The sequence below is a fragment of the Micrasema longulum genome, unplaced genomic scaffold (assembly GCF_059751315.1).
Source record: "Micrasema longulum isolate JH-2025_06_02 unplaced genomic scaffold, ASM5975131v1 h1tg000586l, whole genome shotgun sequence".
NCBI classification, from domain to species: Eukaryota; Metazoa; Arthropoda; class Insecta; order Trichoptera; family Brachycentridae; genus Micrasema; species Micrasema longulum.
Genome location: NW_028277782.1, coordinates 147,976 through 203,396, shown reverse-complemented (window position 1 = coordinate 203,396; position 55,421 = coordinate 147,976). Strand labels below are relative to the sequence as shown.

The following is a 55,421-nucleotide window of genomic DNA, read 5'->3' as shown; positions in this document are numbered from 1 at the left end:
TAAGGAAAAACTACTAAACTGAGAGCTGTCGTATTGCCTTATAAAGTATTGCCACTAAATAAAATGTTTTATTCTAATTTCATGTTAAAAGGTTACTTGTCAATGGACTAGTCTCCTTTTAACATAGAACTAAAATCGCTGTAACAATTTTCTACAAGTTATTTGTTAGATTAAAGCCTTTTTGTTAGATATTGAATGAGGACTAAAAGATATGCATTTTTAAAATAATCTTACATAAAAATGTTGAAATCACCAAAAGTGTGACTTGTGCCCTTTTAACATGGATCGATTCAAATATATTATGATAATATAACAAAAAAAATCTTCTTTGTGACGATAATATAAACCTTAAGCTTAGACAACGAATGGTCAAATGTTATATATGGTCTGTCTTACTGTACGGTGTAGAGGCGTGGACTCTTAAAGTTACTATTATAAACCGCCTTGAAGCGTTTGAAATGTGGATCCACCGTAGAATGTTAAGAATATCTGACCGATATGATAACCAACAATGAAGTATTACGTAGAGCCAAGATTAGTCTTAGAGAACTATTCACCACCGTTAAGCTCCATAAGATTTCATATTTTGACCATGTGTTGAGAGGTGATAAATATGCTATACTTCAGCTTGTCATGAAGGGGAAGATCGAAGTACGTAAAGGGGTCGGAAGAAAACAGCTTTCCTGGCTTCGAAACATCCGAACATGGACCAGGATTAGAACAGTGAATGAGCTGTTTCACACTGCTCAGGAGAGAGAAGCTTTCTCCCAAGTGGTCGTCAACATCAGGGGGATCCGACATGACACGTGAAGAAGAAGAAGTACAACAAAACTTCTTGGACACAAAACGATCACAGTAATAAAAATACCTTCGTTGTGAATATTCACAAGTTTGCCAATCATTTGACCATACTAAAGGTCCACAGATTCTCAGAACAACCAGAAAGAAAAAGTGACATGACAAATAGAAATTAGAGCAGGATTAAATAAATAGAAAAAAAATACAAAATGTTTTGTTTAGTCAAATAATGGGTACAGTAATATTTATTTTTTCAAAACACTTATCTTTTTCATTAGACCAGTGCTGTGGTACCTTAAACTATGTATTGTAAAGAACTAGTTGATCACATTTGTCCTTTTGTTTCAAAACATCGATTAAATTTGTACAAAACTAAACAGTGTTAAGAAAATGTGGTTTGTTTTACCCGAGTCCCTAAATAAAAAGTTATTTTCGCATATTTTTTACTAAATTTGCATTTTATCAATAAACAACTTATATTTAAACATGATTACAAATGTTTCCATGTCTGCCAGATTTATATTAATTCGTAAACTTTTGGATTATGCAACAAAATTTTGTATTGTTGCGATAAATAACCATTAACGGCCAATGACGTGTAATAATTGTATAATATAACTCTGAAAAAAGTATTATTGAATATTTATTAAAATTAATTCATAACAAATTCTAACAGAGAAGAAAAAGGTACAGGTAAACACAAGAGGATATATAAAAATGTATATTTTGTGTATTTATAACAATGTAATGTTTTTCCACTTACTGCTGATCTATTTTAATGTAATACACTATGTGTTCATAAGCATAAAACTTGTAGACTTAAATATGAATACAGTTAATATTATGTAATATGGCCATGGTTGGTTGGAAGAATTTGCTTTTATTTGGCAATATGCCCGCCAATGTACAAATAAAATACATATTTAGAAAGTTGTATAAATAATTTGGTCGCCTTAAGTCTAACACCAACTTTTAAGTTAAATGCACGAAAAAGCAATAATTCATTTGGTTTATTCACTATTAACACAGACATTTTATGTAATATTGAAATGGGATGCGGGTTATGTATTTTAAATTATCTGGATAGATGGAACCTTACATAATCAACAAGTTTAAATAAGAAAAAAATATGTCTCAATAGAGATTCGCATCATTCCCTTCACATAATGTGGGATCATTTAGAGATACACATATTAAAAAATCATTAAATATCTAAAATATTCACCTTTGTTTAGATGCACAATGAGTTATTCTGGGTTATTTTGCCATGTGTCATTCTCACCCTTCCGAGGTTTCAGATCGCATTACAGCGTCCATCAGCTGGCAGAAAAATATTCAGAAGTTAATTTTTGAAAATTATGTGGCTATTCATTCATGTGTAAGTCAGAAAAATTCATGAAAATTTTCAGTCTTTTAAGTCATATCCGTTTTGAAAATCATGTTTTTCAACACAAGATATTTTTTGCATACATGATAACCTTAAATTAAAAACCTGATTCAGGAAAAAAAATGCAAAACATGCATAAAAAAACTGTTGCATTTGTTTACATAGGATTTTTTTTTAAAATTAGCTTAATAAAATGTATCCTTTTTAGAAACTCATTAAAACATTTATTAATTTTGACTTTCATTTTAGACAGCCAGTGCAGAAGTGACGTTACCTACACTCATTGAACTGGAATAATTGCTTTCAAAGTTTGGCCATGTAGCTATAGGGTGTTCGCACTAACGGTTCGAGCAGTGCCATCTGTTAATGAATAGGAAGAGTGGGTTCAACCACTTCTAGTTCGTAAAACGCCATTAGTTAAGTCCATTTATACCTTTTTGTGTGTTACGTCATTTCTGCGCTGACCGCCTAAATTAGGAAGTTCAGTGGTTTTTTTATTTGTTAATAGACTATAAAACTAAGCCAAAAAAATGTTTTTGATTGTCAGAGGTTCTTTTTTGCTTATTCTCGGTCAGTTCTGCCGATTGGTCAGTTGACGGAAAGTAAATCGGATATCTTTCACAGCTCTCTTATCATTGGTTAATTCATATGAACTAGTGATGTCAATCAAAGTAGTTTGTTTTTATCAAAATGTTTTTAAATATCTTTTTTGTACATTTTCAAGAAACTTTGCCGAATAATTTAATAATTTTTCGTATCCAATTTCCCATAGGGCTGAAATTCCTCATTATTGTTATTATTATTGGCTATAGGCAGGCAGCCTTTGCTGATCTATATCTCGTGTACTGCTTTTTATCTGCGTTCTTCCTTCAAAAAAGCATCCAAACGGTTTTTGAACTGGTTGACTGAAACGAAATGGACAACTAGGCTCGGCAATTTTTTCAAAGGATGTTTTTCTTGGGATTGAGGACGATAGACCTTCCAGTTATGACCCCGCAAATTGATATATCTTGTATTATGATTGAATAAAATATTTTTATAAAGCACTGTAAGCACTGTAATTATCTACGATAAATATAGATCTTCACACCCTTTAGTGCAGTTCACACCCTTTAGCAGAACTAATAGAAAAGTATTGTGATCTTTATGATACGTAATATACGCCCTTTAGTAAAAAAAATATATGAGTTTTAGAAGTTAACTCTCACACACTTTACTCAAATGAATGTAAACGGATTCATAACTAATGTTCTTTGCACCCTTGAAAATTAATGCAGATGTAATTAACTAATGAATGATCTGATGGATAAATATAAAAATTCTAGATGTATAAATAATTAAAACAAAAATTGCAATATTTTTTATATTATAATATCGAATTTCAAATACATAATAGATTTATATTGGCAATTTCTATGCTTAACCTTACCTCTTTGTATTTACCAAGGACAAATTGTATTCTTGATTTGATAATTTCATAATCATTGTCTTTTTATGTAATTAGTGGATTGTTTCAAGTATTTACAAAAACTATTTTTTTCTAATGAAATTATATATTTGTGCAGTATTTTACTATTTTTTATTTTGTCAATAAAAATATACCTATTATAATTTTGTTTTCATTTAAACAATATCTCAACATTAGTATTTTAGTATTCATTCTTGTATAATATCATGTGCCTTAAACAGCAAATTAAATATATCGTTTACATCAATGGTAAAAAGGCTCAATGACTTATGCGCAGGTTGAATTTTGCAAGCGAGTCAATATTTTTTTTTTGTAAATCAAAAATGAGCATAACTGTTTTATTTTTAATCAATTCCAAAATATTGTAGGTAAAACAAGTGTTATGGAAAACTATTAGGGGTATGTAGGATAAATATAAAAACTTGTTTGAATTATAATTTTGTTACACCTATATGTCCTTAGATTTTATATACATCGTTCATGAGTTTTTAATGTAAATGTTTGATTTTCATGAATGTCGGCTCATACAACACACAGTGATATTCATATAACTTAATTTCTTAATAATTAGTGGTGCGCTCAGTCACATGTTTAAGGCTATCTCAAACAATATTTTTGTCTGGAAGTTTTTTTGGTGAAAATGGGATTTTTCTTTTGACAATATTATAATTTTTAATACATTAAAAAATATATTATAAAAAATTAAGTCGTTTACTAGCACAAAATTTCTTATATTTTGCATATTTTAAATATTACATTAGCCTTTCATATATTAAGATTACAAATTAGGTTTTTCAAAATGTGTAGTACATAAATTCATCAGCATTTCATTTCCGCACCTAATGTTGCATAGATCATTTTTTATTATTTGAAGGTAAATGATCAGTCTAACGTTTCAGGTGCCAGTCCAGGGACTATGAAATATTATAGTGTAAAAACACTTTTTTAAATAAATATTTCATGTCAACCATGTTGGGAATCGAACCTGAGACACCTCGCATGCTAGGCAAACGCACTGACCACTGCACCACGAGGCTGACAGTACATAAATTAGGTATAAGAATAGGAATCTGAAATAAAAATACGTATTATTTGATTCAATGTTTATTATTTATTAAAATGTATAAAGCAGAATTCTGTTTTTCATTTACATTGGGATACTCGTAATTTCTTGATCCTAAGATATACAGAAATAATTTCTGCATGGCCTATGTATTTTTCAGAAATATTTTTTTTAATCAATCAATCAACAGTTTGGCCGGTAATTGATTATGTCCTTTATAATATATGTTATGTTAAGTAAATTTCATGATTTAGCCACCAATTTCATTGTCGAATTTCAGTTTCAAAATCTTCGTTCTTAAATCAGTCAACTGAAAAAACATATCTCTTTAAGAGTAACAAAATCATAAATCAAACGCATTAGACTTTATATCTTCAGCAATTTAGCCCTTTTTTATCTAAGCATTATTGTAAGTTTTTTAATTCTTTTGTCGCGCCAACACGTATGAAAAATATTCAGATAAATATTACGACAGATTTTTTTTGAGAATGGAAAACGTTATCTGATCTAAATAGATTGTAAAATTCGCAATTCTAGCTTTATTTGAATATCCGTATTTTTAAACATTAAAAAAAATAGTTTTTGATTTAGATATTATTTTCATAGTTTTGTGAAGTTATAAAGCAGAATCCTTTATTGATATCCCTATACTACCCTAAAACTGTCTTACATTAAACACATAAAATCATCTCACATCAAACTAACACTTTTCCACGTCAACTTAAAACAGCCCTGAGTCGTCTTGAAACTGTCCCACATATACCTTAAACCATCCCACTTCAACCTTAAACTGTCCCACTTCAACCTTAAACTTTCCCACTTCAACCTTAAACTGTCCCACTTCAACCTTAAACTGTCCCACTTCAACCTTAAACATTCCCAGTTCAACCTTAAACTGTCCCATTTCAACCTTAAACTGTCCCGCATCAACCTCACTCAATACATAGTACATATTTTATCATGAGCTGCCATTTCAACCTACCTTTTTTATTTCATTTATAGCCGTATTCTGTCGAGCTCTCGGAGTCTCGCCTGCATCGTCTTTTTGAATATCATCAATACAATTTGCCACTTCTAGAATTCTCATCTGTATAGGAGTCTTTTCCCTGGGCTTCTTTACAATCATCTTTCCCTTGTATCTAATATTCTTTTTATACTTGTCGGGCAAATCCTGCTCAATATCTGCTCTGGTAAGAATCTTCACCTAAAAATAACCACTCATTTTTTTTCCCACATATTTTTGTGACAGCTTTTTCGCCTTCCTAGGACATTGTCAAACTCTATTTCATAGTGAGTTTGAGTTTGATTAAGTTAGTTATTTTATTGTAGAATATGATGAAGAGGTAATAATATTAATTGATTTTATTATTATGAACTTATTATAATATTATGATTATTTAAAAAAAAATATTTGCATTCTTATAATATACCCAAATATTTCAATTTTGAGAGCCATTTTCAACAAGTTTTAAATAACTCAGTATTAGAAAATAGGAATTAAGTTGGGGTAGATTGAGGTTCGAACCTCGGACCTCTGATCCGCGAGTCTGCAACACTAACTACTGGATGCTTTCCAGAACAATCTAGTTTACACTATTGTTTATTAGATAATATATCTCCTATCTCCTATCCTTTACATAATACACCACTTAAAAAATATATAGATTACCCTTTCTAAGTCTGTACCATAAGGTAATTTGGACAGATTAAGTGTATAATAAATGTGTGTGTTGGTATCTTTTCCTTCCTTATAACTGTCTCTCCAGTTCTTCAAAGCAGCTAATGACCTTCAAAACAAATATTGACATTTTATTTACAAAATAACAAGTACAGTTAACAAAATTATTGAAATGTACAAATTTCACAGAAAAACCAAGTGGGCATGACATCACAAGTAAAAAGTTGAGCAGGTATTTTGATCATTTTTATCTGTGAAAAATATCAGTGACAGACAAATATGAATATCATAAATGATATATATTTTATCAATGATGGAAACCCTCGTTGAAAAGGATATGGAAGTATGGGCATTTACATTCGGGACCATGATAAGGAATACCTCATTCGGAGATTATAAGAAATCAAGTTTATTTAAGGTGCATTCATATTTTTTTAGATTGTAGATCGTAATCATAAACTCACCCTGACAAATACTTTAACCGACCTAGAGGTTGTCCGTAAATTTAATTACCTCAGCTCTTGGATAACGGACAATGGCAACTGCGAGCCTGATATCTAAAGAAGAGCTGGGATGGAAAAAAGTGTGATGGCAAACTTGGAAAAAATAGGGCAAAAGAATGTAACGTTACAGATGCCTTTAAAATGTGGTGCTGGAGGCGTATGCTAAGAATATCCTTGACAGCCAGACGTGCAGGAACTGAAGCTGATGGAGAGACTCAACCGTATGTCTCAGACAAGTTCTCCAATATTTTGGTTACCTCGCAAGGCGAGAGGAAGATTGCCTGGAGAAGCTTGTTGTGGTCGGCAGTTTAGATTGAAAAAGAGAAAGAGAGAGGTCTCTCATGCGCCGGTCAGACTAGATCAAGACTGCAAAAGCGAGGTGCTGAGACAATTGCAGGACTGCATTCTCGAGAGAACGATATGGTGGTCACGATCCTCACTCATGAGGGTTAGACTAGGAAGAGATATTTTTTTAATGCAAAAGAATTATTGATTGTTTAAATTTTCAGACCATTTTTTAAAGGCTTAAAAAATGTGTGATGGAAAAATGGTAATCAAGTCATAGTAGAGTGGGATTCATACCTTGGACCTTGGATACGTGAGTCTACAAAACTACCACTGGACTACGACCTGGTTCAAAGATGGAGGCTGTGAAATCTGAAGATGAGTCAGAAAGGGAAAATCTCAGAAAAAAAGTTGGACAGTAGACTGCATGACGCAAAAACCCACCTATTCTCTGGGAACTCAAGGGCAGGCAGAAAAAATATTTTATCCTATTTGGACAAATTGGAAGAAAAAACGAGGAATCACAAAAAGTTGGTAGTAGCGGGGACAGTTAAGGGCTGGCGAGCAAGAGAACAAAAGAGAAGGGTCCTCATTAAACACTGCCCTCAATTTAATACAGGACCAGGAAGTCATATTAAATGCCTAATGCCTGATATCCCGGAGGCAAGATGATGAAGAGGAAGAACGCTTTTACGCTGCATATGATTGATTTAAATTTAAATGAACACTACATTTTGCCTATCTTTAAACATCCATGTTTCTTTGATTCTGTCATCTGTTGATTTAAAAAAATACACCAGAACCGTTTGTACATGGTTTCAATATAACACGGTACAAAAATTAAATATTTAATATTAGGGACGAGGTTGTCAATTTTTTTAAGGTTCGAGATTAACAATTAGCAAAAATCGACAAATCTGCTTTCCTTCCATACTTTTACTTTTATTTGCTTTTTATATATCTTGATGTTTTTGTTTTTTCATTATTAAATTTATTACTCACTCTTATTTGGCATATTATTTATTACTCCTATTTCTTACTATAGTATAGAGTGAGTTTCTAGAAACCATATCTCAATTTCGTTTATGTATATATGTATTATTTTGCTATTGATTTCAATATACTTTTATTTTGTTTTTTCAAAACTACTATTTTACTATTATTTTGTTGATTTCAATGATACTATTATTTTGTATATTTGATTATGTATGAATCCAAATTTGTATAATTTATATTTTAATATTTAATAATTATAATAATAATTCCCTTTCCCCACATAATGGTGCATAGGGCACTGAATTGGTACACCAATCGCAGCGTATCTTGATAATTTTTGTTACATGAAGGTAAGATGATCAGTTTTACGCTTCAGGTACCAGTCAAGGAACTATGAAATATTCTAGTGTGAAAACACCCTTTCAAATAAATATTTCATATCAACCATGTTGGAATTTGAACCCGGGATCTCTTGCATGGCAGGCAAATGCGCTGACCATTACACCACGAGGCCGACAACATAATTTTAATATTTATGTCTGATTATTTTTTTTACATTGTATTCTTTGGATTTTTTTTTATTATTTATTACTTATACATTGTTTTTCTGGATTTTTATTCTATGGCATCACATGTCATTATACTTTAATCTAATTAATTAATTTACTATGTATTTTTTCATTGTTAATTACTGTGCCTTGACACGTGCACAGACTAAAAAGCTAATATTTCAACGAGTGTAATTTTAAATGAATAAATAAATAAATTAATTGATAAATGCGTGATAGTAGTATAATAATTTTTACTATTTGTTTTTCATTTGCTTACTAGGTGTAGAATATAATACCGTGGGATAATTACTATGTGTTTTTAGTAGATAACTCAAAAATGCTGATTTATTTATTTAAATGCTGATTACCCCACTATATGATAATGATAGTGAATAATCTCAATTTTTAAAAGTATTTTATTGTCATGACATATTTTTTTAGTAAAATGAAGGTTCATTCAATAGCACTCCTAAACTTATTTTTATGCTTGAAAACCTATGCACCATTGTCTTTTTTTATTTTAGTATATATTTTTTATACATTACTGCCTGAAACGTATCCACCGTGTAAAAAGAGGTTCTGATGTTTATTTGTATATTTCAACTTAAAATCTTACTTTCTATCTTGAAGGACCTTCTCCCTTTTATTCAACATCTCTTTCTTATTTTCAAGCAATTTTTCTTCAATGGCTGTTTGGACTATCTGCAACGTTTGTTCCTCTTTGTCCAAAACTTTACTCTTCTTTACATACTTGTTGCTATTAAAATACTTGAACAGCGTTGAATTAGTTTTATGCGGTTCATCATTTTTCATTCGTTTAACATACTCTATGTTACAAATAGAATGATCCGATTGGAAGGGCTTTTTTTCGTATGTGTTTTTTATGCTCTGATGTTTTTTTTCTCTATCATGCTTTTTTATGCTGTACATTGGCAGTTTGAGTTGGCGTTCATTTGTTTTTTCCAAATTTGATTCATAACTTTTCATTCCTTTGAAATCAATTTTTATTGTTTCTTTTTGGGTGTCATTTTGATACACGGGTGGTTCTATTATATATTCTTTATTGGTGGGGTAGATTTGTTTAAAACTCAAGTCGCTCGTGTTATTTTGATCATTTTTAAAGTTATCATTGCTTATGATGGATCCTACTTCAGCGTCTTGACATATATCCCATTCTTCTTTTTTTGTGTCTATGATTTGTCTCTCTTCTTTCTCTCTCTCGTGGTAAAAATTCAAATATTTTAGAACAGTCTCAATACTGGATTTCATAATATTATGTTTTGGGTATACAATAGGGTTGCCAGATAATTTCAAGTGTTTGAGATTCGGTAGGGTACCTAAATAGTTTGGCAAATGAGAAATTAAATTATTTTGTAGCAACATTGTCTCTAATTTTGGATGATTGGTTATGGATTCCGGTAGAGAATTGAGTTGATTATTTCTTAAATCCAACCATTGCAGGTTTAAAGCTTCAGTAAATATATTTTCCGGTAATTTTGTTAAACTATTATTTTCCAAGTACAATTGCTGTAAAATGTTAAAATAGATTAGTGCTTTGATACAAATAAGTAGGTGTTTTAATTTACCCTATCAAATTATTTATTTATTGAAAACTTACTTATAACTACCTACTTCCAGACATCCAAAAAACATACTAGTCAAAAGGAAAATTGGTCAAAATTTACACTTTAAAAAAAATGTTAATAAATAAACCCACGTATTTATTTTTAAATTACAGCTGTTTTTTAGGGGGGGGATAGCTTTGGATCTCTGAACCAAAGTCGACAACACTTACTACTGGACCACAACTTAATTCAGTTAGGTATACAAGACAAATGAATTTCACATCTGGTTTTAAATATTAATATTTAATTTGGTATTACAGGATATAATAAAAATAAATATTATTTTAAAAAACTGGCTAATCGTTTACCACAAACAGAAGAAGATTTATGTAATTTAAATTAGTATTTCCTATTTTTAAAAAAATGTTTGTAAAAATGTTACCTTTGTTAATTACATGTTACTGATAAACTTTGACATAATTTCTTAAATGGAAAATTCTAGTAAATATTGATAAATCGATGTTTCTTAATAATTAAAACAATCATCAGCGCTTTGGAACAATATGAATAAATGCACAAAAAAAAGAATGAATATAAAAATTTATTGATGATTATTTATGTTTTTATCTATCAATCATTACGTTATTATTAAATATTCTATTGTGATAAAAAGTGCAAGTAATCTCATTTTGCTAAAAACTTACCTTTATATTTTTCATTTCAAAACTAGGAAGAGCACTTAATTTTGTATGACTTAAATCAATCGAGGTTCTTTCTTCAGTTTTGTTTTCAATATCATCTTCAATTTGGGTGTTAAAGGAAACATTACTTTTTATTCTCGCGGCACTCATTTAATAAAAACTTTTATTATCGGTAGAAATGCACGACGGGTTTAGTCACATTTATTATTCCATTATTAGATCAATATTTTTCGAATTTTGGCAAAAATTATAATGTTGCCGCATTACTAAATATTTTCTTCTCTTTATAATGCTGCATTTACAATTTCAATCAGTTTCATACTATTTTCAGTCCAAAAAATAATAAGTGTTTCACCTCTGGCAATACTGATCTCGTCAGTGCATTTTTTTTACTTCAAGATGGCGAACGTACGAGATAGTGACACATCTTTGTGGCTTCATAATAAGCTCGGAACATCAAACGATTCGTGGACTGGTGGTTCGATATGTACCCAGTTAAATACTGAAGTGTTAAGAAATATTAAAGACTGTTTTCCAGAATTACAAACCCAAGTAAAACTAAAATTACTCCTAAGTTTCTTTCATATCCCGCGCAGAAATGTTGAAGAGGTAACTTTTCAGTTTGTTGTCATTTTGCCATATACACACGCACTTTCCCTGTCTTTCCCATACATGAGTGACGGAAGAGAGAGAGATGGACGAAATGTCATAAGACCTGTTGTATATTCCAAGTTATTATATTAGTTACGATCGTAATATACAACATTTATTTTGTGTTGTATTCTAATGTTTCTTAATAAAATAGAAACATACTTCAAAATTCAAGGTTTATAATAGTATATTTATTAGGACATAACCTAATTTTGTGGATTTTTACATTACTCCATATGACAGCTAAACGTGATCAAATTTGAAATTTTGTTTATGAAAACAAATGTTTAGTATTGCTGTTTTTATTTTTTTATATTTTTATTACTTGCAAGAGAGTCGTGAATTACAAAATAAATGGGTGCGATTAGATAGACACTTGTTTTAAATTGAGTGTGTACTTATGCAGGCACTAATGTTGTTCATTTGATAAAATAACTTGCACAACATTGTTTATGATCATTATTTTTATTTAAAAACTAGCCATTGTGATTTTTTATAACTACCGAATGTAATAGAACGCAAGACTCTTCATTTGTAGTACTAGCGCATATTGTCTGGGGAATTTTAATATTAAATGATCCAATATTGTGCAGTGCTTAAGATCTTCCGAAGAAGTTCAGCGTGCTAATTGTAATTTGTGAAATTATTTTTTATGCTGTTATCAACAAAGCATAAATAAATAGGCGCGTTAATTTATGGGTAATTGGCATCCTCGCCTTCCTTACATAATTCTACAGGACTCATATTGACCATATCGAGTCTGTCTAACACCGTTTTCTAAGAAAAGTGGCATGGTTGCTCGTATTAAAAAAAGGTAATTATTCCTATTTTGAAATAGAGCAATCTCTTAATCTGTCTTCATTGGAGAGACGTAGAACTGTGATGGACCTTATATGCATTTTCAAAATACTCAATGCTTTAAGTGATGTCCCATCTCTGTTGCAATCAATTTCTTTTCATGTTCCCAACCATGTCACCAGAAGTCAAAATCTGCTATTTATAAAATCTTCTAAGAGCAACTTTGGTTTTTATGCCAGAATGTGTAGATTAGTCAATTCATCACACGAATTGGAATTTTTTGGGATAGATCTTCCGGCTTTTCGTAGATCTCTTCGCGACTAAACAGTGTGGGATGAAGTTGTATTGGCATGGTTTAGCTCAAAGTTTTTGGTCTTTCGTTTTTTTTAATATATTGTATACAATTATTGTTTTGCCCTTGTTTGTCTTTGCTAAATAGTTTTATGTTCTTTTTGTTTAGTTTCTTGCATTTATGTTTCTTCATGTAACTGTTGTAATTGGCTTAGGCCGTAAATATAATAAATAAATAAATAATCTAATATGTTCACAGTTAAAACTCTCTTTTGCTCACTTGTTCGTCCTCTTTTAGAATATGCCTCCGTGATCTGGTCTACCTTCTATGTAGGACGGATAAATCGTATTGAATCTGTGCAACATCGTCTGCCAAGAAAAGTAGCCTCGAGAGGGGAGACTACACGGAGAATATTACGGAGAAATAAAGTCAATGTTCAAAATCTCAAGTCTACAAAAATGTAGAAATAACATTGACTCCATATTTATGTTTAATTTACTAAATTACTTAATTGATGTACCATTGTTACTGGAACAAGTGGCATTCAATGTTGCGATCCACCGGTTGTGAAATAATGATGTCCTGTTGCTTTTTTCAAAAAAAATATTTTGTTACGCGCGCAAATACCTCATCATTATCATTCCCTTTGCCACACCCAGTGGTGCATATGCCACTGTATTGGACAACCAAATGTAGCGTATTTCGATCATCTGTTACAAGAACTAGATACCTAAAAAAACTTGAAAGTCTTCGTCTTTTTTTAACCGTAATAGATTGTTTCTTCGCCGTGAAGTGATCGGTAATCTTATTTTTAGTCCTAATTGCTGCAATCGACCGATTGGCCGCCCCTGCTCTAACAGACTTCCGTTTACTCAGAAAATTATATATGCTAACACTCTCGGCGCGAGCAAACGAACCATCCATAGTGGAGCTCGGAGAGCAACTGGCGTTTTGAATTTTTGTACAATTTTTTTTTTAAAACTTTGCCCGGCTTACAAAAATACATACCCTGTTTTAAGACAGGCAATAACATTTTAATATGAATTTTTTACATATGAATTTATTTCATGAATAAGAAACACAAGAAGAAGAAAAAAATAAGTACATTTATTTATTTAAGATGTGCTTTTAGAAATATCCTTATAATTTTTTTTGAAAATCGTATTTGTAATCTAAAAAAAAAGAGATTAAAAACGTATTTGACCAATGAAGCGATATGCACCGGACGCGGACTAGAGAAACAGCTGGGAAGGGGAGAGTTTGGGGTTTGTGGAAGGGATGCTAGTCGGGGACATTAAGGATTTTCTCCTTTTTCAAATTATAATTCATATTTAACTTTTCTCATTCAAAATATGAGTTTTAAAAAAAAAAATATTCTGAAATCCCAATCCACGACATGCATGAACCTCTCGGACTCCCTGTGACCAATGTCATGAATGAGCCAGGTCAACACTTCCTTCGGCTTAACAACACTACCACTTTTCCACAATTCTGGCAAAAGTTCATATAATATTAATGTTCTGTCTTTGTGCCAATGCAGTGTACACCCCTTCTCTTAATATCGTATCCCTATTGGAGTATAATAGATTGATATGAAATATTTGTTTAATATATTTTTTTTTAAATACAGTTTCATGTAGCTCTAAACTTCCAATTCAAAGACCAAAACGTCTCTTCAACCTTATCAACATGAATATAATATTTCAGTGGCGCCACGAGCTGGAGGAGATCATGGAGATGGCCAGCCTCGACTCGGAGCTGTGGGTCAGTATGCTGGCCGAGGTCATGCGAACCTTACCCGGGTCGGGCTCCCTCAACACGGCACGGCCCGCCGCCTGCGACATGCTGAGTGACCTGCGCAGACTGCTGGCGCGCCACGAAGACCAGCTGCACATGCTGCCGCTCGAGTGCCATTACCTCAACAAGGCTGCCCTCATCTCTGTGGTAACAACTCTAGTGACATGTATTTTATTTATTATTCATTCAAAATTACACTAGTTTAAATATTAATGAACTTATTAAGGCTTTTTAGGCTATGCCCGTGTCAAGCCATAATAATTAGCAATAAAAATACAGAGTAAAATTAATTAGATTAAATTATAATGACATGTGATGCAATAGAATAACAATCTAGAAAAAAAGGTATGAGTAATAAATAATAAAATTCCAAATAATACAATGCAAAAAAGATAATCAGAAATAATTTTTAAAATATAAATTATTCTAATTAATTTCATGGACTATTTTATTTATTTCGAATACAAACAAATGTACAGGTTAAATTAATATTTAAAAAAAACTACAAAATGTGTACATAGTAGGGCCTCCCATCCAATTATATGTATTCACTAAATAATACTGTAATAAAGCGACGACAGCTTGAAGTTTAAACTATATAAATAATAAAATACTATATATTAAAATAAGATAAATATGGACAAAACAAGGAGATAGTGGGAAGGAAAAGAAGGAAATTGATAAGGAGTGGTAAAGGATGATTGAAGAAAAGTAAGAGTGGAAAATTACATTTGATTTAATGATTAAACGAATTATGTATTATTGTTATCAAAAACATTTTTCACTTTGTTGTATGACATTTTACACTTATTTGTTTATAAATTTGTATAAACCACTTTAATTTTTTTAATTACACTTCGACCGGTTTTGAGGTAACTACCTCATCGTCAGGAAAAAAAATATATATATAAATAGCAATGCGTGTAATTATAAGTTAGTTAAATTTCTGACGATGAGGTAGTAACCTCGAAACCGGTCGAAGTGTAATTAAAAAAATTAAAATGGTTTATACAAATTTATAAACAAATAAGTGTAAAATGAATTATGAATGAAGAGCAAGAAAAGAGACAAAACTTCTATTCTCTGTTATTCTTAATCAAGCCTATTAGTTCTCTTCTGTACATATTGTATGAAGTGTTAAATATATCAAGACTATTAAATTTTTTGTTAAATGCTTCACATATAGAAATTTAAAAAAGGTTCAACCTGGATTCTAGAGATATAAGGATAATTGGTAACTTCTACTGGCATCAAAAAGCTGCAGTGAAAGTGGAGGCTGAATCAACATCTGATATAGACATATGTGGAGGAGTCTGGCAAAGATGCATTCTGTCTCCTCTCCTTTTTAATTTGTACTCAGAAGCCATTTTTAGAGATGCGCTAAATGAACTAACAGACGGCGTTAGCATAAATGGACAAATTATAAACAATATCCGATACGGGGATGATTCTGATCTTCTAGCAGATAGTGTGAAAAGCCTGCAGCTATTCTTGGACAAAGTTCACACAGCTAGTTAGAATAAAGGGCTAGAAATGAATATTTCCAAGACTAAATGTATAGTTATTTGAAAAAAGCCACAAACTTTCTCAATGACTAAAACTTGAAGCGCAGGTTAGCGAGCAAGTCCATCAATATAAATATTTAGGATGCTGGCTGAATAATAAATGGGATCACTCACAAGAGATCAAATTCAGAATAGAGATGGCGCGAGATTGCTTTTTCGGGATAGGTGACCTTCTTTGCAGTAGAGACTTTAATTTAGGCCTCCAAATGCGCATTGTACGATGTTACAATTTCTCAGTACTTTTTTAGTGTCGAAACGTGGACACTCACCCAAAGCACTTCAAAAAAGATCGAAGCCTTTGAAATGTGGTGCTACAGGAAGATAAAATCTCCTGGGTGGACAGAGTCCAAAACGATGTCGTTCTCCGATGGATGGAAAAAGATAAAGAGGTACTGAAGACCATAAAGAAAAGAAAACTTGAGTACTTTGGGCATGTGATAAGAGGCGAAAAATATAACATTTTATAAGTCATTCTATAGGGAAGGATTGAAGGAAGACGCGGCGCAGGTAGAAGGTGCATCTCTCGGCTGAAGAACTTACGTGACTGGTTCCATTGCAGCACTCGGTCCTTGTTCAGGGCAGCTGCCAACAATGTGAGAATTGCTACGGTGATATCCGACCTCCATCGGGGAGAGGAACGATAAGCAGAAGAAAATTATTCTTTGACGGGCTGCCAATATTATTAATATTATGAAATGGGAGTTGTATACATTTAAGTTTTTTTTTATTCCGTCCAAGGTCGGGCAGCAGCCAAATCCCGTGAAGCACTTCACCCTGAAGAGGAAGCCCAAGAGTGCGGCCCTCAGAGCCGAGTTACTGCAAAAATCTCAGGATGCCATGTCCAACATGAAGAAGTCGGTGGCCCCTACAGTCCCCGTCCGTAGCAGAGGAATGCCCAGGAAGATGACAGACACAAGTAAGTAGCAGAAGAAGAGATCTACCTAGTACAATGACTATATGGTATAAAACTCTTTGTCTTAAAGCCTTTTTTGTAAGTAACTTTTTTGTGTTTGTGAGGGAAGGTGAGGAATGAGGTGAAATTTGATCATTTGTATTTCTGTTCCTAAAGCTAGACAGTGGGACTATAGGAAATATTGTTTATTTGATTATTCAACAATGTTTTGAGTTCGTCCAAATTTTTGTAGACAAGAACTGGATTGAACCCCCCTAGGGAGCTGTTAATATTTACATATTACAACAGAGATGGAGAAGATTTTAGAGAAGGCAATATAAAAGTCTAGGTGCTGAGGGCTTATGACCTGTCATTGGCTGGATTAAGTGGCCCATTACACACTGTAGAATATTCACCATTCTGCCTATATCTGAACATCTAAAATCCTTCATAAAAATCCTCTTTAACTTTACAAACAAGAATTGAAGGAATTTAGATGTTCAAATATAGACAGAACGGTGAATGTTACACAGTGTGTAATGTGGCCACTTGAACCAGCCAATGACAAGTTATAAGCCCTGTAGATGTTGTAATATGTTTAAATTTTATTATTTATGAATTTTTTGCTATTACATACCACTTTTTTGGTTTCTTAGAGTCACCCGTCTTTTGCTTAATGTAACATGACGTTTCAGCACTATTTCCATAGAGATTTTTTAGCACAGTCGTTTAAGTGTCGTTTGAACCTCCCACTTAATAATTCCATGCTGGAGTAGTAAGATTTGAACGTGTAAGACTTTCTTTTATCTTTACAAAAATGGTAAACCCACACCCGTAACATCCCCGCTACTGTGCTTCCAGCGCCCCTGAAGGGCCTCCCCTCCCGCTGGTCCCTCAGCCGGGGTGGGGGGCGCAGCGCGGCGCGCCCGGTGCCGCCGCCCACGGTGCGCGCGAGCGACCGCGGCATCAAGCTGCTCGACATAGCGGACCAGCCGGCCACCATACACCAGAAGAAGAGGAGGAAATTACTCGGCAAGTTTCTGTTCATTAATGCTAAATGCGGATAGACATCACAATTTATTGCAACAGAGAGGAAAAATATTTTTGGAAAGGGAATATGGAAGTCTGGCTATTTACAGGGCTTATGACCACCTGTCATTGGCTGGTTGAAGTGGCCACACTGTGTAATATTCACCATTCTACCCATTTTTCGACAACCGCAATCCAGCCAGATGAATCTCACCCGCATCAATAAAGGATTTAGCTCTTTTACTTCACAAAAGTCAACAGATGGAATAGTTGAGAAGTGATGACCCTTTTTTCAAAAATCGACATTTACTTTTAACATAATTTTCCAGAGGGTTTTTTGTCATTTGTGTCAAATCCCGTGAACAATCTTGTTTTTTTTTAAATCGCACCTTACAATTAAGCCTGAAGGTAATCTAATTTATAGTTTATAATTTTTTGTAATGATTTTATTAAAATTATTATTATAGTAAAATATTGTGTTATATATAAATATTTTGAAAAGACGATAAGACTTTGATATTTTTTTAAGCCGTTTTTTAGCTCGTTTTGGTGAGCTTTTTTTTCAGGTTTTTTTATCTTTCTCGATACTGGTTTTAATTTTTTTTTTAAAATAAATTGTGTCTTGAAAAAACGATCCTCAAATACCTAATACTGACTGAATTATAAACTTTTATATAAGTTATGTGTTAAATTAATGGATAATATAGCTACACAATATGATATATCACTTAGTTATGTCGTTTAAGTTGATTTCGTAAATGAGAGTTGTTGTATCACACAAAAAAAATAGCAATTTATAGTGTATAATATAACTTATATTATATTATGTACCTACTATGTAGGTACAAATAATTTATTTTTTATAGCTTACCTGTAAATAAAATCAGCGTTCGCCACTGCTGCACTTAGTATGTACTAAGAAACCGCCTCTGCTATGAACTGTACTCTAATCGGGTGAGGTCGTGTCTCTCTTTAGAAGCGGAAGAGCAGCAGCAGCAACAGTTGCAGAAGAAGGCGGCCGAGGCAGCGGAGGCGGCCAGCAGCGCCGCCACTCCCAGTACCCCCACCAGCTCCCCCGCCGCCCCGCCCGCCACCCCCGCCTTACCCGACTACGCCAGTGGACTCAACAACTACGTCATGCCTTCTACGCCGCAGGATCAAGGTAACCTCTCACCCGTTGCACTACATTACACAAAAATATATAGCGTATAGCGATGTTACCTCCTTTTCACGCTCATATACTGCCCATGCAGTTCGACTGGAATCATCGCCCATCCACTACAAAAAGTATTTCTGCAGTAGCTTTGTTTACATCACTCTGAAAGAACATCTCTTGTCCCCTTAATCTTTCCTTTTTTTGAGTTTTTTCCCACTAACACGCATCCGTTTAAAGGGTATTATGACCTCCTTTCAAATCCACACATTGCAAAAACAAGAAACCGCCCACCCCTAACCTTCATTATTTTTATTTAACTTTTTGTACATAATGTTATGTGTACATTGGCAAGCTTATTTCCAAATGGCAATTTCTTCCAACCAACCAATAAAATAAAAGTTTTATTTTTATAATTCAAGTTACAGAACATATTCAATAGAAAAAAAATATTAAAAAGCTAAAGATGCACAAAAATAGAAATAAACGTATTTGTTTATAAATCACCTTAAATCAAAACTATTACTCAATGGCAAAAAGAGGAAAAAGGAAAGGAGGAGAGATTAAGGAAGAGAAAGGAGATGTTTCTTGTGATTGGAATACCGATGCATGAGAGAATGAAATAAAATTATGCCCTATGTTTCCCTACCCAGCGCTGCCTCCCCTGGTGGTGCCCCCCGCGCTCCCCGCGCCTACAGCCGCGCCCGCCGCCGCCCCAGCGCCGCCCGCGCCTGCGGAGGCGCCGCCCGCGCCGATCATCGCCGCGCCCGCTGCGCCCAAGCTCCCCGTGCTGATACAGCAGGCGCCAGGACAGAAACCTATCATCATCGGCCAGCAGCAGAAACTACTCATCACGGGTAATCTATAATATTATTTCTCTAAATTGCAAGAAATGCCGGTCCATCTGAGATTGCCGCTGTACACATATAATGGTAAAACGTATTCTTTTAAGGTTGCACCACGTTCTACCGGAAAGGTCAAGGCCCGGGATTTTCTCATTGATTTAGGGCGTGAAGTATAGGTGAGGCTCCGCACCCGTTCTCCACTCTCTCGGCCATGAGTTGTTTAGCTCACACTCCTCCTTGCGCAGCTGCCTAGCTGTAATTGTCGTAACGAACCCTTATGGATTTTTTTTTAATTTGTATACTCAGTGCACGCTGATGTGATGTTCCAGGCCAACCGGGCCAGAAGCCGCTGCTGGTGACGGCCGGGCCCGGGGGCACGCTGCTGTCGGGACAGAACGTGCTCAAGACGGCCAGCGGCGTGCCCGTGCTCCTGAGCGGGCCCGTGCTGCAGCAGACCGCGCTGCCCGGCGGCAAGCTGCTGCTGGCCAGCGTGCGCGGCGCCACCCCCGCCGCTCCGCCCGCCACCCTGCTGCCCAGGAGGAGTCTCACCCTGACCGTGAGTCTCGTATTTCTACACAACCTATCCGTGCACTCTGCAAAATTGACACAAGCATTATTGACAAAATCAAGACATGTTGGTTTGGACACGAGGGAAATAACGGCCAAAAGTATCTATAATGTGAATGTTGATGGATGCAGACATGTCAAGAGTAGGAATAATCGGCGTGCGTGCATGAGAAGGTGATGACAAAGACAGAGTAATGGCGTTCTATTCTCTCTGCCTACCCCACATGAAGAAACGGCGTGATGTTTTTTTTAAAATTGTAAATTCCCAAAACTTGCCATACAAAAATTTTGCACTCTTATCTATGTGTTCTGTCTCACTGCATGTTCACCCATTAAAATTATTATTCAAATACATATCTGAGTAACGGAAGATGGACACCTCAAAAGTCAGAATAATCGCCGTGCATGCACAAGAATATGTGTGAATATATATTATACAGATAAAGCTACGTCTGTATGCAAAGACAGAGTGGTGTGGCGTTCTATCCTCTCTGTATTATATTTTGTTTGTAATATAATTATGTTTACGAATTTTGATTCGGGCAAGGTACTCCGGACTTTACAATGCTTCATAAATTGCCGATTACTTTTCTCTCTTGGAGAGTATTTTTGAGCATTGTAGACTGAAAAATTACTTAATGTATTTTTTAAATTTGAATTGTTACAGAAAGATCAAATGGTTGAAGCTCAGGACATGTTCAAGAACGCCAATCGGGTCACGCGACCCGAAAAGGCTCTCATCCTGGGCTTTATGGCTGGATCCAGAGGTATGTTCTTAATCACTAAATCTCATCATCGTCACCATTTCCCTATCCGCACCACCTTTAAAACATATATTTCACCACCATCCTGACGGGAATCGATCCCGGGATCTCGAGCGTGGCAGGCGAAAGCGCCAACCATTACACTGCGAGGTGGACTTATTCACTCGATTTCCTTTTCAGAATTTTCACATCGAGTCAGAAACGCTTGTCTAGTATTTTTGGTCGTATTTCACACAAATACATCTAAGACTAAATATATTTGCAAGAAAGTCACAAATAAACTACATATGTACAACAGGCAATTGACGTTGGGTCACACCACATAGACAATGTCAATTCCTTTAAATATTTAGGTACTGAAATGACTAATGATAACAATTATAGTACCGAGATTAGAGCATGGCTATCTGCAGCAAACATATGTTATTATGGCTTGTTTAAACATCTGGGATCCAAATTGCTCACTAGAAAAACTAAGACCATTATTTATAAAACTCTCCTCAGACCGGTCATTGCATATGGTGCCGAATGCTGGGTTATGACCAAAAGAGATAAAGATACGGTATTAGTATTCGAAAGAAAAATATTAAGGAAGATATTTGGTGCTGTCAACCAAAACATAGTGTGGAGGAGACGGTTGAATCATGAATTAGAGGCACTGTATGGCGAACCCAACATTGCACAATTCATCAAAATAAGAAAATTACAATGGTTGGGCCATGTGCACCGAATGAATGATAACCGCACCCCAAAAAAGATTATTTATACCACTCCGGAAGGCAGACGAAGAAGAGGCAGACCAAAATTAAGATGGCTAGATAATGTGGAAAGTGACATTAGAGCGATTGACCTGACGAACTGGAGAAGAGCCGCAGGGTGCAGGGACGAATGGAGACAAATTCTGGAGGAGGCCAGGGTCCATAACGGGCTGTAGCGCCACTGATGATGATTTCACACACAGAACTATATTCTTTATCTGCCCAGATACAGAAATTACTAAATCTACTAAAGTTTTATTTAGCCTATCTTAAATTGCTGATATTTATAGGTTTATAAATGTTGAGCACTAAAATGACGATAATCTCGCGCATTTTGACTAAAAAAATAAAAGTTAAAATCTACTAAACTTAAATCCAAATTTGTTGCAACAGAAAGGGAAAACATTTCTGAGAAGGGAATATGGAAGTCTAGGCATAATTGTGAATGTTACACAGAATGTAAAGTGGCCACTTAAACCAGCCAATGACAGGTCATAAGCCCTGTAAATGCCTTGACATGCCTTGAATCAGGTTGTGGTCCGAATCAGAGGTCCGAGGTTCAAGCCCCACTCTACCCCAACTTGATTCCCATTTTCTAATAGTGAGTAATATACAACTCGTTGAAAATGGCCTCAAAAATCGAAATATTTGTGTAAATAATAAGAACGCAAATATTTCCGTTTTTTTTATTTTTTTAAGTTAAGTGTTGTGTAAACATATGCAATTTGAAATAAATAGTAATCTGGATAATGCGATTTTTTTAGAAAACCCATGCCCCAACCTCGGCAACATCGTGACCATCAAGCTGTCGGAGAACCAGGAGAACGTCCGGCAGACTGACAACACGTACCTCACCATGCTGTGCGAGACCCACTTCCAGATGAACTACAACAACGGCCACTGGATGAGGATCAAGAAGTACCGCCACATAGAGGGCGCCACTCCGCAGCCCGTCAGCTAAACCGTACTCTGAGAAATGGTTATCAACCTCGCACTCCACTTCACAATTTTGTACATACACATTATATGCACCGGACTCTCGTTTTACAGGGAAAATGTAAAGTAGGTTTCCTTGTATAAAAATAAATTAAGGATATAAAAAAATACAATTTAATTCAATGTTAACATATTGCAACGGAGATAGAGAACATTTTAAAAATGGAATATGAATGTCGTAGGCTTTTTCAAGTCTTATTTATTACTATACAGTCCATTTAATTACACAAAAATTAAATTACATTTTTTATACACAAACATGATTACGAAAACGCAACTAAAAAAATATTGAAGGTAGTACAAATAATAACGTTCTCGAGACAAGATCTGGTCTATTGTAATTATTGTTTAAATTGCGGCATCCGTGGTGTAGTGGTTAAGACACTTGATTCTTCCACAGAAGGCTCCGGGTTCGATTCCCGGTGAGAACACATAAATCATTTGTGATTTTTCTCAATCCTGGGTGTTCTGTGGTGTAATTGAGGCCTCCTGGCTTGACTTGAACCAAAAAAGTCCAGATCTTGTCTTGAATTTACAATAGGTACTACATATTTGGGAGCCTGATTCTTATTAGACCTGTCATTGGCTAGTTTGCCTATGTACGAACATTCGTATTGTTTTGACAGTGCCTGAAAATATTTTTCATTTTTATACTTCTCATACCAGCCAATGACAAGTCATAAGGCTTTTTAATCCGTAGACTTTGTTGCATGTAATGCGTTCTCCATCTCTGTTGTAATTTTTTAATCTTGACAACACCCTAGGGGTTGAAATCCAATCCTTGTCTGCAAACATCTTGAGAAACGATCAATTAAGTGTATCACCCGAATAACGTTGCTGATGGATGGATTTGTATGCACTTTTTCCAGCGATGCTCCAACATTTCTATAGCTTCCTGGTAGAAGATTTGTCCGTCCCCTGCCAACCACTCGTCTATTTATTTTATATTGAACACTTTATATACATATAAAGGCGGGCATATTGCCTTAAGGCAATTTCTTCCTACCTACCCAAACCATTCAGTTTGAGAAAATTACAAGTAAATGGAAATATTATAGGTATTTATAGATCTTTATAATTTTAACAGCATCATCATCATTCCCTTTCCGCACCTAATGGTGCATAGGGCACTGCATCGGTACACCAATCGCAGTATATCTTAATCATTTTTTGTTTCATGAAGGTAAGATCAGTCTTTCTGTTCAGTATCGAACCCGAAACCTCTTGCATGGTACGTGCTGACCAATACACGTTGAGGCCGACTATAATTTTAACAGAACATATACAGCAAAACCCTTGTTTTACGTTTTTCAAGGGAGCAGCGAGAAAAGTGTTAAATTGAGGATAATGCCGAAGTGAGAAAATGAAAAACTGGAGAAAAATAGTGAAAACGGTCATAATTGGGGATATTTATATTTACCTATGATTTCAATAAAATAATTTTGTCTTTTTTTCAATTAATACCACAATGTATTTTCTTTTTATTGAATTTAAGGAAAACGTGTTTAAATAATTTTATCTGGGTACTTAACCTTAAAAACACAAAAATAAACATTTTAATTTGTATAAAATGCATACAATGATTTTTTCCCGTATTTTATATTTTCCCATATTTATATGGGGAAATTTTGTTTATATGGTATCACTTTTTTTAGTATGGCACCACAAAATTTCAACTGTCATTTACATCGCGGCAAAACTGTTCCACACTTTTATGATAACTGTTTAAACCATCTTCTTTTCACTTCAAATAATATTTCTATTGCCAAATTTTAAAACTTTCTGCATCGTAATTTATTGATGTAAAGACTTATCTTCCTGAACATGCGTCAACTGCATGCCACTATTTAGTAAAATGTCAAAATTAGACACTTAAACAAAATGGTCAATTACACTGCACCTACTTTGAATTTAGTTTGAGACAATAATTTACACATTTTTTTATTTACCTCGATTTTATTCTCCATTCACGCCGACGCGCGCGGCTTGGCGTCTTTTGACAGGTCGAATTGATAATTGAAGGAATATTTGAATGAGAATGTATGGAAAATATGGGACCTAAACATCGGCGTCAAAAGCCGAAAAATGTAAAGCTGAGGAACGTAATAACGAGGTTTTACTGCATATATTTTTTTGTAGAAACAAAAATAAACTAACTCCTTGTAAGCGGGAACTAAGTGATGGTGTGCGGATGTTCTATGTTCTAATGTTCTACTAGGAAGCCATAGAAATGTTAGAGCATCGCTGGGAAGAAGTGCATACAAGTCCAGGGGGACTACGTCCAAAAATAAGGTACAAAATCTTTCTCTCGTTCACTTTGAAATAGGTTAGGGGTGGAGCATATCAATCTACCCTCGTATTAGAGTAAGATAGATAGATGTAAGCAAAAGCAGCAATATTCCATCCAAAAATCTCTTTGTAAATTGCAATGTAATTCAGGCCATACATTCAATTATTGTTTATAGGAATTTACGCATATACAATATTACTATAACGCATTATTTAAACGACGTTTGTGTAAAAACTATTTTTCGCACGGTGTTACTTTAAAACCATGTAAAACGGGAGACTCGTATATCGACGTTCCGATGAAACAATGACGCAAAATAAGAGACGCAGAACAATTCATAAGTCAAAATGACAACCAATTTTTTTTTATTTAAAGGCAGTTTTTTTTTCCAAATAACTTTTTATATTTCTACGTGATTAAATACCAATTAGAGTTTTTTTATCTCTTATAATATTATTTGACTTGAAATGTGTTTTGGAGCACTTGTGAATTAAATTTAAAAAATTAACTACCCCTGTGCAATTTATAATTAAATTTAATTAATCAGTGAATAAATTTTGATTACAAATCGTTGTCGTGGTGGTGCAAAGAGCCAACCCATATTTTTTGAAAAACGTAATCTTTATAGTAGTGAAGAGAGCTAAGTGATAACATTATTACAATACTTAATTATAAAGCTAAAGTGTAAAGGATACCGAGGAATTCTCCCGCGCAAAAAACTAATTTTTTTTCAAAATGTGGGCTGGCGGCTCTCTTCACCGCTACGACGGTGATACGAGTTCTAGATGGGTAAAACTGACAAAAGTCTGAATTTAGACATTTTCCAATTAACATTATTTGAACAATGGCGTAACTGACGCCCGAAGGCAAGGAGCGGTTGTACAATTACATTGTGGTTTTTCTATATAGAGGCATTAATTTAGAATCTAGTTGCGTTGTGAATTTAAAATATCGTAAATTTGCATTTGCGTCATTGTTTCGTTGAAGCAATGACAATATTTAGCATAAACGCTGATATTGACAGTTTCCAAATTTACAAGAATTGCATTTCTGACAATAACGAAGTTAGCGCTTTTGTAAATCTAAATCTAAATAAATCTTCTACATATGTATTTAACTGAGGCAAAAGTATTTTTTTGTGTGTTATTTTGATGAGCTGCAATTTAAATTTTCGCATTTTTAAATTTACGGTAGAATTTGTTATTGTGTTTTTAATATTTAAAACAAAGTACCTACATATTTTAACTGCAACTGTAAATACGGTGATCATCTCGAACTGTTTGTTTTTTCATTTAAAAAAAACTCATGTTTGACGGCAGTAATTTTATTTCTAGATTTTAGATTACACGTGAAAAATATTGTAGTTCTAAAAAGTTCTTAATTAAAAATTGTACCCAGGACCTTGATTACAATTTCAGAATTTGAATTTGATTTGAATTTAAAGTATCTTAATCAAATACAATTTTATATAAATCATTTTTAAAAATCATGCAAAAAATTTGTATATTTGTATGATTTTTATTTCTAAACATGTTCAATTACAGGTTACCAATGAAGATACTTCAAATTTTTATATAGATTCACATATGCATTTTTGTATGGAAAATTAGATTATATTTTATAGACTCTTGAAGACAACTCTGTTAACTTCCCATTGTAATCGGGGCCCCAAAAAGTGAAAGTGTTTGAAACATTGTCGACAAATATTAACACTGTATTTGCACCCAAAAAACATAGTCAAGACTTTGAAACTCAAAACATGCCGACATGTAGCTACAGAAAAAAATATGAACAAATACACTTCTGTAATGATTTGATGATTAATATTTCACCCTTTGTAAAACAAACAACTTTTTATGAAATCTCCGCTTTAACTGATAGGTAAAGTACACCTGTCGATTATATTTTGTACATGTACAATTTTTCTACACTTGGGGATTTTTGTGTTTAAAATAACATACTGCCGTAAAATTTACAGAATATGTAACGCATGTCACAGTTCAATCAAATTATACTTTCTACGCATCCATCGTCATTTGAAGACTACTCAATTTTACTCTTCCTTTAGCTATTTTTAACATTTTCTACCCCGAGGAGTACACTGCCGTATGTCTAAATTTAGCAGTTTTACCACTTTATTTTTTCTCTCAGGAAAACACCTATCTCTGCGATTCTTTTTGGGGGAGATATACCACAAACTACAGTATTTTTTCATACTGAAGTTAAGATAATACCACAAAAAATACTTTATACTTGGCATTATAATGTTCGTTATTGATATCCTGCAAAATGGCCAATTTAACCATACCACAGTGTACTACTTCTGGGAGTGTGATTTCTTTGTTTACAATACTTTTTATAGTTGTAAGCAAACTTCCACATAGGCATGAAGAAATGCCTGATTTATAAGTGGTCAAATGTTCGATTGAATTTTTAATTTCCTGATAAGTATTTTTGTTTTTCAGACCTTTGGTGGGCATCCATCTTTAAAACGCTTTTAATGAATTATATTGTAAATGATTGATAACCATTCTCAGTTTTGTTTCCGAATCGGACTCTGTCACCTAATATTGATTGGGAGACAATCTCATGCGACAAAATCGGAATGTACTAAATAAACTATGTGAACGCAAGTTCTAGAAGACTATATTATATTGTTAATTATCCTTACTATTACAAAATTCATAGATTATATTATCTTGTTTTGTAAGTGGTAGTTATATCCATGCAAATCGACCAAACATTGGAAAATAACTTTTTTATGCATGTATGTTTTTCCTCTTTTTTATGAATTGAATCTTTGATTGAAAATTATAAAAAACTGCTTTGGGCATCAATTATTGTCTATGGGATTCTGATTTTTTACAAGCGTACCCATGAAATATCATCATTCCCCTTTTCACACTTAGTGTTGCATAGGGCACTGCATTTGTTATCCAAATGCAGCATATTTCGATCATCTGTTACGTGAAGGTAAGGTGATCAGTCCTACGCTTCAGGTGCCAGTCCAGGAACAATAAAATATTGCAGTTTGAACAACCTTTAAAATCAAGTTTATCCTGCTAGGAATCAAACCCGGGACCTCAAGAATGGTAGGCGAACACGCCAACCACTACACATTAAAGTGGACTTATCTCCGCTCTATTTCCTTATTCAGGATTTTTACCTGAGCAGTGATTGAGTCGAAAACACTCGTTCAGGGTTCTGGCTCTATTTCACACACAAAACTGTATTCTTCATCCGCCTGGAAACAGAACGATGTATACCCATGAAATAAATTAGCTAAAATGTGTGAAAATATATTTTTAACAATTTTATTATGAAAAGGAAAATGGTAATGAAATACTTCTTTATTATCTATGTTTTCTAACTTTGGTCGATTGTAGTTTTATTGTTTTTTAATTACATAGAAATACTGTACACTTTGGCCATGCTCGTGTTAATTGTAAGAACGCATTGTCTATGCGCTGTTTATTAGTTTTTAATTCCGCAGAAGTAGCGAATATTAGTTTGAATGTTTTGAGAACTCAGCGATCTGATTGTGTTGAGATTTGAATGCTCCTTTATTTTATACAATATTATTATACATTACAAAGATTACACAGCAAAAGTTGTGACAGTAAATTGATTTTACAGAAAGAAAAAAAAATGTTCTAAACTTCAGTAATAATTCTCTAGAGAAGCCTTTTTAAGTTCTATTGCATAAAACAAAAGCGTACCAAATTTTTGGTTTGGTTTTTAGTTTAACAACAAACAAGCAATGGACGGTTTTGGTAAGCGCTCGCAATTCTCAACCCAAGTACCTACGGCTCGTTGTATTGCTGTAATCTGTAGCGGCTCGTTGTATTGCTGTAATCTGTAGCTAACTTCGTGATAATAATCACAGAATTGTTTTTCTCCATATGGGCGACTCTATTAGGTTATTACTCCAAGTTCTAAACAGATTTTTTAATAAAGTTATAAAAGTTGCACACAATGAAGAAGTTTATTATTTTTTTTTTTACTATGTAATTTTTGCATCATCTTTAGGTCACTATGATGTTTTGAAGATTTAGATTGTCACTCGTGACATCATTCTTTCCTGCTATTTTTTTTTCTATGGTCAAATGGGTGTTTATGATTGGCGAATCAATGTGTAAATGATAAAGATGTAAGGTGTTTTTTTATAGAAACCAAAAAGGGTGATGCTTAAATCCCCAAGTACAGAATAGCCAGTGACCGGTTTCATCGCTTTCGAGACTGGTATCTTTATTATAAAATTTACTGTGTAATTTATACAAAAACAGGATAGAAAATTTAAAATGTTATTATTTTTGTATTTAAACTCATTGGAAAAACATTATATAAACCCTTGTGTTTACCCCGGTAACACTTTGTTAAAAGGTCCCTCAGACAAAGGTAATAAGTTTACTATAATATCATTTTGAATTCTCTATCCTTACTGATTTTGTATAAATATATTTAATTTTATAATAACAATATCAGTATCAAAGATGTTGCGAAAGCGATGAAACCGGTCTTTTCACTAGCAAACTTGAATGTTTTTTTCATACATTTTAGGGAACTTTTGCTGTACAATAAAATTTCACATCGCACTAAACTTCTTCATTGAGCTTATATTTTAAGTGGTCTCTTCTTTTGTGAAGAACGCTTAATCCACAAACTTGATGGACATGTAAAGAAAAAATCTGTTGGAAAACATGCCTTGATAATGAATTTTATAAAATATTTTTTAATGTGTTTATCACAAACCGTAGAAATACGAAACAAAAATTAATATTTAGATAAAATAAACAAATTAATGCATAATATTGAAGTTTGTTTTTTTATTTCTTTATTACAGCGTTTATGGTAGATACAAAGTTTAAAAAAACTTCATGGTTTAGTTTATGTTTTAATTTATAAGACCATCTAATTTACTTGCCTAAGCAACTATCATTCAAAACACAAAAACATAGTGAAAGATGTTTTCTTAGGTGAATGTGCTAATGTAAAACTAAACTTAAAAGTCTGATTAAGGCTTTGTATTTACCTACGAATGCTTGGGGAATATTTAAGATTAAATGTATTGGAATAAACTGTCTTTACAGATATAGCTATTTGCCAATTCAAAATAATAAGTTTTCTAGTTAGAAATACTAATCAACATGAGATTAACTAAAAAGTAAACATGGAAGTAGTCCACCTTATTTTTTCTGCATTGCATAATTAAATAATTGCAATTTACTGTTTGCGAAATTCGAAATTTTAAGACCAATTTTTCTCATTAATTATACAAAAGCTTGATAGATTTTCGAACAGTCTTAGAAGTCTAGAACTGACTACATTTTAAATGGATCAGATTATCTAAAGTAATATTTACAGGAACTAAAATAAAAACTATTCTTGTAGTAAAAAAAATTACTGTGTTTTTTTTTATACTGGTTTTTAGTGAAAATAATGTTACTAAATACTTTCAAAAGCTTTTTTTCCTAAACATCATACCTCAAAACTTATTAGATTTAACTAAATCTGCCTTAATTAATTAAATATTTAATTCCATTTTTATGCTAAACTGGAAGGAATTCCAATAAGGAATTATTGCATTTTATTACTTTAGTGTGTATCCGCTGAGTAGTTTTGTTACATTATTCAAATGATCTTTAATCTTAAAAGGTCAAAATTTGCACCGATATCTACCGTTTAATTATTAAATTTGCTATGAATAAAAAAAATCCAACATCGGGACTTGATTTGAAGATCTGAACTGCTCAAGCCGCTGGAGTAAGTTGTTTTGTAATTTGGTAAGAATAAACACCTTTTGTATTGTTTGCGTCGCTTCATTTGTGACAGCCCCCGTAGTTTAATAACTAAGACGTTCGGCTCACACACGGAGGGTTCCGAGTTTGATTCCCAGTGTGATCACAATAAAATCAATATGACAGGTGTTCTATTCTGTAATTCTTCACTGTAATTGGGCCTCCTGGCTTGTTGTGCAAAAAAAACACAAAAATAAAAACTTATTTAATAATTTGGATTTTTTTAATACATTATAATTTTCAGCAAACGCTGTATTCTTTCGCTTTTACAATTGGACTGCGAAACGATCTACTCACTTGACTTTTTCAATAATGGATCTTAATATTATCGATATATAGATTTGCGAAACATGTCGATTTATTCACACCGTAAAAGGTTTAAGTTGTTTTTGAGAATATATTAATGGATCCGATGTGCCTATTTCTGACCTTCGGTTACTAGTTAAGAATTTTATATTAACCACCCTTTATCTACAAACACTATTTATACAATATAAAAATAAAGTGCATAATTATATCAAAATGCTGGGCTAAGTTTAACTGTACAAAAAAGTGTGTATCAGCAAATTTTTAATGAAAACAAACTTTTTTACACAAATAAATGTACAACTGTTTTTTCATAGCATTCATTCTGTTCATTTTTAATATCGTCAACAAATAAAACAGTTATCACTTAAATTAATGTACCTACTTTCAAAAAAATAATTTAAATGAAAGAATGCCAGTCCGAATGAAGTGTGAAACTACACATTACTTGCTAAGGTTATATTTTCAAACGACTGCCTAAAAGTACCCATATATAAAAACCTGGTATTAATTCAACCTTACGATCTCTACGTGTATATTATTTTATTTTATACATAAAAAATTATAATAATTTTGATTGCATATTTTCCAATGATTAAATAATCACTGACATAAATAAAATATTTTCACTTAAAAATGAACTATTCAAAGAATTAGTATTGTGGTTATATGAACATACAAAAATGTTAAAATTGATATACCACTTTCCTCGGAATTTTAAGCTATGTTGTATGAGCTGACACCCATGAATGATGTATATGGGATGTAAATTTTATCCTCTTTTGCGATGTTTATACAATCAACGAATTTATATCACACAAAATTTGACTTATTTTTACATAAAGGGTCTGCATTAAAATCTGTTTTTTTGTTATTTATTTGTTTTACATAACACTTGTCATACCTGCATCGATTTGATTCAAAATAAAAAGCTCATGCTCGTGTTTCATTTAAAAAAAACTTAGACTCATGCAAAATTCACTTTTTACCGTCGATGTATATTATAACCTCTTACCAAATTTAATAACACTTCTTTTCATCAGAAAATAATGCAATAGGTAAAGATAATATACCAAAAGAAGATATTGAAAACGTTTTAATAATAATTTAATCACATTAACAAAAATAAAATCTTTGATATATTAGTGTTATTTGTTGACGATATTTGTATGTATTTTTTAACGACACATGGGATACAAATTATTATATTGACGAGCGATATAGAATTCTTATTTATCCTCGAAATATGTATTTGAATTGATTTAATAAAGCACCGCATGAATTTTAATATTGTTAATTTTATCTAAATTATTTTTAATTTGAAATCTTCAGTATGTAAAATAAAACAATATGCAAATGTATTATTGCAAAAAATGTTCCTCTCTCAATTTTAAACTTGTACCGCTCTTTTGCATAAAGAAAAATGTATAGTAAATATTACACAAATGTGATTGTTAATAAATTAAACAGATCTCCAAATTTATAAGTGCATTATTTATTATGAATTTCAATATGGATACTAATTTTTATTTTTATACATGAAATCAATCTAGCAAAATTCATTTTCTAAGCTACGTCTCTTAAAATTTAGACCAAACTAGGGTACATTGCGATAGGCCAATAACACAAAAATGTATCTAAGAAAAAATGCTTTTTTGAGTTCCGTATGCAAAAATGTTTCCCATTATCGGTTCTATCCGTAACACAAAGATGTATCTGCAAAATCTATAGGTAATGAAATAATCTTAAATGTACATATCTCATGATTTATAAGGAAAAATTATCACAACGCATCGCCTGATACATTTTTGTGCTTAGAGTACGCCTTACTACGGGCTAAAAACTCACAAGCGTATCGCTCATGCGTCTTTGTATTACAGACTGGATGACTGTCGTCATCACCGTATCGCATTATTTGTAACTGTCAAATTGATGGGTTGGTTTTTTGTTTCAAGGTGTTTTATTTATCATGTTTTCTTTTGAAATTTGTGAAAAAGTATTGTATTATTTTAATCAAATCAGCATACACTTCGTAACACTGCATTATAAATTATTATGAAAATAAAACTTTGTTATTAGTTACACAATCTTATTATTTTACAAAAACACTACTAGTTTCAGGAGAGCACTCCTCCAATAGATGGGTGATAGAAAACATATAAACGCATAGTTTTATACCACCCTTCGATGGGAGGAGTGCTCTCCAAAACTGTAGTAATGTTCTTGTAAAATAATAAAATTGTGCAACATTAATAACAAAGTTTTTAGAAAATCTATTGATTTACCAAACTATGTTATTGGTTACATGGTTATTTTTTATTGAATTAAAAAAAAAACATGTTTAAATAATTTTATGTAGGTACTAAACTTTAAAAACACAAAAATAAAAATTTGAATTGGCATAAAATGATTTTTTTCCTAAATATTGGGAAATTTTATATATATGGTATCACTTTTTTCAGTATGGCACCACAAAATTTGAACTGTCATTTACATCACAGCCAAACTGTTTCACACTTTTATGATAACTGTTTAAACTATCTTCTTTTCACTTCAAATAATATTTCTATTGCCAAATTTTAAAACTTTCTGCATCGTAATTTATTAATGCAAAGACTTTTTTCTTCCTAAACATGCGTCATCTGCATGTCACTATTTAGTAAAATGTCAAAATTAGACACATGGACAAAATGGTCAATTACACTGCACCTACTTTGAATTTAGTCTGAGACAATAATTTACACATTTTTTTATTTACCTCTATTTTATTCTCCATTCATGCGGCGGCGCGCGGCTTTTGTCTTCTGACAGATCGAATGAGTTTTGAAAAATTTTCAACGTAAAACCGGGGTTATGAAAAACGTAAAAAATGTTTATTGGGGAGAATATTTTAATGAGAATGTATGGGAAAAAATGGGACCTAAATATTTTGGTGTAAAAAGCGGTAAAACGTAAAATTGAGGAACATAAAAACGAGGTTTTATTGTATTATGTTTTTGTAGTATGTTGATAAAATGCCACAGTTCATAATTTTAACAATAATTCCTGAAGATCGGCGCTTAGGCAAATTAGCTCAAAAACATCTGCATAGATTGGCAGGTACAAATAATAAGACAGAAACCTTTCAGATCATATAATATACCTTATATACGAGTTACAAAATAATGTTTACAAACTGACAAATGCTAATGTGTTTACGTTCCAGAAAGTTGTAGCAGGTATCGGAAAATCTATTTCTACATAACATAAACTTTTTCCACGAGCTTCATACAAAAAACTTCTTTGGTCTTCGGACAAATTATGGCACCCCTCTCCTTCATCATTTCTTTCAAGGCCTGAAATGAGACAAACAAAAATTAATATCTCTTTGCAAATTACAAATTCATCAAGCTTCTATAACGTATATTAATGTCAAATGATTAAATTGTATTCAATAAATATAAATTTATTGGGTTGTCCTTTTTTTAGTGTTACAAAATCATTACAATTCGTATGCTATTATGTTGTGATGGAACGGATAGTGGTTTGGTCGAATACCGGATATCCGGCCCAATGTCTAAAAAAAACAATATTAAATATTTTTAATTAATTTTAATTAAAAATATATTTTTGATAAACATATTTTATTTGCGGGTTAAATTCTTTTTCTAGGGTGTATGCTGAACACTGGTAAAACATTTTTATGAATTTTTTTTTTTTTTTAAATAATGAGGGTTTTCCCAAACACGGTCAATATCAATAAATGAATTTAGTGGTGTTGATTTAATGAAACTTTCAAAATTAAATGAATATTGGGTCATATCAAAAGCAGACACAACCCAAGGGCATGTAAGGCATGATGCATAAATGTGGAAGAAGCTAGGAATGCATGTCAGGACAGATGTGTGTGGCGGTTCATCTTCTATGTGATGGTAGTAGTAGTAGCCACTAAGGAAATAACATGTCCGCTTTAGTGATATCTAGTATATTATTTATACCTTCTCGCCGTAGACCTGCCCGTTGGGCAGCATCATGGGGTGGTTGTTCTCGTTGAGCGCGTCGCCCGAGATGCGGCACACGAGGCGCGACTGCGAGCAGTGCGCGTGCGGCAGGCAGGCGGCCAGCGAGTTGAGCGGCTCGCTGCACACGGGGCAGGCAGCGATGCGCGCGCCCCCGTAGCACTGCGGAGTCTTGAGCGCGCTCAGCCCGGCCTGCAGCGCCACGCTCAGCACAGCCTGCGCGGGCAGCTGCAGCAGACGGTAGTTCTCCCGGCGGAACTGCAGCGCCAGCTCCTGCCAGCGTCGCAGGAGGAATAGGTCCGCGTACGGCTGCACCTCTGTACAGACATTAAACAAGAATTACATTGATGCATTGTTTGCAGCGGCTCTTAAACAGTTTTTTCATTACAAAATCGATGGACTATTCAAGAGCTTACTGAACATCTCATACGGGTCCATGCAAAGCATTTTAACTGATAATTTGCAAATGAAACGAGAGAGTCAAATTAACCACAAAACCTCGCTTCTGACCCGCGAGTTTTTGGCTGAAAAATAGTTTTCTGTCTCGTGCACATCCGCACCATGCGGCTTCTGGCTCTTCTGAAAATTGTGCTAATGTTGGCACGATCGCCAACATTGAGAGGGCCACGAGGAAGCAGCTCAAGGCCTTTCCAAAAGAAGCTGCTTGAAGAAAATGCTTCCAATCATGGAATAACGTCGGGATAAGTGCATCCCTAGCTAAGAGGAGAACTTTGAAAGTGATAAATTAAAATTTGATGCAAATAATAAAATTATTAACTGAATTTTTTTCATCACACCTCGTATATACTAAAAATTGCCACAAAATCAAAATGTTGGGGAATTTCTTAAGACCAGAATTCAACTGGATAAAAACACTTGACAATTTTGTATGCAACACAAAATACTACAGTTGTAGTTTACTTGAAAGGGAGGTATCGCGCCAATTAGCACTAGTTGCATTAAACTACCGATGAGTAAATGCAATATTACCTGTGTCAGGTGAGAAGGCCAACATCCCCATACACTGCTGGATCTCCGGAAGTTGTCCATCTTCGTAGTTAGAGAAGTATTTCTTGGCGTGCTTCACGGCCTCCAGGCGTCGGTCCTGACGAACTAACTCGATGTACTCCTAAACCATAAAGAACAAAAATACTTTTAAAATATTAAAGGAGGGATGTGTATGTCAAAGAGTCACTACTACCGTCATGTCATTTTGCCGTAAACATCTTGACATACATGCCCTTCCGCTGTGTCAGCTTTTGACATGACCGGACTGGAGATTTTGGTTTATCTGATCATCCCACGTCTTCTTTCTGTTTTACCTTTCTTTCGTTCTACACGACCAGATCATGTCAGTAATCCTTTCTCAATCTTATCAATTATACTTGTCTCAGATTTGCACTCTCGCCTGAATTCATAATTCGTAACCCTGTCATACAATGATTCCTCAATGAGATAAAAAGTGAGAACTATAATTAGTGACATTTGAGCTACATTTCAATTCTAACCATAAACTTAGAATACATAACATTATATACGATTATTTCAGTGTCTGGGCTGGCGAAGAATACAGTTCTGTGTGAAAAATATAACCATAAACCCGGACGCGTGTTTTTTAATCAACGGCTACTTTCGGGTGAAAATCCTAAAAAGGAATATCAAATGGAGGTAAGTCCATCTCATAGTAATAGTTGTTGGCGCACTCGCTTACCATGGTAGCATGTTTGAGATCCCAGGTTCAATTCCCGATAACAGAACTGTATTTATCATACACCCGGACACAGACAATACCCAAGTTTTATTTACTTCACACATGTGTGGGGGGTCAAAGTCCACAGATCGACGACACACACAAGCGCCAAATGATTTTGCCTGAAATCTAGAGCGGATGACCCAAGAAGCTACTCAGCATTTTCTATTGAATACAATACATTATATTCTGCAAGACCGACAGTATTACACACAGGAAATTAACTCAATAACAAAATCGGATGACATATCCGTACATACATAAACTTTATTCCCGCCATGAAGAACAAAGGAACACGGCATATAAAAGGACCACGGGGCGTGGTAACATCAGTCAGTCAGTTTCAGCATGTAGTCTGAGTGCAGCCAGTTCAATTCATCATCGACATTACCCTCGCGCTCCATAACAAAGTTCTGTATCTCATTCACCATGTATATGAATACGCATGAGAACACTCCAACTGGAGTTAGAGCTCCACCCCAAAAAACAAGCAAAACCCTACGCATGTAACGTTTGGTGGTTATTTGGTGAAATTGTACCTGTATTCGAATCTTGAACTCCATATTAGATTTGAGTTTCCTGAGCTTGGATTTGTTGTCTGCACACCACTGTAGGCACCTTCCGGTATCGTGGTTCGCCAAATCTCGCTCCACCTCTCGCGCCACCAGAAATATGTCTATGAAATTTTTCAATAGTGAAAATTAGTATTATAAAGCTTGTGTTTTACATTAAAGAATTCTAACCACTTTTTTATTTATCATCGATAAATCTGCCTCATTGTAATATGTGGTGAGAAACAAACAGATGTTAATATGACATACATACGAGGGTTGATTAATTTGAGCCAACCCTGACCTATTTCGAAGTGGATGAGAAAAAGTTTTTGTGCCTTATTTTTGGACGTAATCGATGCGGCGATGCTCCAACATTTCTATAGCTTCCTGAGAGAACTTTGACCTCATTGTCGTCAAAAAATTTCCTTCCAAGCAAATGTTCCTCGAGTTTTAGCATTAGCCGGCAGTCACTGGGAGCTAGATCAGGTGAATAGGGGAGGTGTTCAACTCATTCAAACCCAGCTTTGTGAATAGCAGCCATTGACACTAGCCTTATGAACTGGAACGTGAGTGGTGGTGTGTAGACAAGTGGACAAATATTCCACCAGGAAGCAATAGAAATTTTGGAGCATCGCTGGAAGAAGTGCATACAAGTCTACAAATCCAAGTTCTCATCGACTTTGAAATAGATCAGGGGTAGAGAATATCAATCAACCCTTGTATATAAGTATTTTTGTAACTCTAAATATTTAATCGACACTTTGAAACTGTTGAAATATAATAAGACATGGTTGAATAAAATTAGGGTCAGAATCAAATGGATAAGTGCGTCATATTATTGCTCTTACCTGGATTTTAATGTAATCAAAATTGTCGAGGGGAAATTTACATAGATGTAGACAGAAAAAAAACTACATGTTTAGTTTGAAGCAAAATAATTTATATTATTTATTTAATAAACGCCTAGAGGGCTCTTACAAAATACAGTTAAAAGTAAATAAAGCATTTTAGAAAACAACATGAAATAAAATCATAACTATTACACTAAACACGTAATTAATTTTTAAAAAGGAAATAAAATGAAGAAGAGGAGAATTGATGGGATGGCCATTCGATTTATAGGATAGCTGATTTTATTGCAGAAGGAGTGGTGTGGAGCAAGTCCAACTCATTTAAAGTTGAAGAAAATCACAGCGTCGTTGTTCTACGATCAATAAGAAATCTGTCTAGCATAATAATTTAAGCATATATTAGGCATATCTCATATTTCATTTTCTATTGGTGGAGTTCTTATTGATACGTTAAGAATACTTTAATCCTCATCCTTTTAGTCCATAATCTAAATGCGATTTCCAAAGTCCATAGCATACTTTACTCACCGACATTAGTTAAATCTCTGAGATTGCATTTGTCAGCTAGATCGTTGGCGGCTTGGTAATATCCCTGACGAAGGAAGTACTCTATCAGCATTCGGTCTAGCCGGGTCTTTCTCCATTGGTTCAGGGAGGCCTGAAATACAACATAGTATTCAATATGATTACAGCCCGCCGGAATTCCTACAAAAAATATTGCAACTTGCTGATTTCCTACTGCCTTTCTCCAACACATCTGAATGAGACGCCACTGTATAGTCATACAATATACAACGCTACGACTATCACCAAAATAAAATATTCATGAAGAATTAAAATAAAATCGTACCCTTTGTTTGAGTTTAAATAACTACTATAGGGTATGTATAGGATACATTGCCAAGAAAGGGATTAAACAAGGTCATAATAAATATCCCTTCTCATAAATGTTTTCCCTCTCTGTTGCAATAAATTTCAATTTTAATGCCAGCTTATTTTACATAAAACGTGTGAAAAATCCTGAACAATTTCTTAAAAACTCGGTATATCAGTTTATATTTTACTAGAATCTCGGTTAATTGAGTTAGAAAGGCTAGTTCACAATACATCACTGAACATTATCCATAATTCTCAAAATTATTAAAATATATTATTTGACATAAACACATGTATGAATCTCGGCCACATGGAATTAAAAGGGTTAAAAGTTCTGCACTTCTAGGTGTCTGATGATATCACATGGAACTATTTATTCTAAAAGTATTATACAGGTAAAGACCGCTGATCGCGACCCCGGCTAGTACGGATTCGTGATATTTTTCGCAATGTAGTGACTTTAGAAAAGAAAAAAATAATTATAGAAAATGGTGTTTAAATTTCAATTATAGGTGGGGATTTCAAATTGCCCGGGTCTACAGTGCGATCAATTGTGCAACAAAAAGACAAAATTAAAAACCATCATTTAAAATCTCAAAATGGAGTTGAAGTTTTTAAAGCAAGCAAAGGTTGGTTGGATCAGTTAAAAAAACCAATCAAACTTGCGTTGCCTTAAAATGATCGGCAAATCGGCTAATGCGGACATAGAATCAGCTGAAAAACATCCGATAAGAGTTTTGTGAAAAATCCTTCGTTGATTGCGAAATTTCACATATTGCGGCCATATCCAGAACGTATTCCCCGCGATTATTATTATGGATAACTTATATAGCGCCATTTTCATAATATAATACCTCAAGGACGCTTTACATAGTGATTCTATTGTTAAATAAATTTAATTGAAGCTTTTGAATTAGTAATTTAATTAAAACAATTTATTTTGCGATAAACGGGGGGTTATCTGTATAGTTAAAATTCACACGCTTTTGGTGACAAAATATATTCAGATATAGGTGAATTTTTAACTACAACACGAACAACAGAGATTTACGATATAACCAATTAGATTACTGCATATCTCTTGCAAATGTGTGTTTTGATTATGAGATGGTCATAAAAGCAAGCCCGTATTGATTTTGTATGGTACGAACAGTGCCACAATTGTATTTAAAAAAAGATTACTGTAAGCGCGCGCGGAAAATAATGATGATTATAAATATTCCCATCAATGTATTATTTAGAATTAATATATTGAGTTGAGTTTAAGCTTCCTGTAACATAAAGATAATTCAATAAATTTTATCTTTAGTTTTGTTGGTGCAACCGGTCCGAAGTATGGTAATCGCCCCATGATAATGTTTGAAGGATGGATTTGCTCGAAGTAATTGGTTACTCGGATAAAACGAAAAGGCATTGGTGGGATTAATGTTAATATATTACTGTAATACCTTCTCACTGCCGGGAACATAGCCCGGGTCCTTGGATAGGCAGCAGAGCCCCAAGCTCTCGTGCGCAGTCTCGGTACTCTGTTACATGAAATATATCATATCAAGTAACACAACAATGGCTGAGGGTATTACAATCACTATGTCGGGCGGTGAGTAATTCCAAAATACATGGAAAATCAGACACCTATCCAATTTACAAGCGAAAGAAAAATAATTTATATGCAAGAAATTATAGTTGACCAGTTAGTAATTCGTAACAATAATTTCTCTTCTCGCAACAGCGCAATGTTACCAATATATTTTTCATGTAAAAACAAACTGTTCATGGCATGGGATTTCCCAGCGAGGAATACATTTTTATAACTGAAAAATAATTAGATAAACTTAAAATATTGTGGCTTGACTATAAATTCATGCTTTATTTATTAACTTTAATTTTAAACTTCTTGTACGAAATAAATGCACATTGGTGGACTTATTGCTGAAGCAATATTCTGTTCTAACCGACGAAAAACTGTATTGATCATGATTTGTACTTTTTTAATTCAGAAAAAAAAAGTTATAATATAATATTAGATCAACAATCATTCCAGAACATTACAGCTGTTTTTAGGGAGCAGATAGAGCTTGTAAATCTAATACGAGTCACTAAATATCAATGAATAAATACTAATAAAAAATACCGATCAAGACAACAAATATGTCTCTAAAATAAATCAACATTCAGAACTAAATCATCAAAATTCAATACTAGAGCCAAGGCTAAGCATCTTCCAAAATGTATCACATTCTATGTATAATATATAGAACCGTCGAAGATCCTTTTGTTTGTTTCTGATGCCGATCGCTTTGTGTGAACACAAATAGAATAAGTGTGCGTTACTGTCAGGCTAAACGAAGAGGCTCTTAACATAAATAATATATTCAGTAGTTAAAGATCAAAGTAACATCTTCACAAGTAAGAAAAAAATATCAGTTATATTATCTACACACATATTTACATTTCTGAATAAGTTCATTGTTATTAAAATAGTTGCAAAGTGTAAATTTCAAAGGTGAACACATGACAAAATATGAGTAACAATACCAACAGCATTCTGTATGAATTAGAAGTGATTTTGCATCTTAATTAATCTGTGCTTACGAAATATGCACTCGAACCTCTGAACGGTTTCAAAATAACAAGTACAATTTTTTATTTATTTTTTAACATTAATTTAAGTCATTCATTGCGGTGATCACATACGTTTGTGAGTGCCTATGACAGTATTAATATACGGTGCTCACAGCATATGTGAGTTATTTATTAACAATAAGGTTTGTAGCTTAAGTATTCATCGGGTAAAGGGTAATAAATTCATGGTCATTAACAAAATAAGTGTTTCAACTAATAAATCAAATATGAAAAATAAGTGTTTGGTCTAAAAACTAAAATCCGTCAATTTAGAATGCGAGGAATGAGTTAACAATGTGCAATAGCAACATCAAAAATAAAAAAAAGAATAACTGTTAACATTTTCTTTTTTTTAGAGCTCTAATTGATATTTACACAAGGAAAGCTTAACAGCTTTGTTCTTTTTTTACACGGTACTGTGTGGAATATATCCCGCATGTAAAAAGAGGATCCAGTTTATTAAACTCATCCACCGCAGCGCTCAAATATGTCAGTGAGCGCCTTTGACAGCACTACTACGCATTGCTCACAGAATGTTATTTATTATCAAAAAGGGTTCATATGCTCAAGTATTCATCAGGTATAGCGGTAATAAATTCATGATCATTAACAAAATAAGTGTTTAAACTAATACATTAAATTTTGAACACGGGGAATAGGTTAATAATCCCAATTTTTTTTTTACTAACTTTTAGTTTGGGATCGATATTCTACTAACTAAAAGCTTTGGACTGAAATACCAAGATCCCAGGTTCAAGAAGATGTGATTTTATTTTATATTATTATATTACTTGTATCTTTTACCAGGCTAAGCTGGGCCCTTATGACGCGGGCATTCGACCAATTCAAACAAAGGTGCTTACAATTATTATTAAAATAGGTTTTATTTGGTGTTAATATGCATTTTTTAGGGTTCCGTGTGTCCAAACTCTGTTTTTTCTCTTTGGTTTAACTAAGAGTACATGCTGCATAAGTAGTAAAAGATCAGTTGATTTTAATTATTTGACACGTAGAAGATATGTGCAAGGGAAAAATTACGAAAATATATTCAATGTGCAAACAGGTAGAATGTGTTCATATATAGGATGCACGTATTTCAATAGGGTCTTTTCACATTTCTTATTATTTTCAAATAAGTGAAAAATGCGCATATTTTGAATTACCTGAAAAAGAGTTGTCTCGCACCCTATGGGACAAACGGCATGTATTACGTTACCGCACAATACTTGTACGCTATGTTTGTTAGAAGCGCACTAGGAGGACATGACATTTGACACAAACTGTGAGTCGTTTTGTATGTGCCCGTATTTAAACCCAAAAATTATAAATGAAAATTTGTTTTTTATGCACAGATAGTTACATCATTAGAATTGTAAAAATCCGCTCTAAATATGCATTTTCAACGTTATTCCCAATTTGTGAAAATACCCTATTGCGGGAAGTTAACCCTTTTGAAAACACGAACAGTGTGTTTATAAACTGAGAAATAACATCAAATTTTTTTATTCCATTTACAACACATCAAAAGACGTGAGAATTTGCCTAAATCAACACCCGAAATTTCAACAGGACCAAGTTACACGTAAATAACATTAGTTTAAATGGCGCTAGAGTGTTTTAGCGAGTGAACGTATATGTTATGGATTTTTTAATAATTGTAAGGGATATGAACAAACTTTTTGACCTTTAGGAAACAAGAGTACAATATTTATGCTAAGCCAACGATTTAAGTCTTATGTCACATGTCCCAGTAGCAAAGTATTATAACTAAGTAAATTGTAGCCATAATCCTCAAAATAGTTAATCGAAAGGATTTAAAATATGGGATTCATATTTCCTAATTTACAATACAAATTATATTAATCAAATTATAAAAATATTCAAAAAAGAACTAAAATAAAAAAAAACAAAAAAACTAATTTAACACTTGCAAAAACATTATTTTATTGTTTTTTTATAGGAATCAATAGTGCAACTCAAGACTCTTAATTAAATGCAAATCTTGGAGAACAAGGAAAAAATAATCCATCCAATAATGTAACTATCAAGTTTGATCCTTTTAATCCCAGCCTATTTTGCATAGAACGAGGGAAAAATCTAAATCAATTTTCTTACAAAAAGTGGGATTTTCTATTTTTTTATCTCAGTTAATATGACATTTTGGTAAATTGCATTAGATAAGCAAGTTTACAAGTATCGCCGAACTTATCACCTTGCAATTCTCAAAGTTACAAACAAATACATATTCAACACAATGATGGAGAGGGATTAAAAGAGTTGACTTGCTTTTTAAAAGCGGATTCAGAAGGCCCAAGGTTTGTATTTATATTTTTATAGGATTTTTATAAAAACAAAAACATTTTGAAAATGACAACACTCACGATTGACAGGTTAGTATTTTATATATTTCGGTAAAATGAAATGATTTTTTATTAAAAAGCATTATTTTTTTACACAACAGACCAGGAGGCTCAATTAGTGGTGATTACGGCACAGAACACCCGAAAAATCCAATTTTTTAATTTTTGTGTTCTCACCGGAAACGAGTTTGGAACCTTCCGTGTGTGTCAAGCGTCTACTACACCGCGGAGGCCCCCAAATCGAGAGAATCATATTAAAGAGACAGATTGTGGTTTTGTGGTAGTGTCACTAACGACGGATCAGAAAGTCCAAGGTTTGAACTCCGCTTTATGACAACTTGTTTCCCAATTTATGTTATTTATTGCCAATTATAATTATGTAATAACTTGTAATGAAGATGCCAAGTTAGAGGGTGAAAAGGCTGATTGGTCAAATAAATAAGTGTATCGAGTATTTGAATTTATAACTTATATGAAAATATAAGGTGTTACCTAAAAAAATTACTTATTTTCCATTTTCTAATAGGGATTTTTAAAAACATATTTATTTAAAACACAATCCTCAATCAAGATGGGAAAAAGAGAATACGAAAGGGATTTATGAAAAATGCACCAAAACACCCAGACCAATTGAGAAAAAATATTTTTTGGATTTTCTCTTGCAACTGGCGGGATACTAACCCACGACCCCAGTTTCACAGTTATCCATATAACCATCTGCGCCACGGCGTTTGCCATATTTAGGACCAACGGAAAATGGCCCTAAAATTTTAATGTTTCGGTAAACAATAAACACATCAATACATATATATTTTAAATATAAATAGATGAATGAATGGACTGACCTGAGGAGTATTGGGGTCAGAGACAGCTTCAGCATGTTCCTTGAGGTGTTCTAGTCTCCGTTTACAGACACAACCAGCTCGAATCTCCTCGCTGATGGCTTCAGAAGCTTTTCGTTTCATGCTCTGCAATCTCTCCACCTAGACCAAACATGTTAATAAAACACAGCCGGTAATAGGAATGACGAAGATGTGCTGTAGAGTTAATTTTCACGAGAGTCAATTAAAGATATTTTCAAATAAAAAATTAAAATAACCTTTTCTATTTTAAATGAATTACAAAAAAATGTAGGTAAGACAGGTGTTATGTAAAACTATTAGGGCTCTGTAGGATAAATACAAAAAACCAATTATACTTTAAACTCATTTATAATCATTTTTATTACGCTGACCATACTTGATACATTTATTCATTTAAATTTATTTTAAATTTAAATACATTAAAAAAAAACACCCAGACCTTGATACATTTATTCATTTAAATTAAGTTACATTTTACATATATGTGTTATATCATATGCATGAACTTATTGTGGCTTTTTAGGCTGTGCCCGTATTAAGCCATAATAATTAACATGGAAAAAATAGTAAATTAGAAGAAATTATAACATTCACGCCACTCTCATCGTCTTGCACAAAAGTTTAAAAATGGCATTTACCATTCCTCCGAGCAGCCTCTTAATCTCACCAGCGGGAACATTCTCCTTGTTAAGTCCGCTCTCAATCTCGTTCACAACATTCTGTACTTGCCGCACCTCCCCGTCTAAAGTCTTCTGAGCTTGGCGGTACTTCTTGTTAAATATTTCGTATGGCACCTAAAAATACATAGATGTTTTTTGTGGATATTTCTTGCTAAAACTCCATAGTTAATCATTTTGATATAAAATATCAATTTTAAGTTTCTCTGAGTCGGAGCGGATTAAGAATACAGTTATGGAATAGAAATAGTCTGAAATAGAAGCAGAATCCTTGATGAGGGCTTTGCTTTTGCTTGTCGACTCGTTCATCACAATTCGTGAGGCTCCGGGTTCGATTCCTGGGAAGATCGACATGGAACATTGTTCAGGAAGGTGGTTCTACACTGCGATATTTCATGTTCATTGCCTGAAACGTAAAGCTGATCATCTTACCTTCATGTAACAGATAATTGATATGCGCAGCATTTAGAGTACCAATGTGTAGTACCCTACGTAGACTAGGGTATGATGACTAACATTTCTTAGTGTAACTACATTTTAATTAAAATAAGACAAATACTTTCTTTAGTTTTGACCACTTTTTAATTATAATTCTTTTTTATTGTTTTAGTTTATATTGCTTATTATGTTAACTTTGTTTAATAACTAATTTAAGGCATGTTTCACTTTTTGTAAAATGTTTCCCTCGGCACGGGACACCCCAGTGAGGGAACATTATTCTGTATAAAAAAAAAATAATACAAACAATGTAAAAGTATAAATAAATAAATATATATCGCGAACAGTGTTACTTGAAGTGAACGTACGTTCATTCATAAATATGTAATATACAAAATGATAAAAATATCAAACCTTATACAAACGTTGGACACAAATTAAAAAAATACATACAGAAATTTTAAGCGGGAATGTTGCGTCCTTTATTACATACATTCTTCCTACTCTAAAGTTGCGTCTCAAAATGGACACGAAGCCGATGGAACCTGAATACCCGGAAAGATGTGACTAATGTGTTTTCGGTTACCAGGACCCCTCGGACATCGGTAGTCGCTTTCATCTTGCGAACAGTAATATAATATGTGAAATCAGTGCTTTATTTATTTAGTTTTTAATTTTTTACTTTTTATTATGAGCACTTGGCTAACTTACTACTCTGCTAATGTAATTTTTTTTTATTTTAATCATTGTCATAAACTATGAAATTATTTCAAACTTAAAATTCATAAATATGCTTTCCGGGAATTTCAACTGTCTATGCGCCCTGTAGCTGCAGGATATGTTGTAATCCAGATCTTATTAGTAAACGATTTTGAAAAAATAATCAGAAAAACCAAAATTCAATTTTCAAATAATGTAAATGGGGGCTAGGCTTCATACCGTCCATGCGCTCTGTAACTGCAAGACATGGCGTAATCTAGCTTCTATCTGTTATTAAATTTGATTATGATTGGAAACGAGGAACTTGAATACCAGCCGTCAATGCGCTATGTAGCTGCAAGACGTGTTGGGATATTGTACAGCGTCCTTGAGGTGATTTTCACAAAAGTGGCACTATGTAAATTATTCACAATAATATTAATAAGTGAAAGCATGGTTGCCAAGCTAACGCATTTATATTGGGTGCAATTTTCTTTTTTATGATTTTTACAGGAGTAGCCATCGAGTGTAAGACACTCATCCAGAGTTCTGGTTCTATTTCACACACAGAACGGTATTGCTCATCCGCCCGGGCATGGACTAATCTTTCAGTTATTATTAAAAATAATTTTATTTTTAGCGTGGTATTTTAAGTTCAGTTACATAAAATGATTTTTAAATTAAAATATTTTATTCCTAAATTATGGGCAACAATAATCAAGATATTATATACCTATTTCAATATATAGAAATATTGAGCACCACTAAAAATAATTAAATTATTAACGTCCGAATCAAAGAAAAAATGTTTGTAATCGTTTCACGATTTTTATAAATATGACAAAACGTGAACACTGCACAAAGACTCAAGGCCAATAATTGAATGATCAAGTTCTAAATATGTACATACTTAACTTGCCACTATGAAACGCCATTATTGATATTCTAAAAACATGATATTATTTTATGCATAATTTCTAAACACTCGAGCGAAAGTTAATCATTCGGCTGATCAGGATATGGTACAATATTATTTGTAAAACGTATGCAAATACAAGAGAACAAATAATTACCTTTAATGTGGGATGTTCCAAAGATTTTATATCGTTCATTTTAAATCACGACGTTATGAAGAAAAATTCAAGAGTATCCTCACAAATTCTACAGCAGAACAATCGAGTCCATGAAACTCTTTAACCTCGGCAATGCTTTACAATTTCAAGGTGTCAAGCGGAAAAAAAAACAAATTTCGTCAATAACCGAGAATCAAGAATTTGCGTCTCAGCTGACGAATATTTACTTTTTTTTTTTTAATGAGTTTATGGCTTAAAATGAATATATAACTATCCTGTTTTCATTGACCTATCGTGGTACTTTGACTTTTAGTCTATGGTAAATACATTTTTACGTTGGTGGCGTACCAATGCAGTGCCCTATTGATATTCTAAAAACATGATATTATTTTATGCATAATTTCTAAACACTCGAGCGAAAGTTAATCATTCGGCTGATCAGGATATGGTACAATATTATTTGTAAAACGTATGCAAATACAAGAGAACAAATAATTACCTTTAATGTGGGATGTTCCAAAGATTTTATATCGTTCATTTTAAATCACGACGTTATGAAGAAAAATTCAAGAGTATCCTCACAAATTCTACAGCAGAACAATCGAGTCCATGAAACTCTTTAACCTCGGCAATGCTTTACAATTTCAAGGTGTCAAGCGGAAAAAAAAACAAATTTCGTCAATAACCGAGAATCAAGAATTTGCGTCTCAGCTGACGAATATTTACTTTTTTTTTTTTTAATGAGTTTATGGCTTAAAATGAATATATAACTATCCTGTTTTCATTGACCTATCGTGGTACTTTGACTTTTAGTCTATGGTAAATACATTTTTACGTTGGTGGCGTACCAATGCAGTGCCCTATGCACTGTTGGGTGCGGAAAGGGTATGATGATGATGAAATAAATACATTTATTTAAAAATATACGTTATGAAGACGAACCATTAGAAATAAGAAAATAAAAAATTAAACTGTATTTGAATCTAAGTTGAAAAATTATATACGTAGCAAATAAATTAGTTCTCAAAAAAAGTTAAGTATATTATATTTAATGTACTGATATTAACAATTAATACATCGTTTAATGATAATTTGACTTAAGTTAATATTAAGACATCCATCAATTTTACATGTATAATATATTATATACAAACGTTTTCCTAAATAGGTGCGAAGGTTTTCACGGTCACTGTTATCAATATTATGTATCTTTTTTGGGTGATACCGTGTATGTTGGATTTGATCCGACGTTTCGGCTACCATTGCAGGAGCCATCTTCAGGGAAAACTGTGAAAACGTTTTCCTGATTAAAAACCACTTACCATAAAAAAATATTAGTTCAGAAATTTCTTAAAATTAAATACAGTATCTTGAGAACAAAAATAATTTATTACATCAGCATTAACCTTGTAATATTTGTCTACATTTTGTCAAAAAAAAAACTAACTAAAACGATGACATAAAAAAATAAAAACAGCCTTTTATAGATCATGAAAATTAAAAACAATTATTTATTTAAATCTTCAAGTAAAAAGAATAAGTATTTTGGCAGACTTATTGCTAAAATAAATATCTTCCAGCCAACCAAAAAACAGACTGGTCAAAAGAAGATTTGGTCAAAATTTTGTACTAAAAAACGAAATTTATATATATCAAAATACATACCTAAAAATACCTAATTAATTGAAAATAACAGTTTTTTTAATGGGGAGATAAGGCTTGGACAAAATGACTTAAATAAAAATACGTTATGGTATGCATGTTTAAATAAGGAATGTGGAATCACGTAATGAGTTTCGAAGGAGATAGAAAGAGGGACCAAATAAAGAAAAGGAATAAAAATATATTCGTTTAAAACCATAAAATAAAGAGAGGACAAGGTTCTAAGGATATACAGTAATGTTTTGGTAATTTCTTGAAATGGCCAGAGAAGGCGGATTTTTATATGAAGAGGTAGCTCATTCCAAAGTCTAGCACCTTGAACATAAAAGGAATTGCTGAAAAATTATGTAGTATGTCGAGGAATGAAAAGTGGTCATACTTCTTGATATTGAAAATAAAGCGAATGGCTTGATTTTGCAAATGCTCCGGACAATCTATAAGTTCCGTATTAGCTTCAATATAGCAAATATTAGCATAACACAGAGAAAACTAGATTGAGACAAGACAATATAAGTATGTTCATGGATTATACATATTATGGCTATGATATTGGTGGCTTTTGCGATAACGTCTTGAATGTTATATAATTATCTTACCATTATTATTATAAATACTCGTAAAACATACAACTTATTATAACAGCTTTTTGTAATGATCTTCTAAACACTCTTTTTTTTTTAATGACAAAATGATAGGAATAGTTTATTATTAGAAATGACTTATTTTTTATTGGGGATAGTGGGGGAATATGATGATTATCTATCGATGTAAAATAAATATTAAATTGGGTTTGAGAAAAATAATTTTATGACAAACATTGTTTTTATTCCCTCAAAATATAATATTGTTTTTGCACATTTATTAAAAAAAACTGTAATGACATTCTACTACGTTGTATGTATTAGGAGTAATTTAAAGTTGGTATGTTCATCAAATATGGAAGCTAGAGGAGTAAAGTTAAATGTAAAATTTTTTGATCACCTTTAATACTCTATAACGTATTATTTTAATTGATCTATTTTCTTCTTAAAATGTGCCCACCTTACATTATGTTTATAAAATAAAATGATAAACTAAAACGTTTTCTTCAATTCAATTGAAAACGTTATCCAGAAAACAACATCTTTAAGTATAATAAAATACATAATTGATAAAAAAACGATTTGATCAAAAATCAAAGATGCTTCTTAAATGACCATGAAATCATAATATGAACACCGCATAATTTTGGTTGTTAAACATGTAAATTATTAAATAAAATAATACAAGAAAACGTATGCTTTTAAATGGAATAGGATAATAAGTACGAATTCATTATGATACTAGGAATAAGATGATATTGCAATCATAAACATATTTTTATTTATTTCGTAAAATAATAAAATCATTATTTTATGAAACCAAAATTATTCTTTACTGAAAATACGCGCACCTGTAAATTAGTATACTTGCATACGCAAAATATAAATTAATGTTTGATGTCAGAAATAGAGAAAACATTACAAATTGTCAAAATATTCGGCTCTATTTCTCTTCAGGTGCCCCGATCTACTCAATAATGAAATCATGCCGAGTGTCGATTACCATATTCGACGAGTAAATGTAATAAAAAGATAGCCTAAATTTCATTTATACATATTATTTTTACAGCTGATGAATAAAAAATGTGCTGACTTAAGTTTGTTTCACAAGTCAATTATTATTCAGTACAATACAGAATAAAGTTTTTGACAAAAGAGTGCAATAGACTAAAAGCATTGTTTGGTGAGCATAAACGAACAAATTTGCTTCGTGCGCTTTCGCGTCATTTCTTATAAGTCCGCCATTTTGAATGCCGCTAGTCGCGTATGATCTTGTTATCTGTCGTTTTAGTGGGATTTAGTGGTAAAGTCTGATGAAAAACTAGTGAAAGAGGCTTCCAACAGTTAAAAATTGTTACTTTTCTCAGTTGTGATTAAAAATAAGTGCTCACATTAAGTATTTTTCGTGAAAGTTCGTGATATTTGTGAGAGTGACTCTGGAACCAGAAAAGAGCGCGTGGCTAGATTCTATCCTTTGTTTTGTCACTTCAATATTTACGGTAAGTTTCAAAACATTATCAAGTGCCTTCGTAATATAATTATCGTATTCGTAGCTGAGTATTGCAAATGTACCGCCTTTATAATCATCGCACTCGTAAACCGCAAACACATTGTAGTACGAACTTCCATAATTTTTGTGTACGGTGTCGAAGTGCGGGGGAAACTGTGGCGGCTTACATTCATTTATAATTTAATTTAAAAGTTTCGCGTAGTGTGGGAATATCGTACACCAGTTTTTATTTACATTTACTTTAAATAGACTCTGTACGCGTTATTTTAAGCTACGCCGAACAATATGCAAGTTTTTGCGGCGTTAGTTATTGCATTTAGTGAATTTTTCATTCCGCCGGGCATTATAAAGTGACGGTCCACTGACGCATTACTATAAACGCCTCGGAAACTTTTCTAATGCGTTTGTTATATCTGTTAGATCACGGCAAAACTAATTACATAGAATTGCGAAATGAATCGGTAGATAAGCGGGTTTAAAGGTGGATAAAGTATTATGCGAGTAACCGCATAAAAACTTTCGGGTCTACGGTTCATTGGAACTCGTGGGTTAGCTAAACTAAAATATAGCGCCGTATTATTCGGTACACGGCTAGTTTGCAGTATGTATATGTATCTATTTAAGCTTTGTAAGTAATCTCGCCGAAGAATTTGCCAAGATGCATCATTTCAGTACTGAGTTTACGTACTTGTACAACTACTTAATAAAACAGGTTTTTGCCATACCACTTTTTGTCAAAGCGAGTAATGAAATAGAGATACATACGTATGTGCTTGTAGTTTGTGGTCTTCGCAAGTAAATTAATGTTTATGGAACTTGAATATCGATGCAGATAGATTATTACAATCGAGTACATTTTTTTCATCAGTTTTCTGAAGGCGATGATACGGCGATGATTTTTGTTTTATTATACCGAGCGCAGAATGTGATTCTCAAATGTGACCCAGATAATCGACTAACTTACACAATGGCATGTGCAATAAAAGTACCAACTTATGTATTTGAACGAATCGCATATTGTCTCGAGTATCGACATAAGAATTTAAGACCTTTTTTTATTTAAAAACCTCAAATGTCACGAACCAACTGTTTTACTGAGGTTATTATACATTTTCATTATCATACTCATTCACCTTTACGCACCCGGTGGTGCATAGAACACTGTATTGTTACACCAATCGCAGCGTATCTTGATAATTTATTAGATAAATGAAGGCATGATGCTCAATCTCACGCTTCATCTACCGCCAGTCAAGGAACTATGAAATATTCCAGTGTAATAACACTTAGTTAAACAAATATTTCTCGTCAATTTCGTTGAAAATCGAACCCGAGACTTCTTGCATGATTGGCAAACGCGTTAACCACTTGACCACATCGTAAATTATATACGTATTTTAATGAAATATAATCATTTATATACCTCTAAAGCACTGCGGATAATTAAAAAGAATATTAATATTTTTTATTTGATAATAATTTTTATAAATCCGTACCGATTATTACATCAATTCAAAATAATAATTTTTCTTTTCCAATTAATACTCGACTGTTAAAATTTTTAGTATGTCCAAATATTTGTTGACGATGCTAGGTTTTACTCCCAAAATAGTCATCAATATTGAAATATATCGCAACAGAGAGGGAAAACATTTTTGAGAAGGGAATATGTAAATCTAGACTAGACATTTACAGGGCTTGTGGCCTGTCATTATATAAAAATATCAACTTATTTTTTTAAGTGAGTGATAGACATGTAATCAAAACTCTTAATGGAAATGACTTGGATCTCCCAAAGTTCCAACCAGCAAGGTCAGTAGTAACTCATCCACTGGGGGACTAAATGCAGTAGAATAATAATATTACATGTAACATATATTATTTTTTTTATATCACCGTTGACTGAAAATAAATTATTTTTTAAATTTTGTTTATTCATTTAAAGATGCATATTATTACAAAAAAAAATAATAATGCATCCCTAACTCTATGAGGCCAAGAGCCCTGTGTTGAAATAATAAAATCGAGACAACTATGTATGAAGGCCGACTATAAAATGGATGTAAATGTAAATGACAAGGATGCTCGGTGCTAGACCAATTTATTGATAATTATTTGACTTCCAAAATTAATACTTTTGATATACCTTTGAAATAAACTGAACGGAATCAATTCTTAAATGATTAGGTAACTTATGATATTGAAATTCGTTGTGCCCTTTAAAAAAGGCGGGACTCTTGTTCTCGGAAAAGGACATTGCACTTCAGATCGTCGAACAATAAAAATATATTGAAATAGTATAATAATTCATTAAAAAAAAATAAAAAAATATGTTCATATTATAGGTTATGTAAAAGGCAATGTTGCCGTATGTTAATAAAATAATAATAATAAATAATAACATATTGCATTCATACTAGAGATGCCACGGAAAGTGATCTGGTCGAATATCGAATATTCGGCCACTCTCTCCGCCGAAGCGCCGAATGTTCGACAAAAGATGTGTGTATTTTGCGCGTGACAGGTTACGACCTGTCTTATCGCGGTGCGTGCGGAGGTGACGGGGTGGGCGTATTTGTTTAATTTGCGAGTAGATTATGTCGCGACACGCGTTATTTGTTCATTTCTACAACACTTATGTGTTCCTTATTCATCATAATCATCATCATCATTCTCTTTTCGCACCTAATGGGGCATAGGGCACTGCATCGGTACGCCAATCGGGGCATATCTTGACCATGTTTGTTACATAAAGGTAAGATGATCAGTCTTACGGTTCAGGCGGTAGTGCAGGGACTATGAAATATTCTAGTGTGAAAACACCTTGTTAAATAAATATTTCATGTCAACCATGGCCGGAATCGAACCCGTAATAGTCCTTATTAGTAATTATTTGTTTATTGTAGAAATTGGCACCATTAAATAAAATAAAATTTTGGGAATATCGTGAGATTTGTAGTGTAGATAACAAACTGTCTGTGTGTTTGCTGTGTTACAATAAGATCTATCGAGATATTTATGAGGAAAAGCGCAATCGTGCTACCAACAAATGCTGAAAAAAAAGTTTTCATTCATCACAACTTACCACTGATAGATTTTAAGCATTAAACTAATAATTTGTTATTAAAATGTATACATTTTTTAGTAATGTGTGCGAGTTTTATCATGATTCGGTATTCGGCCGAATATTACGCATTATTCGGTCGAATGACTGTTTAAAAGAGTAGCCGAATATTCGTGACATCTGTAATTCATACTTCAGCTCAATAAATTATATTTGAAACGAAATCATGTTTATTCAGTTTCTTTTTTGGTTTGTTTGTGTCTTGTATTATTTTTAAGTTCTAGCGGAAGGCAATTGAAATTCTTTACTCCCAAATTCCAAAATAATTTCAGCAATATACTTTAAAC

At 33.1% G+C, this 55,421-nt stretch overlaps 3 protein-coding genes across 4 annotated transcripts; 1 reads left to right on the top strand and 2 right to left on the bottom strand.

Moving 5' to 3' along the window:
• Window positions 1–4,819: 4,819 nt before the first annotated feature.
• On the bottom strand, window positions 4,820–11,403 carry LOC148280379 (uncharacterized). The gene is made up of 5 exons (XM_088228492.1): window positions 10,999–11,403; window positions 9,346–10,256; window positions 6,386–6,503; window positions 5,699–5,920; window positions 4,820–5,026 (listed from the first exon to the last, which is right to left on the bottom strand). Exons 1-5 carry the CDS (start codon window positions 11,143–11,145, stop codon window positions 4,967–4,969), a joined length of 1,458 nt encoding a protein of 485 aa, XP_088084618.1. The 5' UTR covers window positions 11,146–11,403; the 3' UTR covers window positions 4,820–4,966.
• On the top strand, window positions 11,379–23,335 carry Nelf-A (Negative elongation factor A). The gene is made up of 9 exons (XM_088228491.1): window positions 11,379–11,604; window positions 14,444–14,680; window positions 16,837–17,014; window positions 17,852–18,022; window positions 18,996–19,181; window positions 19,826–20,029; window positions 20,347–20,573; window positions 21,252–21,351; window positions 22,871–23,335. Exons 1-9 carry the CDS (start codon window positions 11,395–11,397, stop codon window positions 23,065–23,067), a joined length of 1,710 nt encoding a protein of 569 aa, XP_088084617.1. The 5' UTR covers window positions 11,379–11,394; the 3' UTR covers window positions 23,068–23,335.
• Window positions 23,336–34,615: 11,280 nt separating this feature from the next.
• On the bottom strand, window positions 34,616–48,519 carry Kaz (E3 ubiquitin-protein transferase Katazuke). Of its 2 annotated transcripts, XM_088228493.1 has the most exons (9): window positions 48,258–48,519; window positions 46,009–46,164; window positions 45,353–45,490; window positions 40,974–41,051; window positions 39,178–39,307; window positions 37,784–37,920; window positions 36,485–36,623; window positions 35,474–35,811; window positions 34,616–34,831 (listed from the first exon to the last, which is right to left on the bottom strand). In XM_088228493.1, exons 1-9 carry the CDS (start codon window positions 48,294–48,296, stop codon window positions 34,733–34,735), a joined length of 1,254 nt encoding a protein of 417 aa, XP_088084619.1. In that variant the 5' UTR covers window positions 48,297–48,519; the 3' UTR covers window positions 34,616–34,732. The 2 variants fall into 2 exon arrangements, with proteins under 2 accessions (XP_088084619.1, XP_088084620.1); XM_088228494.1 differs by lacking the exon at window positions 40,974–41,051 and having other exon boundaries at window positions 48,258–48,505.
• Window positions 48,520–55,421: the final 6,902 nt, after the last annotated feature.

Bases quoted from the DNA above. Each gene is read 5' to 3' on its own strand.
- LOC148280379 (XM_088228492.1), bottom strand. From the start codon at position 11,145: ATGAGTGCCGCGAGAATAAAAAGTAATGTTTCCTTTAACACCCAAATT. The intron at 5,921-6,385 runs GTAATCTATATA...GGTTATTTTTAG, and splicing joins ATGGTACAGACTTAGAAAGG to GTGAAGATTCTTACCAGAGC. The intron at 5,027-5,698 runs GTAGGTTGAAAT...ATGTTTTTTCAG, and splicing joins CTATAAATGAAATAAAAAAG to TTGACTGATTTAAGAACGAA.
- Nelf-A (XM_088228491.1), top strand. From the start codon at position 11,395: ATGGCGAACGTACGAGATAGTGACACATCTTTGTGGCTTCATAATAAG. The intron at 18,023-18,995 runs GCAAGTTTCTGT...GTCTCTCTTTAG, and splicing joins GAAGAGGAGGAAATTACTCG to AAGCGGAAGAGCAGCAGCAG. The intron at 19,182-19,825 runs GTAACCTCTCAC...TTCCCTACCCAG, and splicing joins TTCTACGCCGCAGGATCAAG to CGCTGCCTCCCCTGGTGGTG.
- Kaz (XM_088228493.1), bottom strand. From the start codon at position 48,296: ATGAACGATATAAAATCTTTGGAACATCCCACATTAAAG. The intron at 39,308-40,973 runs GTATTACAGTAA...GTTGTATTTCAG, and splicing joins ATGTTCCCGGCAGTGAGAAG to GCCTCCCTGAACCAATGGAG. The intron at 36,624-37,783 runs GTACAATTTCAC...TTTATGGTTTAG, and splicing joins AGTTCAAGATTCGAATACAG to GAGTACATCGAGTTAGTTCG.